This window comes from Triticum aestivum, chromosome 3A (genome assembly GCF_018294505.1).
Source record: "Triticum aestivum cultivar Chinese Spring chromosome 3A, IWGSC CS RefSeq v2.1, whole genome shotgun sequence".
NCBI lineage: Eukaryota > Viridiplantae > Streptophyta > Magnoliopsida > Poales > Poaceae > Triticum > Triticum aestivum.
The window spans coordinates 523,682,773-523,754,861 of NC_057800.1; positions in this window are offsets into that span (position 1 = coordinate 523,682,773).

Consider the following 72,089-nt stretch of genomic DNA (forward strand, 5'->3'; position numbering starts at 1 on the left):
CATTCGTGGAGCCTGCCAGCCCTCCTCCGGCCAAGTGAACAATCTTATGAAACTTGGATACACTTTAAATTAGCCTCGGAATGCCGAGTGGTTTCTGTAATCGTTAAACTCCTTCGGGCTTGGTGCCCGAGTACCTTTGATTCGCTGCTTGGAACCTTTTAGTATTTATCTGAATTTGGTTTATCTCCGAATGTGCTTGTGTTTGCCCTTGGATGGACTTTCCTTGCTGCACCTCTTCGTCATTGCGGATAGGGATGGAGCGGACGTTGTATTTGTGCCGCAGCTCCAAAGGAGAAGGTGGCAGTTGACCTGCACCTCGTCGTCCTTGCGGATAAGGATGGAGCGGATGTTGTATTTGTGCCGCAGCTCCGAAGGAGAAGGTGGCAGTCGATCTGCACCTCGTCGTCCTTGCGGATAAGGATGGAGCGGACATTGTATTTGTGCCGCAGCTCCAAAGGAGAAGGTTGCAGTCGACCTGCACCTCGTCGTCCTTGCGGATAGGGATGGAGCGGACGTTGTATTTGTGCCGCAGCTCCAAAGGAGAAGGTTGCAGTTGACCTGCACCTCGTCGTTCTTGCGGATAGGGATGGAGCGGACGTTGTATTTGTGCCGCAGCTCTGAAGGAGAAGGTTGCAGTCAACCTGCACCTCGTCGTCCTTGCGGATAGGGATGGGTCTCAAACTTAGGCGAGTACTGGACTGCAGCTAAGCCCTCGAGTGGGAGGATTGCTCCCCACTCGGTAGGATTTTTCCAAACTTAGGCGAGTGCTGGACTGCCGTTAAGCCTCTTAGTGAGAGAACTTAGGCGAGTGCTCGACTGCAGCTAAGCCCCCGAGTGGGAGGACTGCTCTCCACTCGGTAGGGTTTTTTCAAACTTAGGCGAGTGCTGGACTGCCGTTAAGTCTCTTAGTGAGAAAACTTAGGCGAGTGCTCAACTGCAGCTAAGCCCCCGAGTGGGAGGACTGCTCTCCACTCGGTAGGATTTTTTCAAACTTAGGCGAGTGCTGGACTGCCGTTAAGCCTCTTAGTGAGAGAACTTAGGCGAGTGCTCGACTGCAGCTAAGCCCCCGAGTGGGAGGACTGCTCTCCACTCGGTAGGATTTTTTCAAACTTAGGCGAGTGCTGGACTGCCATTAAGCCTCTTAGTGAGAGAACTTAGGAGAGTGCTCGACTGCAGCTAAGCCCCTGAGTGGGAGTATTGCTCTCCACTCGGTAGGATTTTTTCAAACTTAGGCGAGTGCTGGACTGTCGTTAAGCCTCTTAGTGAGAGAACTTAGGCGAGTGCTCGACTGCAGCTAAGCCCCCGAGTGGGAGGATTGCTCTCCTCTCGGTAGGATTTTTTCAAACTTAGGCGAGTGCTGGACTGCCGTTAAGCCTCTTAGTGAGAGAACTTAGGCGAGTGCTCGACTGCAGCTAAGCCCCTGAGTGGGAGGATTGCTCTCCACTCGGTAGGATTTTTTCAAACTTAGGTGAGTGCTGGACTGCCGTTAAGCCTCTTATTGAGAGAACTTAGGCGAGTGCTCGACTGCAGCTAAGCCCCCGAGTGGGAGGATTGCTCTCCACTCGGTAGGATTTTTTCAAACTTAGGCGAGTGCTGGACTGCCGTTAGGTCTCTTAGTGAGAGAACTTAGGAGAGTGCTCGACTGCAGCTAAGCCCCCGAGTGGGAGGACTGCTCTCCACTCGGTAGGATTTTTTCAAACTTAGGCGAGTGCTGGACTGCCGTTAAGCCTCTTATTGAGAGAACTTAGGCAAGTGCTCGACAGCAGCTAAGCCCCCGCGTGGGAGGATTGCTCTCCACTCGGTAGGATTTTTTCAAACTTAGGCGTGTGCTGGACTGCCGTTAAGCCTCTTAGTGAGAGAACTTAGGCGAGTGCTCGACTGCAACTAAGCCCCCGAGTGGCAGGATTGCTCTCCACTCGGTAGGATTTTTTTGAACTTAGGCGGAATGGATTCGCGACTAAGCCCACCCACTGGGGGATTTCAGGAGTAAATAAGAACAACACAATTGAATGAGAGAACCGTAAGCTCTTGTCTTTGATAAAAGAATTACAAAAGGTGTTGTTTATTACATTTTGTTCAAACGAGTGTTTAAGTATAAAAGGGGCGGAGCAGCTCCACGTTCCAAGCCCGTGGCTCATCTTTCTGATGCTCGATACTGTAAAGATGGTATGCTCCATTGTGGAGAACTTTGGTGACAATGAAGGGGCATTCCCAAGTTGGAGCGAGCTTGTGTGGTTTCTGCTGATCCACTCGAAGAACCAAGTCTCCTTCTTGAAAGGCCCGACCCCTCACATTCCTGGCATGGAATCGACGCAAATCTTGCTGATAAATGGTCATGCGGATCAAGGCCATCTCTCTTTCCTCCTCTAAGAGATCAACTGAATCTTGCCGGGCGTGCTCTGCTTCTGCTTCGGAGAAGAGTTCAACTCGGGGTGCGTTGTGGAGCAAGTCACTTGGCAGAACAGCTTCGGCTCCATAGACTAAGAAGAAAGGAGTTCTTCCAGTCGACCGATTAGGAGTTGTCCTTAAACCCCACAGAACTGACGGAAGTTCATCAACCCAAGCACCTGCTGCGTGTTTGAGATCACGCACCAGTCGGGGCTTCAGTCCTTTGAGAATTAGGCCATTGGCTCTTTCTACTTGTCCGTTCGACTGCGGGTGAGCAACAGAAGCATAGTCGACTCGAGTGCCCTGAGAGGCGCAGAAAATTCTGAACTCATCGGAATCGAAGTTCGACCCGTTGTCTGTGATGATGCTGTGTGGGACTCCATATGTGAATGTCAATTCTCTGATAAAGCTGACAGCGGTGCTAGCATCAAGGTTCTTGATAGGTTTGGCTTTGATCCATTTGGTAAACTTGTCGACTGCAACGAGCACGTGAGTGAAGCCGCTTTTGCCGGTCCTCAGCGGTCCAACCATATCCAGTCCCCAAACATCGAAGGGCCAGACGAGGGGAATGGTCTTCAGGGCCGACGCTAGCTTGTGAGACATATCGGAGTAAAACTGACAGCCTTCACATCTGTCGACTATATCTTTCGCCATCTCATTTGCTCGTGGCCAATAGAATCCAGCTCGGTATGCTTTAGCCACGATGGCCTGAGAGGACGCATGGTGGCCACAGGTTCCCGAGTGGATGTCATTGAGGATCATTCGACCTTCTTCTGGTGTTATGCACTTCTGACCGACTCCAGTCACACTTTCTCTGAACAGCTTCCCTCTTATCACAATAATAGCTTTGGATCAACGGACGATCTGTCGAGCTTCTTCTTCATCCTCTGGGAGCTCTTTCCTGAGGATGCACGCAATGTAGGGCACCGTCCAGTCGGGAGTAATGGCCAGAACCTCCATGATTAGGTCGACCATAGCTGGGACCTCGAGTTCAGTCGGATCCGTGGCGCTCTTGGGTCATGGGGGCTCTTCAGTGAAAGGGTCTTCCTGAACTGTCGGCGTGTGAATATGCTCCAAGAACACATTGCTGGGAATGGCTTCTCTTTTGGAACCTATCTTTGCCAATTCATCGGCTGCTTGATTTTTCAATCGGGGGATGTGGTGGAGTTCTAACCCCTCGAACTTCTTCTCAAGCTTTCTTACTGCGTTGAAGTAACCAGTCATGGCTGGGCTTCTGACGTCCCACTCCTTCATCACTTGATTAACTACCAAATCTAAGTCGCCATAGACCATGAGGCGACTGACACTGAGTGAGATGGCCATGCGCAACCCATACAGGAGTGCTTCATACTCTGCTTCATTGTTGGAGGAATCAAAGTGAATCTGGAGGACATATCTGAGCTTGTCTCCTCGGGGGGATACCAAAACTACTCCAGGACCAGAACCGTTCAACATCTTGGATCCATCAAAGAACATGGTCCAGTGCTCTGAGTGAACTTGAGTCGGCAGTTGCTGTTCGATCCACTCGGCGAGGAAATCTGCTATTGCTTGGGACTTGATAGCTTTCTTTGCCTCAAACTTGATATCCAAGGGAAGGAGTTCAATCGCCCATTTTGCCACTTGACCAGTTGCATCCCTGTTGTGCAGGATCTCTGACAATGGAGCGTCACTGACGACTGTAACAGAGTGATATGAGAAGTAGTGTGCAACCTTCTTCATGGTCATGTAAATTCCATAGACAAGCTTCTGATAGTGAGGATATCTCTTCTTTGACGGGGTCAGGACTTCAGAAATATAATAAACTGGGCGTTGAACTTTGTACGCTTTTCCTTCTTCTTCCCGCTCGACCGTAAGTACTGTACTGACGACTTGTCCAGTGGCTTCTATATAAAGCAAAAGAGGCTCTTTGCTGATTGGAGCAGCAAGCACCGGCTAGGTGGAAAGCAGGGCTTTTAGCTCTGCAAATGTTGTATCAGCTTTTGGACTCCACTCGAACTTATCTGATTTCTTCATCAGTCGGTAAAGAGGCAGCGCCTTTTCACCGAGGCGAGAAATGAATCGACTTAGGGCGGCCAAGCAACCAGTAAGCTTCTGGACATCATGCACACGCACAGGGCGTTCCATTCGGAGTATAGCACCTACTTTCTCTGGGTTAGCATCAATTCCTCGTTTGGAAACAAGAAAACCGAGCAACTTTCCGCCTGGAACTCCAAACGTGCACTTTGATGGATTGAGCTTGATATCATACCTTCTAAGGTTGGCAAAGGTTTCAGCGAGGTCGGTCAGCTGGTCGGAACCTTTACGTGACTTGACCACAATGTCATCCATGTATGCTTCCACATTCTGACTGATCTGAGTGAGCAGGCACTTCTGAATCATTCGCATAAATGTGGCTCTGGCGTTCTTCAAGCTGAATGGCATTGTGACATAACAGAAGCACCTGAACGGGGTGATAAAAGCTGTCTTTATTTCGTCGGGTCCGTACAGACGGATCTGGTGGTACCCGGATTAGGCATCGAAAAAGGACAAACGCTCGCACCCAGCAGTCGAGTCGACTATCTGATCGATGCGAGGGAGAGGGAAGTGATCTTTCGGGCAGGCCCGATTGATATGCTTGAAATCGATGCACATGCGGAGTGAGTCATCTTTATTTGGGACCATGACAACATTGGCTAACCACTCGGAGTGGTAAATCTCTCGGATAAACTCAGCTGCCAAAAGCCGAGCCACCTCTTCGCCAATTGCTTTTCTTTTCTGGACGGCGGACCGTCGAAGATGCTCTTTGACTGGTTTCACTTTCGGGTCGACTCTCAAACGATGCTCAGCCAGTCCCGTGGGAACACCTGGCATGTCAGAAGGCTTCCATGCAAAGATGTCCCAGTTCTCACGGAGGAACTGGATGAGCGCTTCTTCCTATTTGGAGTCGAGTGTGGTCGAAATGTGGGTCGGAGCTGCATTGGGGTCCGTCGGGTGGATGTGAACAGACTTCGTCTTGCCAGACGACTGGAATGCTGAATCTGTGGCTGGCTTCTTGGCTTGCAACAAGGCACTCGAGTCTGCATTTTTCTGGTATTCTTGCAATTCTGCCACGGCCATCTGGGCATCGGTGATCTTTGAGCCCTTCTGGAAACACTCTTCCGCCTTTTTCTGATTACCAGAGATAGTGATCACTCCTCTGGGACCAGGCATCTTCAGTTTGAGGTACACATAACAAGGTCGAGCCATGAATCATGCATAAGCCGGCCTGCCCAGAATTGCATGATATGCACTCTGAAAATCCATGACTTCAAACATCAACTTTTCTTTGCGGTAATTTTTGGCATCAGCGAAAACCACGTCGAGTGCAATTTGACTGAGGGACGCAGCCTTCTTGCTCGGGATGACCCCATGGAAACTCATATGGCTTTCACTGAGTCTGGACATCGGAATGCCCATTCCTTTCAATGTTTCTGCATACAGAATGTTGAGGCCACTGCCACCGTCCATCAGGACCTTTGTCAGTCGAGTGCCTTCGACCACCAGGTCGACCACCAGCGCTTGCCTCCCAGGGGTGGCGATGTGCGCTGGATGATCAGACTGGTCGAATGTAATGGCAGTCTGCGACCATTTCAACTAACTGGGTGTCGCCGGAGCGACCATGTTCACTTCTCTGTTGATGACTTTCAGTCGACTCTTGTTTTCAACATCAGCAAAAATCATCAGAGTGGAATTCACGTGAGGATAACCATCATCATCTTCTCCTTCACTCTCAGCCTTGTTTGCCTCCTCCTTTTCCTTGGGCTGTTTCTCTCGGAACTGTTGGATCAGGAGACGACACTGTCGAGTGGTATGCATCGGGTAAATGAAATTACCTTCTTCGTCTTTTTTGGTGTGGATATGGCACGGCAGATCCAACACGTCATTTCCATCCTGATCTTTTACTTTCTTGGGGTTCCACGGCCCTTTGGGCTTCCCCTTGAACTTTCCTTGAACCACAGCTAAGGCCTCACCCGGAGTAGCTGGTTCGGCCTTGCGTTTTTGTTTCCGACTGGAGTTTCCTCCTCCGGCTTTGTGGGCGACTGCTTTGTGCTTGCCGCTCCGCAGTCGCTCCTCCTCTTCACCATTGGCATACTTGGTGGCTATTTCCATCATCCGAGTCAGAGTCATGTTTCTTGTCCGATCGAATTTTAGGTTCAACTCCCGGTACCTGACGCCTTCCTTGAAAGCACAAATTGCCTGATGATCAGACACATCTTCCACCATGTGGTGCAGGGTGATCCACCTCTAGATATAATCTCTCGAAGTTTCATTCGGTTTCTGGACGCAACACTGTAATTCTGTCAAACCTGCTGGCCGCTTGCAAGTACCCTCAAACGTTCTGACAAACACTTGGGCGAGATCTTCCCAAGTATAGATGCTGCCAGGTGCCAACTGATTCAGCCACGCCCTAGCCGAGCCCTCCAACATCAGAGGAAGGTGTTTCATGGCCACCTCATCATTGCCGCCACCAATCTGGACAGCCACTCGGTACTCTTCGAGCCAGGTGTCAGGCTTGGACTCTCCGGTGAACTTATTGACTCCAGTCGCCAACCCGAAGTCGCGGGGAATCACTGCAGCTTTGATAGCTCTGCTGAAGCACTCTGGGCCAGAGACATGCACCCTATTGCTGGTTTGCGGGCCTCTGTCATGGCCATCTCGGTGAGCTCTGTTTCTGTCGACCAAGCCTTGTATGAGAATATATCTCGCATCAAAGCCTGGCTCCCTGGGGTCGACTGGAATACCTCTTCCGACACTGTTAGGGCGCCTGTCTTCATGTGGACGCGGCACGTATGACCCACTCCTTGGAGGAGGAGTGGGCACTCGACGGCAACCATCGCGATTGGCTCGACGATCATACTGCTCCTGGTTTCTGTACTGATCATGCCGCCCTCCACGTCCCTCACGCCTCGGGGGCGATCTCGGGCTATGGGCCGACTGGACCGTATCTGCGACCACATATCTGCTATGGATCTTATCCCGCAACTGAGACACGGCCGTATTCTGCTCTCTTGCTGCCCGGAGCAAGGCCCTGATCTGCGCCAGACCTCGGCCAGCTTCGGACTGGGAAGGTTGAATCGACTCTGCTATCCGGGCAGCAGCTGCTAGGTTTTGGATCGGTGTCTGGTATACCTGAGCCGAAGGTGGAAAAAGTTGGCGTCGGCTGGACTCAGGAGCACGTTGATGAGCGCGATCATGGAGTGCGCATTGTAGGTTCTCCAGCCGAGTGCGCTCAGCCAGATTGGCCAAGCGAGCCTGTTCCAAGGCCTGGGCCTTGCGCGTTTCTCCAACTATAGGAGTATGCAGGGCATCCATGTTTCGACGACGAAGTTCTTCTCTCTGCTGCGAGGAGAGAGGCTCGGGGCGGTACTCTTCATGAACGCGCGACGGATCGCCATTCCCGTCACCTCCGTCTTCACGATCGAAGCCAGGAGGACCGCATGGTCCATTGACCATCAGGACTTTAGCTGCCGAGTCATTGCTGCCGCACTCGGATGCAGTCTCTACGGAGCCAGTCGACAGATCGAACAGGCCGTAGAGAGACTCGTCGGGCTCGAGCGCCGTGACTTGAGGGGTGGCCGACTGGCGGGCCACCACATGCTTCACCCACCGTTGAATCCTCGACCGACCGGTGCGCTTGCTCCGGTGGGTCGCAGGGAGGGGGAAAGCCACTGGAGTAGACTGGTACTGGGTCAACGGTTGCCGCAGGAGGACGCCGCGGATGCACGCGTGAAAGTGCGTCGCCCCGCGGGCGAGGAGCGCGTCGACGTCGAGTGGTGCCTCCTGAAGCCAAGCGGAGTCGTCGGCGACAAACACGAGCGTGCCGAGACGGATCTCGCGGCCCTCAGCCAAACCTCCGCCTGGAACCATGATGATGGTTATCGGAAAAATTGCAACTTCTCCAATAAGTCGCTAAGACACCTGCTCTACGGTGGGCGCCAACTGTCGTGGATCTAAGACTGACAGTAGAATGGGGGGTAGGTATGAGGAGGCAAGATCCTAGCTATGGAGTAGTTGTACACACGAGTTTTACGAGTTCAGGCCTTTCTCGGAGGAAGTAACCGCCCTATGTCTCGGTGCCCTGAGGCGGTCGACTGGATTATATGTGTGTGTAAGTTTACAAAAGTGCGAACCCTTGTCCCAGAGGAGGGGGTGGCTTATATAGAGTGCGCCAGGACCCCAGCTCCCCTCCGTTACTCAGGGTTCAATGCTCATAAAGGAAAGGCGTTACTAGTAACGTCTACAGTAAAATGTCATAAATGCTCATAATGCTATGGTTTAAGTCCTAACCGTTGCAGAGTGGAGGGTTCCTCATCTTTTGGTGGTCGATAGTCTTCAAGGTGGTCGAGTGAGCGCATCTCCGCGGTTGAGTGGATGATGATTTCTCTTCGACTGCTTCTGATTCTTTCTAAAGATGTCCTTGGGGAGGGTATGCTGGATAAGTCCATGACCCTACCCTAGGTACATAGCTTCATCAGAACCTCCTGATCTCGATATCCCGACACATGTAGTAAAGGTAAATTCTCTCTATAGATATGATAAAGCTGAAGTCCCTCCTACTAAAATTGCTAGTCAGTGCTTGGATGAGTTTGATAACTTTATGTTTAAGCAAGACGACTTCAATGCTTATTTTGGTAGACAATTAAAAGAAAATGCTTATATGATTAGATGCTTGGGTGATTATATGGCTAATATTAAAGGTGAACTTAAACTTATTAGCAAACATGCTTCTATGGTTACCACTCAAGTAGAACAAGTACTTAAGGCTCAAAAAGAAGTGCTTGATGAAATGAATAGTAAGAAAAATGATTATGCTATTAGAGTGGCCACTAGAACTGGTAGAATGACTCAGGAACCTTTGTATCCTGAAGGCCACCCTAAGAGAATCGAGCAAGATTCTCAAAGAAATAATATTGATGTTCCTAGTTCTTCTAAAAAGAAGAAGAAGAAAAATGATAGAACTGTGCACACTTCTAGTGAACCTATTGCTGAACCACCTGATAATCCAAATGATATCTCTATGTCTGATGCCGAAATACAATCTGGTAATGAACGTGAACCTAATGAAAATATTAATTATGATGTTCATGATGATGCTCAACCTAGTAATGATAATGATGTAGAAATTGAACCTGCTGTTGATCTTGATAACCCACAATCAAAGAATCAACGTTATGATAAAAGAGACTTTGTTGCTAGGAAACATGGTAAAGAAAGGGAACCTTGGGTTCAGAAACCCATGCCTTTTCCTCCGAAACCATCCAAGAAAAAGGATGATGAGGATTTTGAGCGCTTTGCTGAAATGATTAGGCCTATCTTTTTGCGTATGTGATTAACTGATGTGCTCAAAACAAATCCTTATGCTAAATATATGAAGGATATCAAAGATACCGGAAGCTGAAATTTCCACCATGCTTGCTAATTATACTTTTAAGGGTGGAATACCAAAGAAACTTGGAGACCCCGGAGTACCTACTATACCTTGCTCCATTAAAAGAAATTATATTAAAACGGCTTTATGTGATCTTGGAGCCGGTGTTAGTGTTATGCCTCTCTCTTTATATCATAGACTTGACTTGAATAAGTTGACACCTACTGAAATATCTTTGCAAATGGCTGATAAATCAACTGCTATACCTGTCGGTATCTGTGAGGATGTGCCTGTTGTGGTTGCAAACATTACTATTTTAACGGACTTTGTTATTCTTGATATGCCCGAGGATGATAGTATGTCTATTATTCTTGGAAGACCTTTTCTTAATACTGCAGGGGCTGTTATTGATTGCAACAAAGGCAATGTCACTTTTCATGTTAATGGTAATGAGCATACGGTACACTTTCCGAGGAAACAACCTCAAGTTCATAGTATCAACTCCATTGGAAAAATTCCATCGATTATAATTGGAGGTTTTGAATTTCCTCTTCCTACTGTCAAAAAGAAATATGATATACTTATTATTGGGGATGTGCATATCCCCGTTGAGGTAACTTAGTGTTATTCGAAATTTCTCCGGTTTCATGATTATCGAAATGAGTTTGTTAACAAGACTTGATCAACCTTGTTAGTGGATTCTTTTTGATGAGCATGAGATGGATGAAACTAGAAGCACAAACTTCTGTACCCTCTCTATACTTTCTGTTAATTAGTAGAAATAAAGTAAAAATAGTATTTTTTCTGTCTGTTTCCTGGCTTATCCGTGCAATATAAAAATATCCCGAAAATAAAAGTCCTCAGAATGCCATGCCAATTTAATATAAATTTTTTGGGAATATTTGAGGATTTACTGTGCAAAAATTACCGTGGGAGGAGCTGCCACCTGGCCACGAGGGTGGTGGGCGCCCCCCCCCTAGGGCGCACCCCCTCCCTCGTGGGCCCATGGTGGCCCTCCTCCACTTATCCCAGCACCCATCTTCTTCCTCTGTCTCACACAAACTCGAAAAACCAACTCAAGCACGAGTTCCAGCCACTTTTGCTGTGATTTTCGATCTCCTTTCTCAAAGCACCTCTCGCAAAACTGCTTGGGGAGATTTTTCCTTGGTATATGACTCCTCCATTGGTCCAACTAGTTTTTGTTCTAGTACTTTATTCTTTGCAAATTTGTGCTGCATAGGTGACCATGTTCTTGAGCTTGCATGTCAAATTTATATGGTTCCAAGTAGTTCTAATGCTTGATATAGGCTCTAGGCACTTGTAGGAGTAGTTGCTATCAGTTTTATTGAAGTTGGATCACTTTTGTTTGAAGTTACTAAAAATTTCAGAATTTTTCAGAGAAAAACATTATGCTTAGGAAGATGTTCCAAGGTGGTTCCTCTAAGAAGCAAGGACCCAGGATTTCTATGCACGATGCTGACGAGGATCCACCAAGAGACGCTCCAATACGGCCTTGCGAATGGCCGTTGGAAAATTTTATGGACCATGCGGGAATTAATGAAGAATTCAAAGCATATTTGCGCAATGCCGGTCTTGAGGATTTTGAGGCTAACAAATGCCCCCAGTATCATGATCTCACAAGTTCCTTTGTGAGGAGGTTTGAGTATTCATCTTCGCGTAATTCTCCTTCAGTCATGTTTGATCTTTATGGCAAATCTTATACCATGGACCTAGAGGATTTCACTCTTGCTTGCAAACTTCCATCATGGGGTAGTATTAGGGATCCCCCTAAATCTGAATTTAGAAACTTTCTTGCTAGTATAACTGTAGGGGAATCCAGAGATATAACGCAGGCTACCATAGGGAGCATTCACTTTCCTGCTATACATTATTTTGCTCTCTTCATCGGTAGATGCATAAATGCTAAGGATGAAGCATGTCACATGTGTGTCCTTGACCTTAGCATTCTCAGGAGTGCTGTGTTAGGAGACCAATCTTATCATATGGGAGCCATTGTAGCTCGTAGGTTGCATCATAATAGACATAATGGAGATTTCTTTGGAGGAATTTATGCAACCCGCTTAGCTAATTTTCTTGAGATAGACATTCGTGAGAGTGATACAGAGTTGCCTCCTTCCTTTTTAGATTATAACTCTATGGCTTCGCACCAGTTTGTCGAGAGGCCTGAATCACCTCTCTTATATCGTTTAATTTTTAACAAACGACATGTTGTCCGTATTACTCTCCCTGCTCGTGCCTTCTTTGATGCTGAGGCAAAACGAAGATACACTATCACCAGAGAGGAGGCAGATGAGTACGAGAGGAGAGCGGAGGCAGCCCGACTCCACGCTGTAGCTCAGCAGGCGATAACCGCTGCACATCAGTATGATCCCAACTATTTTTCGTTGCAGTACGACCCCAACTACACTTACGGGTATCCGCCAGGCTATCCGTGGCAATAGACCAACTTAGGCCAAAAGCCTAAGCTTGGGGGAGTACGTATTTCTCACCGACATTACATTTATGCTCACACACACTCATTGCTAGATGTGAGTGCTCATACTCTTTCACTGTAATATCCATGCTAGTTTATTTTCTTTTTCTTGCTTTCTTCTTGTGTGTTTGATAAACCTTAAGAAAAACAAAAAATTAGTAGTAGTTTATTTTTCTGCTGTAGTAGTAATAATTAAAAAGAAAACCCAAAAATATTTCCCGTTCTTCTTTTGCTTGTTGGGAGCTTTCCCGTGTAAATAGTTTTATTTGTGTTCTTTTCTTTAGGGGTCAGTAGGACAAGACCATAATTAAATTGTTGAAGTGGCTCTTATATGCATTATTGTTGAATTAACCCAGAGCCCATATTGCCTTGTCTTCTCCCGTTTATTGAATGCTCGCAGATTCCAGCTTAGTCCAATGCATGTGCACTCTTATTATTATTCACATCGTTCGGTGGTGCAAGTGAAAGGCAATTATGATGATATATGATGGGCTGACTGCGATGAGAAAAACTGGTATGAACTCGACCTCTTTTGTTTTTGTAAATATGATGAGCCCCTCGTTCTTGATTCAGTTTATTATGAATAAACATGTTTGCAATGACAATTAGAGATCATAGTTGCTTGTGCCATGCTTGATTAGCTATGAGTTATAATGGTTTACCTTGCGTGCCAACATGCTATTGAGATGGTTATGATGTGGTATGATGGGGTGGTATCCTCCTTTGAATGATTTAAGTGACTTGACTTGGCACATGTTCACGCATGTAGTTGAAACAAAATCAACATAGCCTTCACGATATTTATGTTCATGGTGGATTATATCCTACTCATGCTTGCATCCAATGTTTATTAATTTTAATGCATGTACATGGCTGTTGTCGCTCTCTAGTTGGTCGCTTCCTAGTCTTTTGCTAGCCTTCACTTGTACTAAGCGGGAATACTGCTTGTGCATCCAATCCCTTAAACCTCAAAGTTATTCCAGATGAGTCCACTATACCTTCCTATATGCGGTATCTACCTGCCGTTCCAAGTAAATTTGTATGTGCCAAACTCTAAACCTTCAAACAAACATTCTGTTTTGTATGCTCAAATAGCTCATGTATCAACCAAGGCTATCCTTATCTTCCATATTAGGCGGGTTATTCTCAAGAGGAGTGGACTCCGCTCCTCACTCATGAGAAAATGGCTGGTCACCGGGATGCCCAATCCCATATGCAAACAAAATAAAAATTAATTGCAAACAAAACTCCCCCTGGGACCTAATGTATGTTGGAGACACTCGTTGTTTCGAGCAAGTCATGGATTGATGCTCGTTGGTGGAGGGGGAGTATAAACTTTACCATTCTGTTTGGGAACCGCCTATAATGTGTTTAGCATGGAAGATATTGCCATCTCTTAGTTGTTACATTGACAATGAAAGTATACCGCTCAAAATACAATTTATCTCTATTTCAAAACCGAGCTATGGCACCTCTACAAATCCCTGCTTCCCTCTGCGAAGGGCCTATCCATTTACTTTTATGTCGAGACATCACCCTCTTATTAAAAAGCACTAGCTGGAGAGCACAACTGTCATTTGCATTCATCACTATTAATCTATGTTGGGTGTGACTATGATTGGATCTCTTTTACCATGAATTACAATGTCTAGTCAGTCCTTGATCTTTAAAGGTGCTCTGCATTTATGTTTTGCGGTCTCAGAAAGGGCTAGCGAGATACCATCTTGTTATATCATATTATGATTGTTTTGAGAAAGTGTTGTCATCCGAGATTTATTATTATGGCTTGCTAGTTGATTATGCTATTGATATGAGTAATTATGGGACCTGAGAATTATTGCAAATGTGGTTAGTTATGATCTCTGCTGAAAACTTGAATACTGGCTTGACATAGTTACAACAACAAGAGCAAACCGAGTTTGTAAAAGTTTTTCTTTCTTTCTTTCAGTTTGTCAACAGAATTGCTTGAGGACAAGCAAGGGTTTAAGCTTGGGGCAGTTGATACGTCTCCATCGTATCTACTTTTCAAACACTTTTGCCCTTGTTTTGGACTCTAACTTGTATGATTTGAATGGAACTAACCTAGACTGACGCTGTTTTCAGCAGAATTGCCATGATGTTGTTTTATGTGCAGAAAACAAATATTCTCAGAATGACCTGAAACTCCACGGAACATCTTAGAAAAAATAATAAAAAATCCTCGCCAAAGATGAAGACCAGGGGGCGCACACCCTGTCCACGAGGGTGGGGGGCGCGCCCCCCTCTAGGGCGCGCCCCCTACCTCGTGGGCCCCCTAGATGCCCTCCGACGCCAACTCCAACTCTATATATTTGCTTTCAGAGAGAAAAAAATCAGAGAGAAGAAATCATCGCATTTTATGATACGGAGCCGCCGCCAAGCCCTAAAACCTCTCGGGAGGGCTGATCTGGAGTCCGTTCGGGGCTCCGGAGATGGGGATTCGTCGCCGTCGTCATCATCAACCACCCTCCATCACCAATTTCATGATGCTCACCGCCGTGCGTGAGTAATTCCATCGTAGGCTTGCTGGACGATGATGGGTTGGATGAGATTTATCATGTAATCGAGTTAGTTTTGTTAGGGTTTGATCCCTAGTATCCACTATGTTCTGAGATTGATGTTGCTATGAGTTTGCTATGCTTAATGCTTGTCACTAGGGCCCGAGTGCCATGATTTCAGATCTGAACCTATTATGTTTTCATGAATATATGCGAGTTCTTGATCCTATCTTGCAAGTCTATAGTCACCTACTTTGTGTTATGATCCGACAACCCCGAAGTGACAATAATCGGGACCACTCCCGGTGATGACCATAGTTTGAGGAGTTCATGTATTCACTATGTGCTAATGATTTGTTCCGGTTCTCTATTAAAAGGAGGCCTTAATATCCCTTAGTTTCCGATAGGACCCCGCTGCCACGGGAGGGTAGGACAAAAGATGTCATGCAAGTTCTTTTCCATAAGCACGTATGACTATATACGGAATACATGCCTACATTACATTGATGAATTGGAGCTAGTTCTGTGTCACCCTATGTTATGACTATTACATGATGAACCGCATCCGGCATAATTATCCATCACTGATCCGGTGCCTACGAGTTTTCCATATACTGGTTTACGCTTATTTACTTTCCCGCTGCTACTGTTACAATCACTACAAAATACCAAAAACATTACTTTTGCTGTCTTTACTTTTGTTGCTGCTACCACCACTATCATATTACTGTGCTACTAAACACTTTGCTGCAGATACTAAGTTTCCAGGTGTGGTTGAATTGACAACTCAGCTGCTAATACTTGAGAATATTCTTTGGCTCCCCTTGTGTCAAATCAATAAATTTGGGTTGAATACTCTACCCTCGAAAGCTGTTGCGATCCCCTATACTTGTGGGTTATCAGGCTTGTCAACTTAGTCAACAAATGATTCTAGCAGCAGTGACTGTTGGATTTGAATTGAACGGTCATGCTGCTTCTTCAATCGCGGCTCTTCTTGCACCAGCCGCTCAAATAAGCGCCGGCGAGACCGCCTGCTCCTGCCTCCTGTGGTTGGCTGTGCTGCCGCGGAAGCCTCACCGCCCCTACTACTCCCACCGCTCGCCAGGCCCTGCGGCGACGGCAGGCTCACACCAAGCCGAACCAGTCAACCCTCATACTCCTCTCCGCGTGGGCATCCACTACCGGGTCTTCCCTGGCTCCGCATCGTCCCCTTCCTAGGCCTCGCCGTCGTCTACCGCCCTGGTGCTCTTGGCGCGGCGTGGTCAACGTGGTCAAGGAAGGACTTCCATCGAAAGAGGACTGTACGTGGAGAGGCTGACAGCCAGGTCCACGGCCGCAGCATGGAAGTGCCTCCTTATTACGCGGAAAATAATGATTCCTCCACTTGACATTGGGGACCCACCAGATGGGCCACCGTATTATGTGAAAAAAATGTCCCCCTTGACTGCTGAGACCCACCAGCTACATCTTCGCACGCAAGGAAGTGCGTCCATATTACGGGCAAAAAAATGATTCACTCCCTGACTGCTAGGACCCATCAACTACATCTTCGCACACAAGGAAGTTCCTGACAGTCGGGACCCACCCGGTCGAAGCGTACATAGCGTTGTCATTCTGGTCGTGAATGTGTACTTACATACTGGTCGATGTAGAGGTGCGCACGTGTGGTAGTAGAGGCGCACACGTAGCATCTACATGTACGTATAGCGGCCAGGGTGCAAGAGAGTAAATACGGCCACGTACGTACATACCGGCGGGGTCTCGAACGCCTACTCGCGCATACGTATGGCCAAGGCTCGTGTACATGGTTGGGTTGGAACGGAGAAACTACGTCGTCGTCGTGTTCATGGGGAGCCAACCGGCTGGGTCGGAACGAAATACGTCGTCGTGTTCATCGAGAGCCAACCGGCTTGGACGGAACAGGCGATGGAAACGAGGCCTGGCGTACCACAGAATGGAGGAAATGGCCTTGTGTTCGACCGGCCATGGTGGAAATAGGATCCTATTCATCAGGAGGAGTCTGGCGTACCGCAAAGAAGAGAAAATGGACCTCCTACGATGGAAATGGGGTCCTGTTGATCGGGAGGGGTGTGGCGTACCGCAAAACGGAGAAAATGGACTTGTGTTGGAGCGCTAAGGTCAAAACGGGGGTCCTGTTCATTGAGAGGGGTGTAGCGTACCGCAAAACGGGACTCCACGGGATACTGTTCATCTCCACCGTCGACCTCCTCCAGCCTCCACCTGCGACTGTTCATCCACGGGCTCCTGTTCATCCAGCCTCCACCGCGCGCTCCTCCACCTGCTACTGTTCAACCAGCCCTCTCCATGGGGGTCCTGTTCAACCAGCCCTCCACGAGCTACTGTTCAACCACCCCTCCACCGGCTACTGTTCATCCAGCCCTCCACCGGCTACTGTTCAGCCAGCCCTCCACGGGGTCCTGTTCATCCAGCCCTCCACAGGGTCCTGTTAATCCACCGGCTCGATCCATCGGGGTACTGTTCGTCCAGCGACAATGACCTCTACTACCATGGGGTCCTGTTCATCCAACCCCCCACCGGGAGCTGTTCATCCAAACCCCCCAACAATGCTCACTGTTCATCAGAGGCAGCATCGATCGGCTTCAGTTAGCAGCAGTAGCAAAGGAATCACTCAACTTCAGTTAATAGCAAGGGATCGATCGATCGCTCGGGTTCAGGGTAATGCGTAGCCTGCAGTGCAATTGCTTGGGTTCAGTTAGAGCCCAACGCCTCGCTCGGGTTCAGTTAGAGCCCAATGCCTCGCACCCACGCGCGTACGTGTACGAGAGAAACACGCATCGCTCGGCCCTCGACCACCCATTGTAACCGGGAACTCCTCGATATTTTCCGCGCCCTCACTTCTACCATGGTTTTTTCCTTCATGGACGGCCCAAAGAATGTCATGCAGCCGCGTCTCCGGTCCGCTCAGGACAAAAAGCCCATTTTCTGTCATGATTTTTTATCATAGAAGTAGGACCCCACCACATCTATAATGATACCGGGTTTTGTCACAATTATTGTCATAGAAGTGTCATAAGTATGACAGAAAAACAATTTGTTCGGCCCAAAATGTCACGGATGTGTGTTTTTTGTAGTGCCGGGGGTTACCGGACCCCCCGGAAGCTATTGGGCCACATGTGCCTTAGTGGAGAAGAGAGAGGGCTGGCCAGGAGGTGGCGCGCGCCCCCTTGCCCCAATCCGAATTGGACAAGGGGAGGGGGTGGCGCCCCCCCTCTTTCCTTCTCTCCTCCTCCTCCTTCCCCCCTTCTCCCACTTGGAATAGGAAAGGGGGGCGAATCCTACTAGGTTTTGTGTCTTAGTAGGACTCCCTCCATGGCGCGCCTCCTCCTTGGCCGGCCTCCTCCCCCTCCTTTATATATGTGGGAAGGGGGCACCCAAAGGCACAACAGACAATCTCTTAGCCGTGTGTGGTGCCCCGTCCACAGTTTTCCACCTCACTCATATTGTCGTAGTGCTTAGGCGAAGCCCTGCGTCAGTAACTTCATCATCATCACCACGCCGTCGTGCTAATGGAACTCACTCTCGGCCTCAGCTGGATCAAGAGTACGAGGGACGTCACCGAGCTAAACGTGTGCAGATCGCTGATACTTCCATTTTGCATCATGCTTTTATATCGATATTTATTGCATTATGGGCTGTTACTACACATTATGTCACAATACTTATGCCTATTCTCTCTTATTTTACAAGGATTACATAAAGAGGGAGAATGTCGGCAGGTGGGATTCTGTCAGGACCCCGATTCCAAGTCACATCGATCTAGCCGGTAACACCTCATATCACTTTGCGGCCTCATGCACGGTATTCCCACGGGTGTCGCCCTACCATGGCCCGGGACCGTTTGCGCCTTTTGGCTCACGTATATGATAGTGTCGCTAGCATCCATATGACAGGGACCCCGGGCCGACATGGCTAGTCGTGAACCCAAAGCGGCACCAACCTATGGGGACATGCATACATGAATCACATCGAGCATGTCGGTCAGCAGCGTGTGAATCCGGGCTGTAGCACTGGGCTAACAGGACTCCGGATGTCACCGCGTGACATTTCCCCGAAGGGACAGCCACAGGAACGAAGTGAAACACATGCCGGCCAGTCAAGTGTCCTGGGCAGTAGTGCTGGGCTAACAGGACTCCGGTGAACCGGGCTGTAGCGGACTACTATGGCTCATGGAAGCACTAGACTACATTTCCCCATAAGAGAGGCTGCCAAGGATAAACAACTAGATTGTCGGATCCCACACATACCAAGCATTTCAATCATACACACAATATGCTCGATATGTGTAAATACAACATGGCATCACAACATAACTCTACAACTCAAGTATTTATTCATTTGGCTCCGAGGAGCGAGATATTACAAACATGGGTCTCATGACCCAACAAACATAGCATACAAATCAAGGCACAAATGGAAGCTTAACATGTCTGAGTACAGACATGTACAAATGAAAAAGGCTAAGAAGCCTGACTATCTACCAGATCCTGCCGAGGGCACAAGATCGTAGCTGAGGTATCAAGCTAAACGTCGAAGTCCACACGGTAGTACTAGCGAGACTGAAGTCTCTCTGCAAAACAAAAATTAAGCAAACGTGAGTACAAGGGTACTCAGCAAGACTTACATCAGAACTAGCTACATATGCATCGGTATCAACAAGGGGGTGGTGGAGTTTGACTACAGCAAGCCAGCTTTGACTTAGTAGCTAACCTGAACTATGACTTCAAGCAACTCTTTTGAGGTGGCGCACACGAGTCCACATATTCGCCATTCAATACACCACTATGGATCGGCTCCCGTCTCCCTACGAGAAGGCCATCCATAGCACTCACACTTATCTTGCGAGTTTTAGAGTATCCACTTTCACTTGTCTATGAACTGTTATAGGCAACCCAGTAGTCCTTTACCGCGGACACGGCTATTCGGATAGATCATTTATAACCCTGCAGGGGTGTACTTCTTCACACACGCTCTCACCACTTACCGCTGTTTACACGACATGTACTCGGCAACCTTCAAGCGGAAGCCCAACAAGGGTGTCGGCCACAGCCTACCTAAACACTCAAGTCTCTAGTCTAGGTTTATCTCCTATCCAGGTTCCATCCGCAGGGATTCCGGCCGAGGTTTCCACATACGGCCCCGAAGGATGTGAACAGGGTTCCCGAGACACCAAACGGGCGTCCGGTACACCGTGCCATGGTGTATCTACCGCATCATAGCCCATCACTAGGGTCAGCGCTACGCATGGCCGCCAACACATATCCTATAAACACCAGAAACTAGATGCAACTCCTGGACAAAGGACAAGGGTGATCAAGAAGCCGAGAGGGTCCATTGGTTTCGGGCCCAATGCATGGTAGTAACTGTTTCATGGATCACAAACACCGAGCTCAGTTCCTGAGGACGGTTTCAATGAGACAACCCACCATGTACTCCTACATGGCCTCTCGCCGCTACCTTTACCAAATCGTGTTCACACACTTAGCTCTCAATAGTAGGACATGTTTACACTCCTCCGATTCATCCCCGATGAATCAGACCTGACTCAACTCTAAGCAGTAGCAGGCATGACAAACAAGCATGAATGAGTAGGCACATCAGGGCTCAAACAACTCCTACTCATGCTAGTGGGTTCCATCTAGTTACTGTGGCAATGACAGGTCATGCAGAGGATAAGAGGTTCAACTACCGCAGCAAGTAACAGAGGAATCGTGTTGTCCTAATGCAGTAAAAGAGAGCAGGAGCGAGAGAGTGGGATTGTATCAGAATGAACAAGAGGGTTTTGCTTGCCTGGCACTTCTAAAGATATCATTGGGTCTTCAACAGTGTCAACGATCACAGCGTCGGTACAACGTCTATCGAGAGGGGGCAACCACCGACAACAGAGAATGAACACAATCAATGCAATGCACAATATGATGCATGATCACGACATGTCAATATGCTATGTTTTGAGCTAATGCAACTAGCAACATGTTAAATGGAGTTGGTTTGAACCCTAGGTTCAAATTCAAACTCCATATGTGAGAGTTTAAATTCCATTTATGTGAATTGGCCTAAACAGCAGCCATAAGTTGTTCTAACATGCATGAAAATGCCATAAACAGATTCCTTGAATTTTTCTGATAATTTTTCATATATAAATTATTTCATTTGGAGTTACGGTTTAATTTCTTTGATTTTTGAAGGTTAAGTCATTTTCTAGAATTTCCTGAATTGTTTTAAAACAGAAATTAATTACTACGTCAGCATGACATCGTCATGACGTCAGCAGGTCAACTGGGTTGACCCAAGTCAAACCTGACGCATGGGACCCAGTAGTTAGTGTCTTAGGGCTGGTTAGGGTCACAGACATGTGGGCCCAGTCAACATCCACGTCAGCTTGGTCAAAGCTGACACATGGGCCCACTGAGGTTAGTCAAAACTAAACAGAAAATGTAATCTATGTTAATTACGGCGTGGGGCCCATGAGTCAGTGGCCTAGGAGTTAGTTTAGGGGGGGGGGTCATTAGTGGCTAATGACAGCGCCACGTTGGCTTCGCCGGAGTTCTGCCGGCGGCGACCAAAACGCGGCGGAGGGCTTCGGGATTTCTCTACGGGGGCCGGTTTGGCACGTGGGAAGCATCTACGGGGAGCTAGCAGGGTGGCGCATCCAACGGTGGAGGCGGTCGGAGCTGGGGTGGCCTGCAGAGGCACCAGCGACGAGCGAGGCAGTGGCCGGAGCTCGGGTTGATGCGGGCGCGGGGCTGCAGGGTACGGCAAGGCCAGCTAAGGGGATCTATGGCCTCCTGGTACATCTAGGAGCTCGCTAGGCTCGTCGGCTTGAGTGGAGCGGCACGGCAGCGCGATGCCCGACGTCCATGGCGGACGGCGGTGCTCGATACGGTGGCTAGCGCGGCTACGGCAAGCGACAAGCCACGGGGACAGGGGAAAAATGACGGAGGAGCTCACTGGGAGGTCGAAGCGCAGCTCAGTGGGCTTGGGGACGTCCTCGATGGCGTGAATCGACCGGCGGTGATCCACGGGTCCGAGGAGGAAGAAGAGCTCGGGGTCGTCGTCATGGAGCTCCTGGCGGCGCCTGGATTGGTGCAGAGGACGCGGGGGTCGAGGCGGAACTCGTGGCATAGCTGGATGGGCGTGGGGAGGTCGATGGCAGCGGCGAACGGCGGCGGTGCATCCATGGAGGCTTCGGCCATGGCGGGGAACGGGCGAGGGGGAGAGCGAGGGAGGGAGAGATCGATCTATACGGGTCTTGGGGGGGGGGGGGCGGCGTGGTGCGACGGAAGGCTCAGGGCGCCCCGGGAAGCAGGAGGTGGCTAGGCGCGCGCGTGCGTGCCACGGACACACGCCCTCCTGCCCACTGGCATGAGGTGGAAGACGACAGGGAGGTGGTGGTGGGTTGGGCTGGCTTTGCCCGACTGGGCTGCTACAGTGGTGGGCCGGTCGACCCACCAGGTAGGTTCTCCCTCTTTCTCTTTTAATTTGTTTTCTATTTTTCTGTAGTCTTTAGGGCTTTATTAAAAATACTTAGACCCTTTCAAAAATCACCAGACTGAACATGCCCACTATTTAGAATATATCCAACATGGAACATTTTAGTTTAGGATTACTTGGGCATTTAAAATATTTACTAGCATTTAAATGCCCAAATTCAAATAACATATGACTTAATCCAGTGACCTTTGGATGACCTAGAAAGTATTGCACCATTTTTGTCAGAGGTTTTAGACCAAGACAAAGATGATGAACATTTTTGAAGGGCATTTCAGGATCATTGAAAAATATTTTAGTAACCCTAGTTGGATTAAGTGGTGCCGGGGGTTTCTGCCATCCCCATTTCAACTTTCAAACAAATATAGACATGATGCATGGATGCTTATGATACTAATTGTAATCAGATTCTAGGGCTGTGACAACTCACCCGCACTAAACAAGAATCTCATCCCGAGATTCAAGACGTGAGGTAAGAAGACAGAGGGGATACAAAGCTAACACGACCTTCAAGATCCAGATGTCTTACTCGAGGATGTTGATTCATTGCATCACCTTGATCTCGACGTCTTGCTTTGAGAACTACATCCAACATGACAACGAGTAGAAAGGGAGAATTTAAGAAGAATCGACCTCCCTGAGGTTCGAGCAACTTAGGATCATCTTAATGATCACAAGATCAACTCATGGAATGAGACATAGTAACATCTCTCGAGCTGAGACACGAAGCATACACCTAGAGGGATGGAGTGAAACGGATGGCGAAGGTTCACTAGGTAGGCAACAATTCCATACTCGAATAAGATGGAGCATGAATTTCAAAGTAGCAAGAAGATATTTGCCATGATTTCGTAACGTGATACCTCGGGGAAGGTGACTCGTAGAATTATTCCCTTAAGTGGCAAAAAGAATTACTTTTGATTCGGAGATCATTGAAACTCTTTATACCAGCCTAAGGCAATCACAAGCGATCATTTGAAGGAGTTCAAAAGAATGACATACTCGGACTAGGATGGATGATGTGGACTACCTTGTTGAAGAAAACACAATGGATGATTTTGCTTATCATCGGAAATGGATGGGACCATGGTAAGTCCACTTTTGAAGATGATCCTGAACAACAACTACTAAGGTGCAAGCTGGGAACAAAATGCAAATGTTGGGAATGATTCTGGTAACTGGGGAAGAACTCAACAGTCGAGAGTGAGTCCACTATTTGAAAAGGTTATAACATAACCGAGGAAACTGGAAGCAAATCCCAGTTAACGCCAACGGTAAAACCTAGTGCTTGCGCATGCTCTCAAGAACTTGAGCATCTCCATATTCATCAAGGTTTTACCAATACCCGTGTCAAGGATCCTGGCAACACAACATACCACCATGATGAATGGTGATGGATGATGCAGATGCAAGGGAAGATAACACCTTCTCAGATTTCACCTTAGCGAGGCCAAGGAAACAAAATCTGGATGATCGACCGAGAGACATATAGCACTCCGCTTCTAATGTTCTCCTTGATGTGCTAGTGTATCCCATTCATAAATATGGTTTGATATATAGAACATCAAGTAAAAGGTCGGACTTCGGGAGCACCAAAATCCGTAAGGATTAACTATGGAGGTAAATCCTACGAAATCCTCATGGGGAGGTGGCCAACTTTCTTCAATCGAGATACTACAATAATAGGTCTTCTGGCTGGATGTGTTGGCCACGACATCCACTTACCGGTTATCGAGGGACCAATATTATAGTTCTTGGAAAATGCTCCAACCATCATATCTGCCTGAGATTCAGATCTGGTTGGTGTCAGGATATTCCAGACTCATCGAGTCTAGAAAGGAAAATGAAAGTTCGCAACACAAATCGACGAAACGACATTGCGAGATTCTCGGGGAATGAACTGCGATAGCAAGCTCCAAAACATGAGCTGGTTCTGCTACAACATGTGAACACATTGTCCCAGACAAGTATGACCACATAGTAGTCTTATAATAAAACACTACCAAGTTCTGGTGGGGAACCATCATTGAGGATATCGAAATCTTGTGCATGACCTAGGATAGCACAACAACTTCTTTTCCTAGAACAGGTCAATCAGTGGCTTAGTGTGCTATGGAATTCATATGGAATGAAGATGATCAGTCTATCAGACCATGGAATACTTCACACGTGCATGACTAACTTGGGATGATTCCAGAGGAAGCAAAACTAACTTTCTCGAACTCACGGCGGCAACTTGCACCAAATGCACGTGAATCAGAGGAAGTCACTTCTTTCATCCAACATATGCTTCATGAGCTAGCATGAAGAGATGCTTTCAAAAGTTTCCAACACTCGCTTAATGTTCGACAAAATCATGGAGAGGACATGGATGTTGTCGATGGGCTCAACAACAATTCATCCAGGTTTCCATATAAATGGAAATCCATAATTAAGTGAACACGGTGATAGCATTGGTCAGACTAAAGGATGTAATGGTGTATGCTCGAGGAATCAACCACGAGTAAGACAACATTACGAATATCGTTGGTTCTAACTTGATTTGATGATAGCCCATACTCAAATCAAAGATTGGATAAGATGATAGGTCCATTAACTGATCACGAGGGTCAACCGATGACAATACCATCTTTCTTCAACACACACACACACAAAAGATATCCCTTAACATGAACTAAGTCAGACAAGCTTTTATCTTCCAACTCTCCAAGTTGTTGTTTAGCTTAACCAACTAGCTCGGGGGTATCCAACACAGATTCTTGGAGAATGGATGGTTTAGAGAAAAACCAACATGATCACGAACTCAACATAGAGGTCAGGGAACAACCTGGTAATACTTCCGAGAAGATATTCGGAAAATCACGAACCACCGATATGTTATTAAGCTCGAGAACAATCTTGCTTTTCAGGGCAAGACGATATGATCAAGGAGCGAGGGATTGTTGCAATCCTAACTCATTGATCGAAGAGTGCACTAGAAATAAGGACTAGGTAGCACGATCAATCTTAGGATGATGATTTCATAACCAGCACACTAAGAATGAGAGTGTTGTCCATTAACTACCATGCAATGGGGTTGCTAGGAGTATTGATTTCACACATCACGATTCACTTGTCGGTATTCCGGTTGCGACAGCACGACACCGAGGAATGAATAATGATGGCGAGAAGTGTCACTACGTCAAAAATTCATAAGGAAAGGTGCACTTCTCATGACATTCCTGACATAAGGAGGGCAATACTTCAGGGTAGAATAGACCAATAGCTTGATTGCATTTGATCTGCGAAATACAACTGCTTTGACCCAATCCTAGATATGGATGAGGTACTGGAGTTTGTTTCTCCTAGTCATTCTAGAATGGAATGGCTTGACGGACCACAAGAATAATAGGCATCGATGAACACGAATGCACAACTATTCCTGACTATCAAGTGATAGACTAGGGTCGGGATACAGCTGAGGAGGGTCAACTCAAGGAACATATAACTTTCTGAGTTGTGGATGCATAGATTAGTATGTCGAATCAAGTTCAACATGTTTCTTCCGAATAACCCATGCAGAGAGATAGGACTGGCAGAGTCACAGTTATGAATGGAGAACTCCTTAAGAGAACCATGGTTGTGATATTTGGTTCAAGAGAACTCCTGCCATGATGGTTCATGGTATTTGGGAGAATGATACACCACGGACCTCGAAGACTACCACAAAGATTATTAATATCCTAGAGGTACGAGCAACACTATCAACACGAGGTAATTAGAGTGGATCTTGGGTCAAGAACCCAGGAATAGAATACCTACTACTAAATGGCATCACGGGATGCTTCCGAGTGGTGGCCAGAATCATCACACCAGAACACAAAACATGGCTAGATTACTAGGTGATTCCCTAAAACACCTAGGGTCATAGTAATAGGTCCAACATATATGTCGAGGCAACAAAGTACCTCAACTCACCGATTAGTGTGATTAATCTGGCCCAAATGGACATCAGGAACAGGAGGAAGGGGTTTGCAAATGCATCAGACTACTTAGAAACTTGGGATGACTCGGACAGCATAATGGCTGTAAATGCTCAAAATGATTTGAGACATCCTGCAAAAATGGTGGCATAACCACTCAACATCACAATATCAAGGTTCTGAGACCAATTATGAACATATGGAAGTCGTAGGAACTGAACTGAGGCTTGAACTCAACAATCCTAGGCAACTACGGTTTAGTAACATGTCATCCTGAGAGATAGAAGAGAAGCCTAGTACTTAACCCCGTAGAAAAGATAAGATGACTCAGATCAGATGGTCATGAGGATAAGGAGTAAAAAGAGCCTTACGTTCCCTACCACAATCAATTCCCCTACATAACTAAAGCATTTGTAGACACAACTTCGACCGGTTTGAGTCCTAATATATCAGGTTGAGTCTGCTGCCACCGTCCATAAGGACATTTGAAAACTGGAGTCCGCCAATTATTGGATCGAGTACCAGGGCAGTCTAGCCTGGGTTCCTAACACTTCTAGAATAATCCAAATGATCGAAGATGATTGGTTTTGACAACCAGTGGCGGGATTCCATTGGAATAGGCCGCGGGGCGCGTACCTTTATGGGCGCCGCACGTTTTGTTATGTGGAGTAAGTTTACTGTTTTTACTTCTTATGGGAAATTCTTTTGTTTCCTGGTACTCTGCTTTTGGGGTTCGTCCTCGTCTTTGCTTGGTGTGTCGAGCCCCTTGCGTTCGGCGTTGAGTCTGCCGAATTGTTTGAAAACCCAACAATCTCCGTGGGTATGGTTATCAGGCTTTTCGGGAGTGCTGTGTATTTGACATATCCTATCCAAGATTTTGTTTAGGTTGGATAGGTCGTCCCTGTTATCTTGGAGGGGCGGCTTTTTCTGATTCTATCGTGAGCTTTTGAATCTGGCGTTGACTGCCGTGCTCTTCGGACTTTTTTCCTTAGTCCAGTGACGGTCCTTACTGCGTCGCGGTTTTCCGTTTCCATCCCTAGTTTCAGATGTACTTGGGTCACTGGTGATGCATCTTGCCAACCAGCTGTCCTCTCCTACGCAAAAGTGGGTCATGAGGCTTGTTAGTGCGGCCATTGTTCTTGGCTTTTCTTGGCCGAGGTGTCTGGCAAGCCATTCGTCTCGGACATTATGCCTGAAAGCCGCTAAGGCTTCAGCGCCCGGACAGTCGACTATCTAATTCTTTTTAGTAAGAAATCTATTCCAGAATTGCCGAGCTGACTCTCTGGGCTGTCGATTTATGTGACTAAGATCGTCTGCATCCGGAGGGCGGACATAGGTCCCTTGAAAATTTGCTCGGAAAGTGTCCTCGAGCTCTTCCCAACTTCCGATTGTGTTTTCAGGAAGGCTTTTGAGCCAATGCCGGGCTGGCCCTTTAAGCTTGAGGGGTAAGTATTTTATAGCGTGGAGGTCATCTCCTCTAGCCATATGTATGTGGAGGATATAATCCTCGATCCAGACTCCAGGGTCTGTTGTTCCATCATATGCCTCTATGTTTACGGGTTTGAATCCCACTGGAAATTCATAATCCATGACCTCATCGGTGAAACATAGGGAGTGTGCGGCACCCCTGTATTTGGGTGTGCCGGATTCTGATAATGGCTTTACTGCATTGCTTACGAGAGCTTGCTTTCTTGGCCCGTAAATGGACCTGGCTAGGCCATGATGCGAATCCTTAAGTGGGTCACATGCCGGCTTAAGTGCGGCGCTGCTTGCCGCTTTATGCTGGCCATGGGGTCGTCTATCCGACCGTGTGGCTCTCTCACTTTTGGAATGCGAGGGCTCTAAGGCCTCCTCGTCGAATTCATGCAGTAGCTTTCTCTTCGGATAGCTTTTAGTGTGGCGGCTGTCGCCGTATTTGTCTGCGGTATTGATTACTTTACTCCATCTGATCCTGAGTGCATCTTCCGCAGTTTTTAGCTTCCGCTTCTGCTTTTTTAGGCTGCGTGCGGTTGCAACGAGCCGTTTGTGGAGGTTCTTCTGCTTCGTGGGCTTGTCCGGCGTAGGGTCGTCCGGAATGCCATTTTCGCCGGGGGAGGGATGTTTGGTTTCTCTATCCGGGTTGTCCTGTTGGGACGGTTGCTCTAAGGCATGCTCGTCGTCTACCGGCTCATCCTTCTCTATGGCCGGGTCTTTATCGAGGCGGGGCTTGGGTTGGCGTTTACGCTGACGCTTTGATTGTTTTTCGGGAGATCGATCCCTCTTTCCATCCCTGTTTTCCTCGTTGTTGCTTCCTTTAGGGGTATCCACCATGTACACATCGTGAGAAGAGGTGGCTGTCCAATGCCCTATAGGCGTTGGTTCTTGGTTGTCTCCTGCATCGTCGTCCATACCGTCGATGTCTTCGGAGTCGAAGTCGAGCATGTCGGTTAAGTCATCGACAGTGGCTACGAAGTGGGTGGTGGGTGGGTTTTGAATTTCTTCATCATCCGAATCCCATCCTTGCTGACCGTAGTCCGGCCAGGGCTCTCCTGATAAAGAGAGAGACTTTAGCGAGTTCGGGATGTCACCGAAGGGCGAGTGCTGAAAGATGTCTGCGGCGGTGAACTCCATTATCGGCGCCCAATCGGATTCGATCGGCAGGGGCGCGGGGGGCTCAGAGTTCGGAAAGGAATCCGACTCCTCGGAGTCACGGGCCATGCGGAGTGCGGGGCTGGAGTTCGGCTCGATCGCCTCTGAGATCGCAGCCCCTGAGGCAGCGTCCAACCGCTAATCCTCGATCGGTGCAGTAGGCTCCGAATCAATGGTCGGAACCGAGGTGTGTGCGGCCTCCAAGGCATTGTTCGGCGACAGAGCTATATCATGCCCATCGAGATAGTGCGGCGCACTTGGCTGTGGCTCGAATCCGTTGAAGATCAAGTCCCCGCGGATGTCAGCCGTGTAGTTTAGGCTTCCAAACCTGACCTAATGGCCAGGGGCGTAGCATTCGATCTGCTCAAGGTGGCCAAGCGACTTGGCCCGCAGTGCGAAGCCGCCGAAGACGAAGATCTGTCTGGGGAGAAAAGTCTCACCCTGGACTGCATCGTTGTCGATGATCGAAGGAGCCATCGGGCCTAAAAGCGACGACACAGAGAAACTCTCAATGAAAGCACCAATATTAATCTGCGCCTATTGATGTAGGGGGTCCCGAACTGTGCGTCTAGGCCAGATGGTAACAGGAGGCAAGGACCACGATGTTTTACCCAGGTTCGGGCCCTCTTGATGGAGGTAAAACCCTACGTCCTGCTTGATTAATATTGATGGTATGGGTAGTACAAGAGTAGATCTACCACGAGATCAAGGAGGCTAAACCCTAAAAGCTAGCCTATGGTATGATTGTTGTATGATGAAGTTGTCCTACGGACTAAAACCCTCCGGTTTATATAGACACTGGAGAGGGTTAGGGTTACACAAAGTCGGTTACAATGGTAGGAGATCTTGAATATCCGCATCGCCAAGCTTGCCTTCCATGCTAAGGAAAGTCCCATCCGGACACGGGACAAAGTCTTCAATCTTGTATCTTCATAGTCCTGGAGTCCGGCTGAAGGTATAGTCTGGTTACCCGGACACCCCCTAATCCAGGACTCCCTCAGTAGCCCCCGAACCAGGCTTCAATGACGACGAGTCCGGCACGCAGATTGTCTTCGGCATTGCAAGGCGGGTTCTTCTCCAAATTCTATGTACCTGCTGAATAATGTCTGATTTTAGTAATGTAGCGCACCTTGGCTTCCACACCCAATAATGGACGTCTTCCACGTGTTAAACAAATGCGAAAAGTCGGGGTGTTTTTACGTTCACACCCCTAGATGCATAAACGATCCGCCTATTTAATGGGATGGGGATTCAGATCCAAACCACACCTTCTCCTCTCCGTGAGTAATCATTAGAGCGCCTCCAGCAAAGGTCCATTCCAACATGGCCAGCCGTCGCAGCTCCTCCTCTTGCCCTTCCAGTCCTAAACCTGGAGACTGGGAGAGGTTCTCCATCCCGCACAGCGAGCTAGTGTCGCTTCAGGCCAAGGGATTTCTCCCTCAGGCCTATATGGTCCCGGTCCGAGCCGGACTCGCCACCTATAATGGCGGAGAGCAAGCGGAGAGCACCCCCAATCCCTCCAAAGGAGAGTGGGTGTGCCTCATCCCTTATCTAGTAAGAGGACTTGGATTTCCAATTCATCCATTTCTCCGTGGGCTTCTGGAGTTCTATGGCCTCCAGCTGCACAATCTCACGCCCACCTCTATATTGCATATCGCGGGCTTCGTCGCCCTTTGCGAGCTATTCTTGGGTGTTGAGGCTCACTTCGCACTGTGGAAGAGGTTATTCTGCCTGGTGCCCCGCTCTCAAGAGGGGTCTATATATCAAGTGGGCGGGGCCGAAGTGTGGCGTATCGCCGGGACCGGATATCTATCCGGAACCCCAAAGAAGGCATCCGAGGACTGGCATTCGGAATGGTTTTATATAGATGATGTCCCGCTGCCGGATCCTATCCGGGCCGGTCTCCCCGAATTAAACAGTGCTCCCTTAAAGAAACGCCTAAGCTAGCGTCCGCGGAGCTCTCAGAGAGAAGGCGACAGGGATGTCCTTCACCTGATGGGTCAGATAAGACTATTGGCTCATTTCGAACTAACCATGATTGAATTCATGGCCGCATGCATTATGTAGGGGGTGGAGCCGCTTCAATATAGAGGCCACCCCATGTGGGATTTTAACGGGGAGGATGACGCCACCCGTTACGGTCATAAGGGGCCAGCCTCAGCTGCGGCTCTAGTAAAGATCTTATCCTCTTTGTACAAGGGAGAAGAGGAGGAATTCCTCCGCGTCAACCCACAGGGCAGATTTTCTATGTACAACCCTCTGAGTTGGGTAAGTGGACAATTGTGCTTGCCCATCCGTTTTATATTCCCATGATTAAATATGTAGTCTTCCGATTTCAACGCAGGAACTGCGTCAGGAAGTAAAGGATATAAACAGCCGTCCCCCACAGCCCGAGGATCCAGAACGGTCCCTCGATCCGGACTCCGAAGAGGATCCGGACATATCGGTGGAGCTGATTGACGGGGTGTTTCATCAGCTAAGCAAGGACAATACCTTGGTGGCCATTACGGCTGATTACCCGGGGTTAATCCCGGCCTCCCAGGTAATAGAGAGCAGAGTCTCATCCCCTTGAGAAGGAATCCATTCTCACACATTTCAGTTTTCCTGACAACTGCCGTGTTTTGCAGGGGAGGTTTCCGAGGCGGGAGGCTGAACCTGCGGCGGCTAGCCAACGAGGGGCCGCAGGACCCCGTGGGGTAAAAAGGAATGTAGTCCGGACTGAGACGCCGGCGCAAAGGTATAGCGCACCCTCTTTTTCCCCGGTGTTATTCCTTCAGGGCATATTAACGTTCGTGCTGTCTTCAGGACGAAGAGACCTCGCCGGACTACATCCGGAGAGGTTGCCAATCACGCCCCCACTAGCCAGGCTCCAACGCCTGGCCCGGAAGCGGAAGCGAACACAAGGCGCACACCGGACGGTCCTCTGACAGAGGATGCGGACAGGCTGTCTGCCACCAATTCCGAGGTGGAGAGTGCCATGAACCAAGAGGCGTTAGATGCCTTCAATTCGGGATATGCGTATCTCCGTGCCGCTCAAAATGGTTTAGCCAGAGCCACGGAGCAATATGTAAAAGACATACGGGTAAGAAAATTTTGGTATATATATATATATACCAGTAGCCCCCGAGACTTGAAACAGTTAGGGTAACTAATTTAAGGATCATTTGTTATGCAAGTTCTTATTGAGAAGAATATCGTACTGTCCCAGGAGCTGGAAGAGTGCAAAGCCCAACTGGAGGCTCCACTAGCCGCGCCAGGGGAGCCCAAAGAGACCCCCTCTGGTAAGATACACTTCGAAACATTAGTATCTTGCGAAGTGCGGCGTGGGTGTAAATCTGACAAATCATATTGCAGATGGCGCCGGACTAGATCCGGAGAGGCAACAACTCTTGCGCCGGCTAAAGGCCGGTGAGAGTATGTTGACAAGGGTGAGGCGGGAGAAGAATGATCTTCAGGATTCCAACACCAAGCTGGACGTTGAACTTAAAGATGTTTGTGGCCAGCTGTCGGACTCTACTAAGGAGAATCAGCGGCTTCGACATGGCATATTTAGTAAGTGCTTAAGCGAATCTTTGAAAGAAAAGAGTTCAGCGAGGAAGTCGACTAACAGAGTAATGTCTATAGGTATGCTAACGGGTCGTCCTGCAGAGGAGATGCCTGGTTCTACGGGTGACCTTCTTCCCGAGCTCTTGCAACTGCACGAGCGAGTTTGGCAGGCGATGCGAGGCATTGCCCGAGCCTTATGGCCTTCCCACTCCATGCCCGAGGGCCTTGGAGAGCTTTCAGAGAAGCTTAAGGGAGCTCGGCGGCGCTTCCGGTTGTGGAAGATATCGGCCTGCCGACAAGGCGCTAGGGAGGCCTGGGCCATGGTGAAGACGCGGTACACGAAGTCTGACCCAAACCACATGGCCGAGGTCGGACCTATGGGGCCTGACGGGAAGGAGATCCCTGTAAGCTTAGTGTACGACCAAGTAGAATTGGCCGCAAAGTATTCCCAGCAGGACTGTAAGTTAGACAGCCTGTTAGATGGTATTGAAGAGGAATACAATCAGTCAGAGTGACTATGTAATTTTTAATTGACATGTGTAATGCCTTCTAGCCGGATTGTAGATCGTTTGTCGTTGCCGACCTTTTCGCTTCAACCTCAGGACCTGACGGTCGGGAGTGTGTCCGAATACCCTACTAGTCATGTAAGAACCGGGGTATGCATGGAGACCAGACGTAGGGGTCATTAGTGCTTTATCAGACAAGTGCCCAACTAGTTATGTTATATTACATGGTTAGTAAGAAACATCTTCCAGAGAGAATAGTTCTGTTAGGGGTTCCTTTCTCTGGGAGGCATGCCCTAAAGTGCATGTCCGGACTGCAAATGCAGGAAAATCATCTGGGGGCATATATATAAATAAGTAAAAAGGTCATATTTTAGTTCACCGACCGAATATTCCCTTAAGAACGCTAGCTTTCGGCTTCACCCAGTCTGAGGTACACATCCGGCTGATCCGGCAGTAACAATCGCAGAGGTGCTCCCTTTACCACCTAACCGAACAATCGGGAACGTAGGGGTAAGCACAAGAGCCAGGCAGCCCAGCTTGGCCAAAACTTAAGTCATATCGATGCATATAGTGGTGAAGAAAAGGTACATGCGGAAGTTTGACACATGTGATGGGCGTGAAGCCCGTATAAATAAGCTTCTGTTAAAGAAGCCCCCAGGTTTAATGAGCGCGAATAGCACATCACTTGAGGAGCCTTTAAGGGCTATAAAAGAAAAGAGGGGAAGGAGAGAAATGTAAGACAAAAAATGTAAAAAATGGACAGAGGAAGGAGACAAACAAAGAGTCCGGCGCTAGGCGTAGAATCTTCGGAGACGGGCTGCGTTCCATGGGTTCGGCTCGAGTCGGTTATCCGACGCATCTCACAGGCGGTATGCTCCACCAGTCAGGACTTGGTAGATTATGAAGGGACCTTCCCACTTGGGCTTCAGCTTGTCCTTTTTCTTGTCCGGCAAGCGTAGAACTAATTCGCCAACATTGTAGTTTTTGGCCCGCACTTCTCTGCTTTGATATCTTCGAGCCTGCTATTGATAGAATGCGGAACGGGCTTTTGCCACGTCGCGGTCCTCCTCTAAGGCGTCCAAACCGTCCTGCCGATCGAGCTCGGCTTCCCTTTCTTCATACATGCGCACTCGAGGTGAGTCGTGAATTATGTCGTAGGGCAAGACTGCCTCTGCGCCGTACACCATAAAAAATGGTGTGTATCCGGTGGTGCGATTCGGCGTGGTCCGCAGCCCCCAGAGTACGTTATCGAGCTCCTCTACCCAGTGCGTGTTAGATTCCTTGAGGGACCGCACTAATCTGGGTTTGATGCCGCTCATGATGAGACCATTTGCACGTTCGACCTGGCCGTTAGTTTGTGGGTGATAGACGGAAGCATAATCAAGCTTGATGCCCATGTTTTTGCACCAGAGTTTTACCTCATCGGCCGTAAAGTTCGTGCCGTTATCGGTGATGATGCTGTGGGGGACGCCATAACGGTGTACGACCCCGGATATAAAGTGTATCACAGGTCCGGATTTGGCCGTCTTAATAGGCTTGGCTTCTATCCATTTGGTGAACTTATCCACCATGACCAGTAAGTATTTTTTCTTGTGGGTTCCGCCTTTAAGGGGTCCCACCATGTCAAGCCCCCAGACCGCGAAAGGCCAAGTGATGGGGATAGTTTGGAGGGCAGTGGGTGGCATATGGCTTTGGTTTGCAAAAAGCTGGCAACCGGCGCATCATTGGACCAAGTCCTGAGCGTCCGCCCGGGCCGTCGGCCAATAAAAGCCTGTACGGAAAGCCTTGCTTACAAGGGACTGCGCTGCGGCGTGATGGCCACCGAGTCCGGCATGAATTTCAGCCAGCAGGTTCCGCCCTTCCTCTTCGGAGATGCACCTTTGAAGGACTCCGGTAGTGCTTTTCTTATAAAGTTCTCCCTCATGGACTTTATAGGCTTTAGATCGCCGCACTATACAGCGTGCCTCGTTTTGGTCCTCTGGGATTCTGCCTAGTAAGGTAGGCTAGGAATGGTTCTGTCCACGGGGCGATAACGACCATTAGTACGTGGGCTGAGGTTGTGATTTCATTGGCAGAGCCTCCGATTATGTCAGATTGTTCGGCGTTGGATAGTGCGGTTGGGTCCGGGCTAATATTGCCATGTTCCCCTTCCCATACTATGGATGGCTTGAACAGCCTTTCCAGGAAGATGTTGGGGGGGACCGCATCGCGTCTTGCGCCGATGCGTGCCAGGACGTCTGCCGCCTGATTGTTTTCTCGGGCCCTATGGTGAAATTCGAGCCCCTCAAACCGAGCTGATATTTTGAGGACGGCGTTGCGGTAAGCTGCCATTTTTGGATCCTTGGCATCGAAGTCTCTATTTATTTGGGATATCGCGAGGTTCGAATCCCCGAGCACCTCTAGGCGTTGAATGCCCATGGATACTGCCATCCGGAGACCATGTAAAAGGGCCTCATATTCGGCTGCATTGTTGGAGTCCGTGTACATAATCTGGAGTACATATTGAACTGTGTCTCCTATGGGGGACGTCAAAATGACGCCAGCCCCTAGTCCGGCCAATATTTTGGAACCGTCGAAGTGCATGATCCAGTTTGAATATGTGCCATACTCTTTAGGGAGTTCGGCCTCCGTCCATTCTGCGACGAAGTCAGCCAAAACTTGCGACTTGATAGCCCGCCGTGGCCTATAAGTTATGTCAAATGGGAGGAGCTCGATGGCCCATTTTGCAATCCGGCCCGTTGCGTCACGGTTGTTTATAATATCGTTGAGTGGTACTTCCGATGCTACTGTGATTGAGCAATCTTGAAAGTAGTGTCGTAGCTTCCGGGATGCCATGAATACCGCATATGCAATCTTTTGATAATGTGGGTACTATGATTTGCATGGGGTGAGGACAGTGGACACATAGTAAACCGGCTTTTGAAGGGGGAATTTGTGTCCGTCTGTTTCCCGCTCGCCGACGAGTACTGCGCTGACAACTTGATGGGTTGCTGCAATGTACAATAGCATTGGTTCGCCGATGTTTGGCGCGGCCAGGACGGGGTTTGTTGCCAATATGGCTTTTATTTCCTCGAGTCCGGCCGTGGCGGCATCCGTCCACTCGAAGTGTTCCGTGCGCCGAAGAGGCGATAGAGGGGTAGCGCCTTTTCTCCCAACCGAGAGATAAAGCGGCTTAGAGCCGCCATGCATCCGGTTAATTTTTGTATTTGTTTGAGGTCCTTTGGGATATCCAATTGTGACAAAGCTCGGATCTTGGCTGGATTTGCTTCGATTCCTCTACCGGATACAATGAAGCCCAAGAGCTTTCCTGCTGGAATGCCGAAAATGCATTTTTCCGGATTTAGCTTGATGTCATATGCTCGGAGGTTGTCAAATGTAAGCCTCAAGTCGTCTACTAGAGATTCAACATGTCTTGTGTTTTTGACCACATCATCCACGTATGCCTCTACTGTTTTGTCGATCTGGTTTGCCAGACATGTCTAAATCATGCGCTGATATGTTGCGCCGGTGTTTTTGAGCCCGAAAGGCATTGTGTTGAAGCAGAATGGGCCGTATGGGGTGATGAATGCCGTTGTGGCTTGGTCTGACTCGGCCATCTTGACTTGATGCTAATCGGAGTATGTGTCGAGCAAGCACAACGAATCGTGTCCTGCAGTGGCATCGATAATTTGATCGATGCTGGGGAGGGGGAAGGGATCCTTTGGGCAAGCCTTGTTAAGGTCTTTGAAGTCAACACACAGGCGCCAGGATTTGTCCTTCTTTGGTACCATCACCAACTTTGCTAGCCAGTCTGGATGTTTTATATCTCTGATGAATCCGGCCTCTAATAGTTTGGCTAGCTCCTCTCCCATTGCCTGTCTCTTGGGCTCAGAGAAATGCTGAAGGGCTTGTTTGACACGTTTGAATCCTTTTAGGATATTTAAGCTGTGTTCGGCCAGCCTGCGTGGGATTCCTGGCATGTCTCTAGGGTGCCAGGCAAAAATGTCCCAGTTCTCCCATAGGAATTCTTGCAGTGCGGCGTCTACATCGGGGTTTAATCGTGCCCCGATGGAAGCTGTTTTATTGGGGTCCGTTGGATGGACCTGTAATTTGACTATTTCATCCGCTGGTTTAAAGGAGGTGGACTTGGATCTTTTATCGAGTATCACATCATCCCTGTTTATCATGGAGCGCAGCGTAGTCAGTTCCTCAGCCGCTAGGGCTTCGGACAGTGCCTCAAGGGCCAATGCGGCTGTCTTGTTTTCGGCGCAGAGTGCTATGTCCGGATCACTAGCGAGAGTGATGATTCCGTTCGGCCCGGGCATCTTGAGCTTCATGTACCCGTAATGGGGTATTGCTTGGAAGATTGTAAACGCTTCCCGCCCCAGCAGAGCGTGGTATCCGCTACTGAACGGGGCCACTTGGAATGTGACCTCTTCGGACCTATAATTATCCGGCATGCCGAACACCATATCTAGTGTGATTTTTCCTGCACAGCGCGCTTCCCGACTGGGGATTATTCCTCTAAAGGTTGTGCTGCTTCGCTCAATGCGGTTCCAGTCTATTTCCATTTTTTGAAGGGTTTCCTCATAAATGAGGTTCAATTCGCTGCCTCCGTCCATGAGTACCTTGGTGAGGCGAAAGCCGTCCACTATAGGACTGAGTACTAATGCGGATGGTGCTCGAGCTGTTCGGATTTTAGGTTCATCACTGGCATTAAAAGTAATAGCCGTGTCACTCCATGGGTTTATTGTTGCTACTTGATAGACTTCGGCGAGGCTGCGGAGTGTTCTTTTTCGCATATTATTTGATGCAAAAGTCTCAAAGACTGTTAAGACTGTACTGGAGTCCCTGAGGTGGTTTTCTGCGGCCTCCGGAATTAGGAGATCTTCGCCCCTTTTGGCCACCTGCCAGAGTATCCAACATGCTCTAAGGCTATGAGTTGGTGTGGCGTCCTCTGTACTATGAATTTTACAGGGTCCATTAAGCCATCCCTCCAGTACGGTTCCATGCCCTGTAGAGGGTTTTGGTTTTTTGGTTTTTAACCCGGGTGTCTGATGACGCACCCTTTTATTTCGGACGAGGTTTCTATTCAGGGCCGGATTGTCCCAAAATTTAGTTTCGGTTTTCCGGGCGCTTTCCATCGCACAGTACTTTTGTACTATGGACGCCAAGTCAGAGAAGCGTGTAATATCATGACGACCTGTGGCATTGAGGATTCCCTTGTCCGTGCAATTATTGCAAAAGATTGAGATTGCGGCTTCCTCGCGGCAGTCCTTTATCCTGTTCATAACCAGGAGGAACCTTGCCTAGTAATGATGTACTGTTTCTTCGGGCTTTTGCCTGATTTGGGATAGATCGCTTATGTTCGGGTGGGTGGGTGGAATTAAATCCGGAAATTCACCCAATCTAAGACTCAGAGGCCAAGGAGTTTCCAAACTCTGAAGTTTGGATTCTTGGATGTTGTCTAGTGAATCTAGCCCGTTGCCTGATTCTAAGTTCAGGTCTTGAGTTACATCCTCCCCGCCGCGGGTATCTGGCTTGGAGGGATCGGGAATCTGGACGTAGCTAGTCCTTAAGATAGATGAAGAGTCGCCGCACTATGCCTCTACCACGGCAACATGATGGGTGACTTGGGGAGAATTAATTTCTCTTAGATCGGGTTTAAGCCCAACCTGGTCATAATCCGTAGTGACCCCCAAGGCGGCGATGCGATCCAAGAGCTCGTTTACGGAAGAGAGCTCCATTGGATCTAACTGCTCGACGAGTTCCGAGCTAACGTGAAGATTGCTTTTGATGACCCGAGAGGTCACCATCGGCGCAACGGCCGAACAGGCGGTCATGAGAAAACTGCCTAGCCGGAGAGTTTGGCCGACAGCCAAGGCTCCCTTAGTAATGGTGCCGTCTTTAAAGACGGGAAGAGGCATCCTTCCTGATTGCGACGGCACAGAGGAACTCTCAATGAAAGCACCAATGTCGGTGTCAAAACCGGCGGATCTCGGGTAGGGGGTCCCGAACTGTGCGTCTAGGCCGGATGGTAACAGGAGGCAAGGAACATGATGTTTTACCCAGGTTCGGGCCCTCTTGATGGAGGTAAAACCCTACGTCCTGCTTGATTAATATTGATGATATGGGTAGTACAAGAGTAGATCTACCACGAGATCAAGGAGGCTAAACCCTAAAAGCTAGCCTATGGTATGATTGTTGTATGATGAAGTTGTCCCACGGACTAAAACCCTCCGGTTTATATAGACACCGGAGAGGGTTAGGGTTACACAAAGTCGGTTACAATGGTAGGATATCTTGAATATCCGCATCGCCAAGCTTGCCTTCCACGCCAAGGAAAGTCCCATCCGAACACGGGACGAAGTCTTCAATCTTGTATCTTCATAGTCCTGGAGTCCGGCTGAAGGTATAGTCCGGCTACCCGGACACCCCCTAATCCAGGACTCCCTCAGTAGCCCCCGAACCAGGCTTCAATGACGACGAGTCCGGCACGCAGATTGTCTTCGGCATTGCAAGGCGGGTTCTTCTCCAAATTCTATGTACCTGCTGAATAATGTCCGATTTTCGTAATGTAGCGCACCTTGGCTTCCACACCCAATAATGGACGTCTTCCACGTGTTAAACGAATGCGAAAAGTTGGGGTGTTTTTACATTCACACCCCTAGCTACATAAACGAGCCGCCTATTTAATGGGATGGGGATTCAGATCCAAACCACACCTTCTCCTCTCCGTGAGTAATCATTAGAGCGCCTCCAGCAAAGGTCCATTCCAACATGGCCAGCCGTCGCAGCTCCTCCTCTCGCCCTTCCAGTCCTAAACTTGGAGACTGGGAGAGGTTCTCCATCCCGCACAGCGAGCTAGTGTCGCTTCAGGCCAAGGGATTTCTCCCTCAGGCCTATATGTTCCCGGTCCGAGCCGGACTCGCCACCTATAATGGCGGAGAGCAAGCGGAGAGCACCCCCAATCCCTCCAAAGGAGAGCGGGTGTGCCTCATCCCTTATCTAGTAAGAGGACTTGGATTTCCAATTCATCCATTTCTCCGTGGGCTTCTGGAGTTCTACGGCCTCCAGCTGCACAATCTCACGCCCGCCTCTATATTGCATATCGCGGGCTTCGTCGCCCTTTGCGAGCTATTCTTGGGTGTTGAGGCTCACTTCGCACTGCTGAAGAGGTTATTCTGCCTGGTGCCCTGCTCTCAAGAGGGGTCTATATATCAAGTGGGCGGGGCCGAAGTGTGGCGTATCGCCGGGACCAGATATCTATCCGGAACCCCAAAGAAGGCGTCTGAGGACTGGCCTTCGGAATGGTTTTATATAGATGATGTTCCACTGCCGGATCCTATCCGGGCCGGTCTCCCCGAATTCAACAGTGCTCCCTTAAAGAAACGCCTAAGCTAGCGTCCGCGGAGCTCTCAGAGAGAAGGCGACAGGGACGTCCTTCACCTGATGGGTCAGATAAGACTATTGGCTCATTCTGAACTAACCATGATTGAAGTCATGGCTGCATGCATTATGTAGGGGGTGCAGCCGCTTCAATATAGAGGCAACCCCATGTGGGATTTTAATGGGGAGGATGACGCCACCCGTTACGGTCGTAAGGGGCCAGCCTCAGCTGCGGCTCTAGTAAAGATCGTATCCTCTTTGTACAAGGGAGAAGAGGAGGAATTCCTCCGCGTCAACCCGCAGGGCAGATTTTCTATGTACAACCCTCTGAGTTGGGTAAGTGGACAATTGTGCTTGCCCATCCGTTTTATATTCCCATGATTAAATATGTAGTCTTCCGATTTCAACGCAGGAACACCGTCAGGAAGTAAAGGATATAAACAGCCGTCCCCCACAGCCCGAGGATCCAGAACGGTCCCTCGATCCGGACTCCGAAGAGGATCCGGACATATCGGTGGAGCTGATTGACGGGGTGTTTCGTCGGCTAAGCAAGGACAATACCTTGGTGGCCATTACGGCTGATTACCCGGGGTTAATCCCGGCCTCCCAAGTAACAGAGAGCGGAGTCTCATCCCCTTGAGAAGGAATCCATTCTCACGCATTTCAGTTTTCCTGACAATGGCCGTGTTTTGCAGGGGAGGTTTTCGAGGCGGGAGGCCGAACCTGCGGCGGCTAACCAACGAGGGGCCGGAGGGCCCCGTGGGGTAAAAAGGAATGTAGTCCGGACTGACACACCGGCGCAAAGGTATAGCGCACCCTCTTTTTCCCTGGTGTTATTCCTTCAGGGCATATTAACGTTCGTGCTGTCTTCAGGACGAAGAGACCTCGCTGGTCTACATCCGGAGAGGTTGCCAATCACGCCCCCACTAGCCAGGCTCCAACGCCTGGCCCGGAAGCGGAAGCGAACACAAGGCGCGCACTGAACGCTCCTCCGACAGAGGATGCGGACAGGCTGTCTGCCACCAATTCCGAGGTGGAGAGTGCCATGAACCACAGGCGTCGCCGGGCAGTTCTTCGCGATGCTTGTTTCTCCCAAGAGGCGTTAGATGCCTTCAATTCAGGAGATGTGTATCTCCGTGCCGCTCAAAATGGTTTAGCCAGAGCCACGGAGCAATATGTAAAAGACATACGGGTAAGAAAATTTTGGTATATATATATATACCAGTAGCCCCCGAGACTTGAAACAGTTAGGGTAACTGATTTAAGGATCATTTGTTATGCAGGTTCTTATAGAGAAGAATACCGTACTATCCCAGGAGCTGGAAGAGTGCAAAGCCCAACTAGAGGCCGCACTAGCCGCACCAGGGGTGCCCAAAGAGACCCCCTCTGGTAAGATACACTTCGAAAGATTAGTATCTTGCGAAGTGCGGCGTGGGTGTAAATCTGACAAATCATATTGCAGATGGCGCCAGACTAGATCCGGAGAGGCAACAACTCTTGCGCCGGCTAAAGGCCGGTGAGAGTATGTTGACAAGGGTGAGGCGGGAGAAGAATGATCTTCAGGATTCCAACACCAAGTTGGACATTGAACTTAAAGATGTTTGTGGCCAGTTGTCGGACTCAACTAAGGAGAATCAGCGGCTTCGACGTGGCATATTTAGTAAGTGCTTAAGCGAATCTTTGAAAGAAAAGAGTTCGGCGAGGAAGTCGACTAACAGAGTAATGTCTATAGGTATGCTAACGGGTCGTCCTGCAGAGGAGATGCCTGGTTCTACGGGTGACCTTCTTCCCGAGCTCTCGCAACTGCACGAGCGAGTTCGGCAGGCGATGCGAGGCATTGCCCGAGCCTTATGGCTTTCCCACTCCATGCCCGAGGGCCTTGGAGAGCTTTCGGAGAAGCTTAAGGGAGCTCGGCGGCGCTTCCGGTTATGGAAGATATCGGCCTGCCGACAAGGCGCTAGGGAGGCCTGGGCCATGGTGAAGACGCGGTACACGAAGTCTGACCCAAACCACATGGCCGAGGTCGGACCTATGGGGCCTGATGGGAAGGAGATCCCTGTAAGCTTAGTGTACAACCAAGTAGAATTGGCCGCAAAGTATTCCCAGCAGGACTGTAAGTTAGACAGCCTGTTAGATGGTATTGAAGAGGAATACAATCAGTCAGAGTGACTATGTAATTTTTAATTGACATGTGTAATGCCTTCTAGCCGGATTGTAGATCGTTTGTCGTTGCTGACCTTTTCGCTTCAACCTCAGGACCTGACGGTCCGGAGTGTGTCCAAATACCCTACCGGTTATGTAAGAACCGGGGTATGCATGGAGACCAGGCGTAGGGGTCATTAGTGCTTTATCAAACAAGTGCCCAACTAGTTATGTTATATTACATGGTTGGTAAGAAACATCTTCCAGAGAGAATAGTTCTGTTAGGGGTTCCTTTCTCTGGGAGGCATGCCCTAAAGTGCATGTCCGGACTGTAAACGCAGGAAAATCATCTGGGGGCATATATATAAATAAGTAAAAAGTTCATCTTTTAGTTCACCGACCAAATATTCCCTTAAGAACGCTAGCTTTTGGCTTCACCCAGTCTAAGGTACACATCCGGCTGATCCGGCAGTAACAATTGCAGAGGTGTTCCCTTTACCAACTAGCCGAACAATCGGGAACGTAGGGGTAAGCACAGGAGCCAGGCAGCCCAGCTTGGCCAAAACTTAAGTCATATCGATGCATATAGTGGTGAAGAAAAGGTACATGCGGAAGTTTGACACATGTGATGGGCGTGAAGCCCGTATAAATAAGCTTCTGTTAAAGAAGCCCCCAGGTTTAATGACCGTGAGTAGCACATCACTTGAGGAGCCTTTAAGGGCTATAAAAGAAAAGAGGGGAAGGAGAGAAATGTAAGACAGAAAATGTAAAAAATGGACAGAGGAAGGAGACAAACACAGAGTCCGGCGCTAGGCGTAGAATCTTCGGAGACGGGCTGCGTTCCATGGGTTCGGCTCGAGTCGGTTATCCGACGCATCTCGCAGGCGGTATGCTCCACCAGTCAGGACTTGGTCGATTATGAAGGGACCTTCCCACTTGGGCTTCAGCTTGTCCTTTTTCTTGTCTGGCAGGCGTAGAACTAATTCGCCAACATTGTAGTTTTTGGCCCGCACTTCTCTGCTTTGATATCTTCGAGCCTGCTATTGATAGAATGCGGAATGGGCTTTTGCCACGTCGCGGTCCTCCTCTAAGGCGTCCAAACCGTCCTGCCGATCGAGCTCGGCTTCCCTTTCTTCGTACATGCGCACTCGAGGTGAGTCGTGAATTATGTCGCAGGGCAAGACTGCCTCTGCGCCGTACACCATAAAAAATGGTGTGTATCTGGTTGTGCGATTCGGCATGGTCCGCAGCCCCCAGAGTACAGAGTCGAGCTCCTCTACCCAGTGCGTGTTAGATTCCTTGAGGGACCGCACTAATCTGGGTTTGATGTCGCTCATGATGAGACCATTTGCACGTTCGACCTGACCGTTAGTTTGTGGGTGATAGACGGAAGCATAATCGAGCTTGATGCCCATGTTTTTGCACCAGAGTTTTACCTCATCGGCCGTAAAGTTCGTGCCGTTATCGGTGATGATGCTGTGTGGGACGCCATAACGGTGTACGACCCCGGATATAAAGTGTATCACAGGTCCGGATTTGGCCGTCTTAATAGGCTTGGCTTCTATCCATTTGGTGAACTTATCCACCATGACCAGTAAGTATTTTTTCTTGTGGGTTCCGCCTTTAAGGGGTGCCACCATGTCAAGCCCCCAGACCACGAAAGGCCAAGTGATGAGGATAGTTTGGAGGGCAGTGGGTGGCATATGGCTTTGGTTTGCAAAAAGCTGGCAACCGGCGCATCGTTGGACCAAGTCCTGAGCGTCCGCCCGGGCCGTCGGCCAATAAAAGCCTGTATGGAAAGCCTTGCTTACAAGGGACTGAGCTGCGGCGTGATGGCCACCGAGTCCGGCATGAATTTCAGCCAGCAGGTTCCGCCCTTCCTCTTTGGAGATGCACCTTTGAAGGACTCCGGTAGTGCTTTTCTTATAAAGTTCTCCCTCATGGACTTTATAGGCTTTAGATTGCCGCACTATACAGCGTGCCTCATTTTGGTCCTCTGGGAGTTCCTGCCTAGTAAGGTAGGCTAGGAATGGTTCTGTCCACGAGGCGATAACGGCCATTAGTACGTGGGCTGAGGTTGTGATTTCATTGGCAGAGCCTCCGATTATGTCAGATTGTTCGGCGTCGGACAATGCGGTTGGGTCCGGGCTAATATTGCCATGTTCCCCTTCCCATACTACGGATGGCTTGAACAGCCTTTCCAGGAAGATGTTGGGGGGGACTGCATCACGTTTTGTGCCGATGCGTGCCAGGACGTCTGCCGCCTGATTGTTTTCTCGGGCCCTATGGTGAAATTCGAGCCCCTCAAACCGAGCTGACATTTTGAGGACGGCGTTGCGGTAAGCTGCCATTTTTGGATCCTTGGCATCAAAGTCTCCATTTATTTGGGATATCGCGAGGTTCGAATCCCCGAGCACCTCTAGGCGTTGAATGCCCATGGATACTGCCATCCGGAGACCATGTAAAAGGGCCTCATATTCGGCTGCATTGTTGGAGTCCGTGTACATAATCTGGAGTACATATTGAACTGTGTCTCCTATGGGGGACGTCAAAATGACGCCGGCCCCTAGTCCGGCCAACATTTTGGAACTGCCGAAGTGCATGATCCAGTTTGTATATGTGCCATACTCTTTAGGGAGTTCGGCTTCCGTCCATTCTGCGATGAAGTCGGCCAAAACTTGCGAATTGATAGCTCGCCGTGGCCTATAAGTTATGTCAAATGGGAGGAGCTCGATGGCCCATTTTGCAATCCGGCCCGTTGCGTCATGGTTGTTTATAATATCGTTGAGTGGTACTTCCGATGCTACTGTGATTGAGCAATCTTGAAAGTAGTGTCGTAGCTTCCGGGATGCCATGAATACCGCATATGCAATCTTTTGATAATGTGAGTACTGTGATTTGCATGGGGTGAGGACAGTGGACACATAGTAAACCGGCTTTTGAAGGGGGAATTTGTGTCCGTCTGTTTCCCGCTCGCCGACGAGTACTGCGCTGATAACTTGATGGTTTGCTGCAATGTACAATAGCATTGGTTCGCCGATGTTTGGCGCGGCCAGGACGGGGTTTGTTGCCAATATGGCTTTTATTTCCTCGAGTCTGGCCGTGGCGGAATCCGTCCACTCGAAGTGTTCGGTGCGCCGAAGGAGGCGATAGAGGGGTAGCGCCTTTTCTCCCAACCGGGAGATAAAGCGGCTTAGAGCCGCCACGCATCCGGTTAATTTTTGTATTTGTTTGAGGTCCTTTGGGATATCCAATTGTGACAAAGCTCGGATCTTGGCTGGATTTGCTTTGATTCCTGTACCGGATACAATGAAGCCCAAGAGCTTTCCGGCTGGAATGCCGAAAACGCATTTTCCAGATTTAGCTTGATGTCATATGCTCAGAGGTTGTCAAATGTAAGCCTCAAGTCATCTACTAGAGATTCGACATGTCTTGTTTTTACGACCACATCATCCACGTATGCCTCTACTGTTTTGCCGATCTGGTTTGCCAGACATGTCTGAATCATGCGCTGATATGTTGCGCCGGCATTTTTGAGCCCGAAAGGCATTGTGTTGAAGCAGAATGGGCCATATGGGGTGATGAATGCCGTTGCGGCTTGGTCTGACTCGGCCATCTTGATTTGATGGTAACCGGAGTATGTGTCGAGGAAGCACAACGAATCGTGTCCTGCAGTGGCGTCGATAATTTGATCGATGCTGGGGAGGGGGAAGGGATCCTTTGGGCAAGCCTTGTTAAGGTCTTTGAAGTCAACGCACAGGCGCCAGGATTTGTCCTTCTTTGGTACCATCACCAACTTTGCTAGCCAGTCTGGATGTTTTATATCTCTGATGAATCCGGCCTCTAATAGTTTGGCTAGCATCTCTCCCATTGCCTGTCTCTTGGGCTCAGAGAAACGCTGAAGGGCTTGTTTGACAGGTTTGAATCCTTTTAGGATATTTAAGCTGTGTTCGGCCAGCCTGCATGGGCCTGGCATGTCTGAAGGGTGCCAGGCAAAAACGTCCCAGTTCTCCCGTAGGAATTCTCGCAGTGCGGCGTCTACATCGGGGTTTAATCGTGCCCCGATGGAAGCTGTTTTATTGGGGTCCGTTGGATGGACCTGGAATTTGACTATTTCATCCGCTGGTTTAAAGGAGGTGGACTTGGATCTTTTATCGAGTATCACATCATCCCTGTTTATTGTGGAGCGCAGCGTAGTCAGTTCCTCAGCCGCTAGGGCTTCAGACAGTGCTTCAAGGGCCAATGCGGCTGTCTTGTTTTCGGCGCAGAGTGCTATGTCCGGATCACTAGCGAGAGTGATGATTCCGTTCGGCCCGGGCATCTTGAGCTTCATGTACCCGTAATGGGGTATTGCTTGGAAGATTGTAAACGCTTCCCGCCCCAGCAGAGCGTGGTATCCGCTACTGAACGGGGCCACTTGGAATGTGACCTCTTCGGACCTATAATTATCCGGCATGCCGAATACCACATCTAGTGTGATTTTTCCTGCACAGCGTGCTTCCCGACCGGGGATTGTTCCTCTAAAGGTTGTGCTGCTTCGCTCAATGCGGTTCCAGTCTATTTCCATTATTTGAAGGGTTTCCTCATAAATGAGGTTCAATTCGCTGCCTCCGTCCATGAGTACCTTGGTGAGGCGAAAGCCGTCCACTATAGGACTAAGTACCAATGCGGCTGGTGCTCGAGCTGTTCGGATTTTAGGTTCATCACTGGCATTAAAAGTAATAGCCGTGTCACTCCATGGGTTTATTGTTGCTACTTGATAGACTTCGGCGAGGCTGCGGAGTGTTCTTTTTCGCATATTATTTGATGCGAAAGTCTCGAAGACTGTTAAGACTGTACTAGAGTCCCTGAGGTGGTTTTTTGCGGCCTCCGGAATTAGGAGATCTTCGCCCCTTTTGGCCACCTGCCAGAGTATCCAACATGCTCTAAGGCTATGAGTTTGTGTGGCGTCCTCTGTACTATGAATTTTACAGGGTCCATTAAGCCATCCCTCCAGTACAGTTCCATGCCCTGTAGAGGGTTTTGGTTTTTTGGTTTTTAACCCGGGTGTCTGATGATGCACCCTTTTATTTCGGACGAGGTTTCTATTCAGGGCCGGATTGTCCCAAATTTAGTTTCGGTTTTCCGGGCGCTTTCCATCACACAGTACTTTTGTACTATGGACGCCAAGTCAGAGAAGCGTGTAATATCACGATGACCTGTGGCGTTGAGGATTCCCTTGTCCGTGCAATTATTGCAAAAGATTGAGATTGCGTCTTCCTCGCGGCAGTCCTTTATCCTGTTCATAACCAGGAGAAACCTTGCCCAGTAATGATGTACTGTTTCTTCGGGCTTTTGCCTGATTTGGGATAGATCGCTTATGTTCGGGTGGGTTGGTGGAATTAAATCCGGAACTTCACCCAATCTAAGACTCAGAGGCCAAGGAGTTTCCGAACTCTGAAGTTTGGATTCTTGGATGTTGTCTAGTGAATCTAGCCCGTTGCCTGATTCTAAGTTCAGGTCTTGAGTTACATCCTCCCCTCCGCGGGTATCTGACTTGGAGGGATCGGGAATCTGGACGTAGCTAGTCCTTAAGATAGATGAAGAGTCGCCGCACTGTGCCTCTACCACGGAAACGTGATGGGTGACTTGGGAAGAATTAATTTCTCTTAGATCGGGTTTAAGCCCAACCTGGTCATAATCCGTAGTGACCCCCAAGGCAGCGATGCGATCCAAGAGCTCGTTTACGGAAGAGAGCTCCATTGGATCTAACTGCTCGACGAGTTCCGAGCTGACGTGAAGATTGCTTTTGATGACCCGAGAGGTCACCGTCGGTGCAACGGCCGAATAGGCGGTCATGAGAAAACCGCCTAGCCGGAGAGTTTGGCCGACAACCAAGGCTCCCTTAGTAACGGCGCCGTCTTTAAAGATGGGAAGATGCATCCTTCCTGATTGCGACGGCACAGAGGAACTCTCAATGAAAGCACCAATGTCGGTGTCAAAACCGGCGGATCTTGGGTAGGGGGTCCCGAACTGTGCGTCTAGGCCGGATGGTAACAGGAGGCAAGGAACACGATGTTTTACCCAGGTTCGGGCCCTCTTGATGGAGGTAAAACCCTACGTCCTACTTGATTAATATTGATGATATGGGTAGTACAAGAGTAGATCTACCACGAGATCAAGGAGGCTAAACCCTAAAAGCTAGCCTATGGTATGATTGTTGTATGATGAAGTTGTCCTACGGACTAAAACCCTCCGGTTTATATAGACACCGGAGAGGGTTAGGGTTACACAAAGTCGGTTACAATGGTAGGAGATCTTGAATATCCGCATCGCCAAGCTTGCCTTCCATGCCAAGGAAAGTCCCATCCGAACACGGGACGAAGTCTTCAATCTTGTATCTTCATAGTCCTGGAGTCCGGCTGAAGGTATAGTCCGGCTACCCGGACACCCCCTAATCCAGGACTCCCTCAAGTAAAAAGAGCCTTACGTTCCCTACCACAATCAATTCCCCTACATAACTAAAGCATTTCTAGACACAACTTCGACCGGTTTGGCTTGGTAATCCTACAGGCAGCCAGGTTCTGATACCAAAGCTGTCAGGACCCCGATTCCAAGTCACATCGATCTAGCCGGTAACACCTCATATCACTTTGCGGCCTCACGCACGGTATTCCCACGGGTGTCGCCCTACCATGGCCAGGGACCGTTTGCGCCTTTTGGCTCACGTATATGATAGTGTCGCTAGCATCCATATGACAGGGAACCCGGGCCGACATGGCTATTCGTGAACCCAAAGCGTCACCAACCTATGGGGACAGGCATACATGAATCACATCGAGCATGTCAGTCAGCAGCGTGTGAATTCGGGCTGTAGCACTGGGCTAACAGGACTCCGGATGTCACCGCGTGACATTTCCCCGAAGGGACAGACACAGGAACGAAGTGCAACACATGCCGGTCAGTCAAGTGTCCTCGGCAGTAGTGTTGGGCTAACAGAACTCCGGTGAACCGGGCTGTAGCGGACTACTATGGCTCATGGAAGCACTAGACTACATTTCCCCATAAGAGAGGCTGCCAAGGATAAACAACTAGATTGTCGGATCCCACACATACCAAGCATTTCAATCATACACACAATATGCTCGATATGTGTAAATACAACATGGCATCACAACATAACTCTACAAGTCAAGTATTTATTCATTAGGCTCTAAGGAGCGAGATATTACAAACATGGGTCTCATGACCCAACAAACATAGCATACAAATCAAGGCACAAACGGAAGCTTAACATGTCTGAGTACAGACATGTACAAATGAAAAAGGCTAAGAAGCCTGACTATCTACCAGATCCTGCCGAGGGCACAAGATCGTAGCTGAGGTATCAAGCTAAATGTCGAAGTCCACACGGTAGTACTAGCGAGACTGAAGTCTCTCTGCAAAACATAAATTAAGAAAACGTGAGTACAAGGGTACTCAGCAAGACTTACATCAGAACTAGCTACATATGCATCGGTATCAACAAGGGGGGTGGTGGAGTTTGACTGCAGCAAGCCAGCTTTGACTTAGTAGCTAACCTGAACTACGACTGCAAGCAACTCTTTTGAGGTGGTGCACACGAGTCCACATATTCACCATTCGATACACCACTATGGATCCGCTCCCGTCTCCCTACGAGAAGGCCATCCATAGCACTCACACTTATCCTGCAAGTTTTAGAGTATCCACTTTCACTTGTCTATGAACTGTTATAGGCAACCCAGAAGTCCTTTACCGCAGACACGGCTATTTGAATAGATCATTTATAACCCTGCAGGGGTGTACTTCTTCACACACGCTCTCACCACTTACCGCCGTTTACACGACATGTACTCGGCAACCTTCAAGCAGAAGCCCAACGAGGGTGTCGGCCATGGCCTACCTAAACACTCAAGTCTCTAGTCCAGGTTTATCACCTATCCAGGTTCCATCCGCAGGGAGTCCGGCCGAGGTTTCCACATACGGCCCCGAACGATGTGAACAGGGTTCCCGAGACACCAAATGGGCGCCCAGTACACCGTGCCACGGTGTATCTACCGCATCATAGCCCACCCCTAGGGTCAGCGCTACGCACGGCCGCCAACACATATCCTATAAACACCAGAAACTAGTTGCAACTCCTGGACAGAGGACAAGGGTGATCAAGAAGCCGAGAGGGTCCATTGGTTTCGGGCCCAATGCATGGTAGTAACTATTTCATGGATCACAAACACAGAGCTCAGTTCCTGAGGACGGTTTCAATGAGACAACCCACCATGTACTCCTACATGGCCTCTCACCGCTACCTTTACCAGATTGTGTTCACACACTTAGCTCTCAATAGTAGGACATGTTTACACACCTCCGATTCATCCCCGATGAATCAGACCTGACTCAACTCTAAGCAGTAGCAGGCATGACAAACAAGCATGAATGAGTAGGCACATCAGGGCTCAAACAACTCCTACTCATGCTAGTGGATTCCATCTATTTACTGTGGCAATGAAAGGTCATGCAGAGGATAAGAGGTTCAACTACCGCAGCAAGTAACAGAGGAATCGTGTTGTCCTAATGCAGTAAAAGAGAGCAGGAGCGAGAGAGTGGGATTGTATCAGAATGAACAAGGGGTTTTTGCTTGCCTGGCACTTCTGAAGATATCATTGGGTCTTCATCAGTGTCAACGATCACAGCGTCAGTACAACGTCTATCGAGAGGGGGCAACCACCGGCAACAGAGAATGAACACAATCAATGCAATGCACAATATGATGCATAATCACGACATGTCAATATGCTGTGTTTTGAGCTAATGCAACTAGCAACATGTTAAATGGAGTTGGTTTGAACCCTAGGTTCAAATTCAAACTCCATATGTGAGAGTTTAAATTCCATTTATGTGAATTGGCCTAAACAGCAGCCATAAGTTGTTCTAACATGCATGAAAATGTCATAAATAGATTCCTTGAATTTTTCTGATAATTTTTCATATATAAATTATTTCATTTGGAGTTACGGTTTAATTTCTATGATTTTTTGAAGTTTAAGTCATTTTCTGGAATTTCCTGAATTGTTTTAAAACATAAATTAATTACTGCGTCTGCATGACATTGTCATGACGTCAGCAGGTCAACTGGGTTGACCCAGGTCAAACCTGATGCATGGGACCCAATAGTCAGTGTCTTAGGGCTGGTTAGGGTCACAGACATGTGGGCCCAGTCAACATCCACGTCAGCTTGGTCAAACTGACACGTGGGCCCACTGAGGTTAGTTAAAACTAAATAGAAAATGTAATCTATGATAATTAGGGCATGGGGCCCATGAGTTAGTGGCCTAGGAGTTAGTTTAGGGGGGGTCATTAGTGGCTAATGACAACGCCACGTTGGCTTCGCCGGAGTTCCGCTGGCGGCGACCAAAACGCGGCGGAGGGCTTCGGGAGTTCGCTACGGGGGCCGGTTTGGCGCGCGGGAAGCATCTATGGGGAGCTAGCAGGGTGGCGCATCCAACGGTGGAGGCGGTCGGAGCTGGGGTGGCCTGCAGAGGCACCGATGACGAGCGAGGCGGCGGCCGGAGCTCGGGTTGATGCGGGCGCGGGGCTGCAGGGTACGGCGAGGCCAGCTAAGGGGATCTACGGCCTCCTGGTACATCTAGCAGCTCGCTAGGCTCATCGGCTTGAGTGGAGCGGCACGGCAGCGCCATGCCCGGCGTCCATGGCGGACGGCGGTGCTCGGTATGGTGGCTAGCGCGGCTACGGTAAGCGACAAGCCACGGGGACAGGGGAAAAATGACGGAGGAGCTCACTGGGACGTCGAAGCGCAGCCCAGTGGGCTTGGGGACGCCCTCGATGGCGCAAATCGACCGGCGGTTATCCACGGGTCCGAGGAGGAAGAAGAGCTCGGGGTCGTCATCACGGAGCTCCTGGCGGTGTCTGGATTTGTGCAGAGGACGCGGGGGTCGAGGCGGAACTCGTGGCATGGCTGGATGGGCATGGGGAGGTCGATGGCAGCGGCAAACGGCGGCGGTGCGTCCATGGAGACTTCGGCCATGGCGGGGAACGGGCGAGGGGGAGAGCGAGGGAGGGAGAGATCGATCCATACGGGTCTTGGGGGGGGGGGGCGTGGCGCGACGGAAGGCTCAGGGCGCCCCGGGAAGCAGGAGGTGGCCGGGCGCGCGCGTGCGTGCCGCAGACACACGCCCTCCTGCCCACTGGCAGGAGGTGGAAGACGACAGGGAGGTGGAAGACGACAGAAGGCTCAGGGCGCCCCGGGAAGCAGGAGGTTTTCTATTTTTCTGTAGTCTTTAGGGCTTTATTAAAAATACTTAGACCCTTTCAAAAATCACCAGACTAAACATGCCCACTATTTAGAATATATCCAACATGGAACATTTCAGTTTAGGATTACTTGGGCATTTAAAATATTTACTAGCATTTAAATGCCCAAATTCAAATAACATATGACTTAATCCAGTGACCTTTGGATGACCTAAAAAGTATTGTACCATTTTTGTCAGAGGTTTTAGACCAAGACAAAGATGATGAACATTTTTGAAGGGCATTTCAGGATCATTGAAAAATATTTTAGTAACCCTAGTTGGATTAAGTGGTGCTGGGGGTTTCTGCCATCCCCATTTCAACTTTCAAACAAATATAGACATGATGCATGGATGCTTATGATACTAATTGCAATCAAATTCTAGGGATGTGACAGATTCTGGGTTGGAAAAGGAGCAATTTTTAGAGACCTATTCTGCACAGCTCCAAAAGTCCTAAAACTTCACGGAAGCTATTTCCAGAATATATAAAAAATACTGAGCGCAATAAGTTCTAAAGGGGGGGGCACACCCTAGCCACGAGGGTGGGGGCGTGCCCCCTGCCTCATGGGCCCCTGGTGGCCCTCCGATGCCCATCTTCTCCTATATGGAGTCTTTCATTGAGGAAAAAAATCATAAGCAAGCTTTCGGGATGAGACTCCGCCGCCACGAGGCGGAACCAATCTAGGGCTCTGGCGGAGCTGTTCTGTCGGGGACACTTCCCTCCGGGAGGGGGAAATCATCGCCATAGTCATCACCAATGCTCCTCTCATCGGGAGGGGGCCAATATCCATCAACATCTTCACCAGCACCATCTCCTCTCAAACCCTAGTTCATCTCTTGTATCCAATTCTTGTCTCTAAGTCTGGGATTGGTACCTGTAGATTGCTAGTAGTGTTGATTACTCCTTGTAGTTGATGCTAGTTGGTTTATTTGGTGGAAGATCATATGTTCAGATCCTATATGCATATTAATACCCCTCGGATTATGAACATGAATATGCTTTGTGAGTAGTTAAATTTGTTCCATAGGACATGGGAGAAGTCTTGCTATTAGTAGTCATGTGAATTTGGTATTCGTTCGATATTTTGATGAGATGTATGTTGTCTCTCCTCTAGTGGTGTTATGTGAACGTCGACTACATGACACTTCACCATTATTTGGGCCTAGAGTAAGGCATTGGGAAGTAATAAGTAGATGATGGGTTGCTAGAGTGACAGAAGCTTAAACCCTAGTTTATGCGTTGCTTCGTAAGGGGCTGATTTGGATCCATATGTTTCATGCTATGGTTAGGTTTACCTTAATACTTCTTTTGTAGTTGTGGATGCTTGCAATAGGAGTTAATCATAAGTGGGATGCTTGTCCAAGTAAGGACAGAACCCAAGCACCGGTCCACCCACATATCAAATTATCAAAGTACCGAACGCGAATCATATGAATGTGATGAAAACTAGCTTGACGATAATTCCCATGTGTCCTCGGGAGCGCTTTCTTCTATATAAGAGTTTGTCCAGGCTTTTCCTTTGCTACAAAAAGGATTGGGCCACCTTGCTGAACTTTATTTACTTTGTTACTTGTTGCTCGTTACAAATTATCTTATCACAAAACTATCTGTTACGTATAATTTCAGTGCTTGCAGAGAATACCTTGCTGAAAACCGCTTATCATTTCCTTCTGCTCCTCATTGGGTTCGACACTCTTACTTATCGAAAGGACTATGATAGATCCCCTATACTTGTGGGTCATCAAGACTCTTTTCTAGCGTCGTTGCCGGGGAGTGAAGTGCCTTTGGTAGGTGGAATTTGGTAAGGAAAAATTTATATAGTGTGTTGCAATTTACTATCACTTGTTACTATGGAAAGTAATCCTCTGAGGGGCTTGTTTGGGGTATCTTCACCCTGACTAGTAGAGCAAAGAGTTGCTCCTCAACCTACTGAACCTACTAAAAATGAAAATGTCTACTTTGAAATTCCTTCGGCTATGATAGAAAAACTGCTAGCTAATCCTTTTGCAGGAGATGGAATATTACATCCTGATGAGCACCTAATATATGTGGATGAAGTTTGTGGATTATTGAAGGAAATATGCCTTAGAGGAAATAATAAAGTTATTATTTATTTCCTTATTTCATGATAAATGTTTATTATTCATGCTAGAATTGTATTAACCAGAAACATAATACATGTGTGAATACATAGACAAACAGAGTGTCACTAGTATGCCTCTACTTGACTAGCTCGTTGATCAAAGATGGTTAAGTTTCCTAACCATAGGCATGAGTTGTCATTTGATTAACGGGATCACATCATTAGGAGAATGATGTGATTGACTTGACCCATTCCGTTAGCTTAGCACTTGATCGTTTAGTTTGTTGCTATTGCTTTCTTCATGACTTATACATGTTCCTATGACTATGACATTATGCAACTCCTGTTTACCAGAGGAACACTTTGTGTGCCACCAAATGTCACAACGTAACTGGGTGATTATAAAGGTGCTCTTCAGGTGTCTCCGAAGGTACTTGTTGGGTTGGCGTATTTCGAGATTAGGATTTGTCACTCCGATTATCGGAGAGGTATCTCTAGGCCCACTCGGTAATGCACATCACTATAAGACTTGCAAGCATTGCAACTAATGAGTTAGTTTCGGGATGATGTATTACGGAACGAGAAAAGAGACTTGCCGGTAACGAGATTGAACTAGGTATTGAGATACCTACGATCGAATCTCGGGTAAGTAACATACCGTTGACAAAGGGAACAACGCATGTTGTTATGCGGTCTGACCGATAAAGATCTTCGTAGAATATGTAGGAGCCAATATGGGCATCCAGGTCCCGTTATTGGTTATTGACCAGAGAGGTGTCTCGGTCATGTCTACATAGTTCTCGAACCCGTAGGGTCTGCATGCTTAACGTTCGTTGACGATATAGCACTATGAGTTATGTATGTTGATGACTGAATGATGTTCGGAGTTCCGGATAAGATCATGGACATGACGAGGAACTCCGGAATGGTCCGGAAATAAAGATTGATATATGGGATAATAGTGTTTGGACTCCGGAACAGGTTCTGGATGTTTCCCGAAATGTTTGGGCACGAGAACACTTTATCTGGGCCAAAGGGGAAAGCCCACGAGGTTTTGGGAAAGCGCAAAAGGAAGTTTCGCGGAGTCCAGGGGCCAGACGCCAGGGTCCCTGGCGTGTGGGCCACCCTGGCATCTGGCCCTGGAGTCCGAGAAGCACTCTTGCCTTTGGGGTGAAACCGACTTTGTGGAGGCTTTTACTCCAAGTTTCGACCCTAAGGCTCAACATATAAATAGAGGGGTAGGGCTAGCACCCAAGACACATCAAGAAACACCAAGCCATGTGCCGGCAACTCCGTCCCCTCTAGTTTATCCTCCGTCATAGTTTTCATAGTGCTTAGGCGAAGCCCTGCGGAGGTTGTTCTTCGCCAACACCATCACCACGCCATCGTGCTGCCGAAACTCATCTACTACTTCGCCCCTCTTGCTGGATCGATAAGGCGAGGACGTCACCGAGCCGAATGTGTGCAGAAATCAGAGGTGCCGTGCTTTCGGTACTTGGATCAGTCGGATCATGAAGACGTACGACTACATCAACCGCGCTAATATAACGCTTCCGCGAACGGTCTACGAGGGTACGTAGACAACACTCTCCCCTCTCGTTGCTATGCATCACCATGATCCTGCATGTGCGTAGGAATTTTTTTGAAATTACTACGTTCCCCAACAGTGGCATCCGAGCCAGGTTTTATGCGTAGATGTTATATGCACGAGTAGAACACAAGTGAGTTGTGGGTGATACAACTCATACTGCTTACCAGTATGTCACACTTTGGTTCGGCGGTATTGTTGGATGAAGCGGCCCGGACGGACGTTATGCATACGCTTACGCGAGACTGGTTTTACCGCCGTGCTATGCACACAGGTGACTAGTGGGTGTCAGTTTCTCCAACTTTAGTTGAACTGAGTGTGGCTACGCCCGGTCCTTGAGAAGGTTAAAACATCACAAACTTGACAAACTATCGTTGTGGTTTTGATGCGTAGGTAAGAACGGTTCTTGCTCAGCCCGTAGCAGCCACGTAAAACTTGCAACAACAAAGTAGAGGACGTCTAACTTGTTTTTGCAGGGCATGTTGTGATGTGATATGGTCAAGGCATGATGCTAAATTTTATTGTATGAGATGATCATGTTTTGTAACTGAGTTATCGGCAACTGGCAGGAGCCATATGGTTGTCACTTTATTGTATGCAATGCAAACGCCCTGTAATGCTTTACTTTATCACTAAGCGGTAGCGATAGTCATAGAAGCATAATTTGGCGATACGACAACGATGATACGATGGAGATCAAGGTGTCGCGCCGGTGACGATGGTGATCATGACGATGCTTCGAAGATGGAGATCACAAGCACAAGATGATGATGGCCATATCATATCACTTATATTGATTGCATGTGATGTTTATCTTTTTATGCATCTTATCTTGCTTTGATTGACGGTAGCATTATAAGATGATCTCTCACTAAATTATCAAGGTATAAGTGTTCTCCCGAGTATGCACCGTTGCGAAAGTTCTTCGTGCTGAGACACCACGTGATGATCAGGTGTGATAGGCTCTACGTTCAAATACAACGGGTGCAAAACAGTTGCACACACGGAATACTCAGGTTAAACTTGACGAGCCTAGCATATAACAGATATGTCCTCGGAACACGGAGACCGAAAGGTCGAGTGTGAATCATATAGTAGATATGATCAACATAGTGATGTTCACCATTGAAACTACTCCATCTCACGTGATGATCGGACATGGTTTAGTTGATGTGGATCACGTGATCACTTAGAGGATTAGAGGGATGTCTATCTAAGTGGGAGTTCTTTAATAATTTGATTAACTGAACTTTAATTTATCATGAACTTAGTCCTGGTAGTATTAGCATATCTATGTTGTAGATCAATAGCTCGCGATGTTGCTCCCCGTTTATTATTTATATGTTCCTAGAGAAAACTAAGTTGAAAGATGTTAGTAGCAATAATGCGGACTGGATCCATCATCTAAGGTTTATCCTCATTGCTGCACAGAAGAATTATGTCCTTGATGCACCGCTAGGTGACAGACCTATTGCAGGAGCAGATGCATACGGTATGAACGTTTTGACAAAAGCTCGGTATGATGACTACTTGATAGTTAAGTGCACCATGCTTTATGGCTTAGAACCGGGACTTCAAAAATGTTTTGAACGCCAGGGAGCATATAATATGTTCTAATAATTGAAATTGGTATTTCATACTCATGCCCGTGTCGAGAGGTATGGGACCTCTAACAGTACTTTGCCTACAAGATGGAGGAGAATAGCTCAACCAGTGAGCATGTGTTCAGATTGTCTTGGTACTACAATTGCTTGAATCAAGTGGGAGTTAATCTTCCAGATAAGATAGTAATTGACAGAATTCTCTAGTCACTATCACCAAGTTACTAGAACTTCGTGATGAACTATAATATGCAAGGTATGACGAAAGTAATTCCCGAGCTCTTCGCAATGCTGAAATCGACGAAGGTAGAAATCAAGAAAGGGCACCAAGTGTTGATGTTTAACAAGACCACTAGTTTCAAGTAAAGGGACAAAGGGAAGAAAGGGGAACTTCAAGAAGAACGACAAGCAAGTTGCTGCTCAAGAAGAAGCCCAAGTCTGGACCTAAGCCTGAAACTAAGTGCTTCTACTGCAAAGGGACTGGTCACTGGAAGCGGAACTACCCCAAGTATTTGGTGGATAAGAAGGATGAAAAAGTGAACAAAGCTATATTCGATATACATGTTATTGATGTGTACTTTACTAGTGTTTATAGCAACCCCTCGGTATTTGATACTGGTTCAGTTGCTCAGAATAGTAACTCGAAACGGGAGTTGCAGAATGAACAGAGACTAGTTAAGGGTGAAGTGACGATGTGTATTGGAAATGGTTCCAAAATTAATATGATCATCATCGCACACTCCCTATACTTTGGGGATTAGTGTTAAACCTAAAATAAATGTTATTTAGTGTTTGTGTTGAGCATGAATATGATTGGATCATGTTTATTGCATTACGATTATTCATGTAAGTTAGAGAATAATTGTTGTTCTGTTTACATGAATAAAACCTTCTATGGTCATACACCCAATGAAAATGGTTTGTTGGATCTCGATCGTGGTGATACACATTTTCATAATATTGAAGCCAAAAGATGCAAAGTTAATAATGATAGTGCAACTTATTTGTGGCAGTGCCGTTTAGGTCATATTGGTGTAAAGCGCATGAAGAAAATCCATGCTGATGGGCTTTTGGAATCACTTGATTATGAATCATTTGATGCTTGCGAACCATGCCTCATGGGCAAGATGACTAGGACCCCGTTCTCCGGAACAATGGAGCGAGCAACAGATATGTTGGAAATCATACATACTGATGTATGTGGTCCGATGAATATTGAGGCTCGCGACAGGTATCATTATTTTCTGATCTTCACAGATGATTTGAGCAGATATGAGTATATCTACTTGATGAAACACAAATCTGAAACATTTGAAAAGTTCAAAGAATTTCAGAGTGAAGTGGAGAATCATCATAACAAAAATAAAAGTTTCTACGATATGATCGCAGAAGTGAAATATTTGAGTTACGAGTTTGGCCTTTAGTTAAAACAATGTGAAATAGTTTCACTACTCACGCCACCTGGAACACCACAGTGTAATGGTGTGTCCAAACGTCGTAACCGTACTTTATTAGATATGGTGCGATCTATGATGTCTTTTACCGATTTACCACTATCGTTTTGGGGTTATGCATTAGAGACAACTACATTCACGTTAAATAGGGCACCATCTAAATCCGTTGAGATGACACCGTATGAACTATCGTTTGGCAAGAAACCTAAGCCGTCGTTTCTTAAAGTTTGAGGTTGCAATGCTTATGTGAAAAAGTTTCAACCTGATAAGTTTAGACCCAAATCGGAGAAGTGCGTCTTCATAGGATACCCAAAAGAAAATGTTGGGTACACCTTCTATCACAGATCCAAAGGCAAGATATTCATTGCTGAGAATGGATCCTTTCTAGAGAAGGAGTTTCTCTCGAAAGAAGTGAGTGGGAGGAAAGTAGAACTTGATGAGGTAACTGTACCTGCTCCCTTATTGGAAAGTAGTTCATCACAGAAATCTGTTCCTATGACTACTACACCAATTAGCGAGGAAGCTAATGATGATGATCATATAACTTCAGATCAAGTTACTAACGAACCTCGTAGGTAAACCAGAGTGAGATCCGCACCAGAGTGGTACGGTAATCCTGTTCTGGAGGTCATGTTACTTGACCATGACGAACCTACGAACTATGAGGAAGCGATGATGAGCCTAGATTCCATGAAATGGCTTGAGGCCATGAAATCTGAGATGAGATCCATGTATGAGAACAAAGTATGGAATTTGATTGACTTGCCCAATGATCGGCAAGCCAGTGAGATTAAATGGATCTTCAAGAGGAAGAAGGACGCTGATAGTAGTGTTACTATCTACAAAGCTAGAATTGTCGCAAAAAGGTTTTCGACAAGTTCAAGGTGTTGACTACGATGAGAGTTGCTCACTCATATCTATGCTTAAGTCTGTCCGAATCATGTTAGCAATTGCCGCATTTTATGAAATCTGGTAAATGGATAAACAAAACTGCATTCCTTAATGGATTTATTTAAGAAGAGTTGTATATGATGCAACCAGAAGGTTTTGTCAATCCTAAAGGTGCTAACAAAATATGCAAGCTCCAGCGATCCATCTATGGACTGGTGCAAGCATCTCGGAGTTGGAATATACGCTTTGATAAGTTTATCAAAGCATATAGTTTTATACAGACTTGCGGTGAAGCCTGTATTTAAAATAAAGTGAGTGAGAGCACTACAACATTTCTGATAAGTATATGTGAATGACATATTGTTGATCGGAGATAATGTAGAATTATTCTGCAAAGCATAAAGGAATGTTTGAAAGGAGTTTTTCAAAGAAAGACCTTGGTGAAACTATTACATATTGAGCATCAATATCTATAGAGATAGATCAAGACGATTGATAAGTTTTTCAATGAGTACATACCTTGACAAGATTTTGAAGTAGTTCAAAATGGAACAGTCAAAGAAAGAGTTCTTGCCTGTGTTACAAGGTGTGGAACTCAGTAAGACTCAAATCCCGACCATGGCAGAAGATAGAAAGAGAATGAAAGTCATTCCCTTTGCCTTGGCCATAGGTTCTATAAAGTATGCCATGTTATGTACCGGATCTATTATATACCCTACAATGATTTTGGCAAGGGAGTACAATAGTGATCTAGGAGTAGATCACTGGACAGCAGTCAAAATTATCCTTAGTGAAATAAGGATATGTTTTTCGATTATGGAAGTGACAAAAAGGTTCGTCGAAAAAGGTTACGTCGATGCAAATTTTGACACTGATCCAGATGAATCTAAGTCTCAATTTGGATCATATTGAAAGTGGGAGCAATTAGCTAGAGTAGCTCCGTGCAGAGCATTGTTGACATAGAAATTTGCAATATACATACAGATCTGAATGTTGCAGACCCATTGACTAAACTTCTCTCACAAGCAAAACATGATCACACCTTAGTACTCTTTGGGTGTTAATCACATAGCAATGTGAACTAGATTATTGACTCTAGTAAACCCTTTGGGTGTTGGTCACATGATGATGTGAACTATCGGTGTTAATCACATGGTGATGTGAACTATTGATGTTAAGTCACATGGTGATGTGATATATATTATTGACTCTAGTGCAAGTGGGAGACTGAAGGAAATATGCCCTAGAGGCAATAATGAAGTTACTATTAATTTCCTTATTTCATGATAAATGTTTATTATTCATGCTAGAATTGTATTAACCGGAAACATAATAGATGTGTGAATACATAAACAAACAGAGTGTCACTAGTATGCCTCTACTTGACTAGCTCGTTGATCAGAGATGGTTAAGTTTCCTAACCATAGACATGAGTTGTGATTTGATTAACGGTATCACATCATTAGGAGAATGATGTGATTGACTTGACCCATTCCGTTAGCTTAGCACTTGATCGTTTAGTTTGTTGCTATTGCTTTCTTCATGACTTATACATGTTCCTATGACTATGAGATTATGCAACTCCCATTTACCAGAGGAGCACTTTGTGTGCCACCAAAAATCACAACGTAACTGGGTGATTATAAAGGTGCTCTACAGGTGTCTCCGAAGGTACTTGTTGGGTTGGCGTATTTCGAGATTAGGATTTGTCACTCCGATTATCAGAGATGTATCTCTGGGCCCACTCGGTAATGCACATCACTATAAGCCTTGCAAGCATTGCAACTAATGAGTTAGTTGCGGGATGGTGTATTACAGAACGAGTAAAGGGACTTGCCGGTAACGAGATTGAACTAGGTATTGAGATACCGACGTCGAATCTCGGGCAAGTAACATACCGATGACAAAGGGAACAACATATGTTGTTATGCGGTCTGACCGATAAAGATCTTCGTAGAATATGTAGGAGCCAATATGGGCATATAGGTCCCGCTATTGGTTATTGACCAGAGAGGTGTCTCGGTCATGTCTACATAGTTCTCGAACCCGTAGGGTCTGCACGCTTAACGTTCGTTGACGATATAGTACTATGAGTTATGTATGTTGATGACCGAATGTTGTTCGGAGTTCCGGATAAGATCACGGACATGAAGAGGAACTCCGGAATGGTCCGGAGATAAAGATTGATATATGGGATAATAGTGTTTGGACTCCGAAAGGGTTCCGGAATTCACCGGAAGGGCTTCCGGATGTTTCCCGAAATGTTTGGGCACGAGAACACTTTATCTGGGCCAAAGGGGAAAGCCCACGAGGTTTTTGGAAAGCGCAAAAGGAAGTTTTGTGGAGTCCAGGGGCCAAACGTGTCCAGCGCTGGGAACCCTGGCGTCTGGCCCTGGAGTCTGAGAAGGACTCTTGCCTTTCGGGTGAAACTGACTTTGTGGAGGTTTTTACTCCAAGTTTTGACCCTAAGGCTCAACATATAAATAGAGGCGCAGGGCTAGCACCCAAGACACATCAAGAAACACCAAACCGTGTGCCGGCAACCCCGTCCCCTCTAGTTTATCCTCCGTCATAGTTTTAGTAGTGCTTAGGCGAAGCCTAGCGGAGATTGTTCTTCACCAACACCGTCCTGCTGCCGGAACTCATCTACTACTTCGCCCCTCTTGTTGGATCGAGAAGGCGAGGATGTCACTGAGCCGAACATGTGCAGAACTCGGAGGTGCCGTGCTTTCGGTACTTGGATCGGTCGGATCGTGAAGACGTACGACTACATCAACCGCGTTGATATAAAGCTTCCGTGAACGGTCTACGAGGGTACGTAGACAACACTCTCCCCTCTCATTGCTATGCATCACCATGATCCTGTGTGTGCGTAGGATTTTTTTTTAAATTACTACGTTCCCCAACAATTATTTAAGCTTGTTGGTATGCCCATGATGTTATCAAGAAGAATGTCTTCCCTTTATCTTTGAAGGGAGATGCATTGACATGGTATAGGCTATGTGATGATATGGGATCATGGAACTACAAACGATTGAAATTGGAATTTCATCAGAAGTTTTACCCTATGCATCTTGTTCATCGTGATCGTAATTATATATATAATTTTTGGCCTCACGAAGGAGAAAGCATCGCTCAAGCTTGGGGGAGGCTTAAATCAATGTTATATTCATGCCCCAATCATGAGCTCTCAAGAGAAAATGATTATTCAAAAAATTTATGCTCGGCTTTCTGTCAACAATCGCACCATGCTCGATACTCCTTGTGCTAGCTCTTTTATGATGAAAACTATTGAATTCAAATGGGATTTATTGGAAATAATTAAACGCAACTCTGAAGATTGGGATCTCGACGAAGGTAAGGATTAAGGTATGACACCTAAGTTTGATTGTGTTAAATCTTTTATGTATACCGATGTTTTCTGTAAATTTAGCACTAAATATGGACTTGACTCTGAAATAGTAGCTTCTTTCTGTGAATCCTTTGCTACTCATGTTGATCTCCCTAAGGAGAAGTGGTTTAAATATCATCCTCCCATAGAAGTAAAAGTAGCTGCACCTATTAAAGTTGAAGAAAAGACTATCACTTATAATGATCCTATTATTCCTGCTGCTTATGTTGAGAAACCACCTTTTCCTGTTAGGATAAAAGATCATGCTAAAGCTTCAACTGTGGTTCGTAAAAGCAATATTAGAACCTATACACCTCCTGAGCAAGTTAAAGTTGAACCTAACATTGCTATTGTTAAGGATCTCTTGGCTGATAATATTGATGGGCATGTTATTTATTTCTGTGATGAAACTGCTAGAATTGCTAAACCTTGTGCTAAAGATAAACATAGACCTGTGGTAGGCATGCCTGTTATTTCTGCTAAAATAGGAGATCATTATTATCATGGCTTGTGTGATATGGGTGCTAGTGCTAGTGCAATACCTATTGACTTATACAAAGAAATTATGCATGATATTGCACCTGCTGAGTTAGAAGATATTGATGTCACAATTAAACTTGCCAATAGAGATACTATTTCACCAATGGGGGTTGTTAGAGATTTTGAAGTCTTGTGTGGGAAAACTAAATATCCTGCTGATTTTCTTGTTCTTGGTTCCCCACAAGATAGCTTTTGTCCCATTATATTTGGTAGACACTTCTTAAACACTGTTAATGCTAGGATAGACTGCGAAAATGATGTTGTTACTATTGGTTTAGGTGATATGTCTCATGAGTTCAACTTTTCTAAATTTCATAGACAACACTATGAAGAGGAATTGCCTAGTAAAGATGAAATTATTGGTCTTGCTTCTATTGCCGTACCTCCTAGTGATCCTTTAGAACAATATTTGCTAGACCAGGAAAATGATATGTTTATGAATGAAAGAAGGGAAATAGATGAAGTGTTCTTTAAACAGGGACCTATTCTGAAACACAACTTGCCTGTTGAAATCTTAGGGGATCCTCCTCCACCCAAGGGTGATCCCGTGTTTGAGCTTAAACCATTGCCTGATACTCTTAAATATGCTTATCTTGATGAAAAGAAGATATATCCTGCTATTATTAGTGCTAACCTTTCAGAGAAGGAGGAAGAAAGATTCTTGAAAACTCCGAAGAAGCACCGTGCTGCTATTGGATATACTCTTGATGATCTTAAGGGCATTAGTCCCACTCTATGTCAACATACAATAAATTTGGAGAAAGATGCCAAACCAGTTATTGATCATCAATGACGGCTAAATCCTAAGATGAAAGAAGCGGTAAGAAAAGAAATACTAAAGCTCCTTCAGGCAGGTATAATTTATCCCGTTGCTGATAGTTAGTGGGTAAGTCCTGTCCATTGTGTTCCTAATAAGGGAGGTATTACCGTCGTTCCTAATGATAAAGATAAATTGATTCCGCAAAGAATTATTACAGGTTATAGGATGGTAATTGATTTCCGCAAATTAAATAAGGCTACTAAAAAAGATCATTACCCCTTACCTTTTATTGATCAAATGCTAGAAAGATTATCCAAACATACACATTTTTGCTTTCTAGATGGTTATTCTGGTTTCTCTCAAATACCTGTGTCAGCTAATGATCAAGCTAAGACCACTTTTACTTGCCCTTTTGGTACTTTTGCTTATAGATGTATGTCTTTTGGTTTATGTAATGCACCTGCTACCTTTCAAAGATGCATGGTGGCTATATTCTCTGACTTTTGTGAAAAGATTTGTGAGGTTTTCATGGATGATTTCTCCATTTATGGATCCTCTTTTGATGATTTCTTAAGAAACCTTGATCAAGTTTTGCAGAGATGTGAAGAAACTAACCTTGACTTGAATTGGGAGAAGTGTCACTTTATGGTTAATGAAGGTATTGTCTTGGGGCACAAAATTTCCGAAAGGGGCATTGGAGTTGATAAAGCTAAAGTTGATGCTATTGAAAAGATGCCGTGTCCCAAGGACATCAAAGGTATAAGAAGTTTCCTTGGTCATGCCGGCTTTTATAGGAAGTTCATTAAGGACTTCTCAAAAATTTCTCGGCCTCTGACTAATTTATTACAAAAATATATACCATTCGTCTTTGATGATGATTTTGTAGAAGCATTTGAAATACTTAAGAAAGCATTGATCTCTGCACCTATTGTTCAGCCACCTGATCGTATTTTCCTTTTGAAATTATGTGTGATGCTAGTGATTATGATGTAGGTGTTGTTCTAGGGAAAAGAGTTGATAATAAATTAAATGTTATTCAATATGTTAGTACAACTCTAGACAATGCCCACAGAAATTATGCTACTACTGAAAAAGAATTCTTAACAGTTGTTTTTGCTTGTGATAAGTTCAGAACTTATATTGTTGATTCTAAAGTAACTATTCACACGGATCATGCTGCTATTAAATATCTTATGGAAAAGAAAGATGATAAACCTAGACTTATTAGATGGGTTCTCTTGCTACAAGAATTTGATTTGCATATTATTGATAGAAAGGGAGCTGAGAACCCCGTTGCAGATAACTTTTCTAGGTTAGAAAATGTTCTTGATGACCCACTACCTATTAATGATAGCTTTCCTGATGAACAATTAAATGTCATAAATGCTTCTCATACTGCTCCATGGTATGCTGATTATGCTAATTACATTGTTGCTAAATTAATACCACCTAGTTTCACATACCAGCAAAAGAAAAAGTTTTTCTATGATTTAAGACATTACTTTTGGGATGACCCACATCTTTATAAAGAAGGAGTAGATGGTGTTATTAGACGTTGTGTACCTGAGCATGAACAGGAACAGATCCTACGCAAGTGTCACTCCGAAGCTTATGGAGGACACCACGCCGGAGATAGAACTGCACATAAGGTATTGCAATCCGGTTTTTATTGGCATACTCTCTTCAAGGATGCCCATAAGTTTGTCTTGTCTTGTGATGAATGTCAAAGAATTGGTAATATTAGTAGACATCAAGAAATGCCTATGAATTATTCACTTGTTATTGAACCATTTGATGTTTGGGGCTTTGATTATATGGAACTGTTTCCTGCCTCTAATGGATATACACATATTTTAGTTGCTATTGATTACGTTACTAAGTGGGTAGAAGCTATTCCAACTAGTAGTGTTGATCATAACACCTCTATTAAGATGCTTAAAGAAGTTATTTTTCTGAGGTTTGGAGTCCCTAGATATTTAATGACTGATGGTGGTTCACATTTTATTTATGGTGCTTTCCGTAAAATGCTTGCTAAGTATGATGTTAATCATAGAATTGCATCTCCTTATCACCCACAGTCTAGTGGTCAAGTAGAATTGAGTAATAGAGAACTCAAATTAATTTTGCAAAAGACTGTTAATAGATCTAGGAAGAATTGGTCCAAAAAACTTGATGATGCATTATGGGCCTATAGAACTGCATATAAAAATCCTATGGGTATGTCTCCGTGTAAAATGGTTTAGGGAAAAGCATGTCACTTACCTCTCGAACTAGAACACAAGGCTTATTGGTCTATTAAAGAGCTCAATTATGATTTCAAACTTGCCGGTGAAAAGAGTTTATTTGACATTAGCTCACTTGATGAATGGAGAACCCAAGCCTATGTGAATGCCAAATTGTTTAAAGAAAAAGTTAAAAGATGGCATGACAAAAGGATACAAAAGCGCGAGTTTAATGTAGGTGATTATGTATTGCTATACAACTCTCGTTTAAGATCTTTTGCAGGAAAACTTCTCTCTAAATGGGAAGGTCCTTACGTTATCGAGGAGGTCTATCGTTCCGGTGCCATAAAAATCAACAACTTCGAAGGCACAAATCCGAAGGTGGTGAACGGTCAAAGAATCAAACATTATATCTCAGGTAATCCGATAAATGTTGAAACCAATGTTATTGAAACTGTAACCCCGGAGGAATACATAAGGGACACTTTCCGGGACATTCCAGGCTCCGAAAAGGAATGGGTATGTGGTACGGTAAGTAAACCGACTCCAAAACAGTTCTAATGGCAATTTTTCTCCGTTTTGGAATATTTAGAAAAATAGAAAAATAAGAAGCAGTCCGGGAAGGACACGAGGCCTCCACGAGGGTGGAGGGCTCGCCTAGGGATGGCAATGGGTCGGGTTTGGGGCGGGTGGAGCTGGTCCAAATCCAATCCATGACCCATCTTCCTACCCTCTGCCCATCCACCAAATTATCCATGGGCAAAACTTGTGCCCATGTCCAAACCCACTGGATACCCGCATACCCATGGAGCTCCATGGGCATAGAAAAGTCAGCATGAAGCCTTCCCAAAGAGCAAATTAACTCATCATCATTCACTCACAAATGACAACATAAGCTACATGCATAAGTAGGCAACTAGTAATACGATGAGTCCTTAAGTGTGACATACCAGAGGTTGATTCTGCATCATATAGCTCATGGAACAAGTTGCATATTTCCTGCCATTTCCCATTGATTCACTCTTTCTACTATCACAGGCATATGGCCCCACACGTCATACGGGTATCCATTGGATATCCATGGAGCACAAACTATAACCATGCCCAACCCGACTGTTCGTGGGTATCCATATCCATGGACCCATGGGAAAAAATGTGCTCCATACCCTTGCGCAACCGGGTCAGGTATACATGGGTATCCAGATCCATGGATAAAATTGCCATCCCTAGGCGCGCCCTACCCCCCTGGGCGCGCCCCCTGCCTCGTGGGCACATCGTACTCTCTCCGGACTCCGTTTTCTTGCACAATACATATTTTGGTCGGTAAGAATTCATTATATAATCTCCCAAAGGTTTTGACTCCTATATCACGCAATTGTCCTTTGTTCTTGTTTCGAGCTGTTTTTCTAACAAATCTAGATCATCATGACGTCTCCAAGTGCCCCCAAGGACAAGTTCTTCGAGAAGGTCATCAACCCCTACCTCACGGAAGTGCTGCAACACCCTCAAACCATTGAGATGCATGATGGGGTCCTTCACATCCTTGATGTTGAGGGACCAAGGAGGTCCAGGAGCATGGAGACAAGGCTCGAGGCAATGGAGCAACAAGTTTTCAAGTGCTAGGAGATGGTGGAGCGTGGACTTGACTCCAATCACATTATGATCACGGAGTTCACCAACAACCACAAGTTGGATGCCAAGGACATTGGGGAGGCCATCTTCAAGATTCACGAGAAAATCGAGCACCTCCAAGCCCAGATCTATGACCTGCAAAACCAAAACTGTGAGTATGAATATAGATTCAAGAGGATGAGTTTGGCTACAGATTTGAGGATCCCGGAGACTTGTTCATCCTTCTATGATGGTGAGCCTATGCGTTGGAAGATGGACGACGAGCCTACTTCATCAACAACCCCATCACCACCACTTCCGAGAAAGGAGACATAATCATATGGGTATGGGCACTCCCCTTGGCAACTGCCAAGCTTGAGGGAGGTGCCCCGGTATCATATCCCCATCACACTCCTATCTTTACCATTTTTCTTACTTCAATCCTTTTAGTAGTATTTTGATCTAGTAGAATAAAACTTTAGTATGATCTAGTTTTGAGTTTTGCTTTATGATCCCTCTATGTAATCGAGTCTGTGAGCTACATAATAAAGATTAGTGTTGAGTCAAGGGCTTGATTATTTTGCCATGATCTTGAGTGAATAAAAGAAAAGAGAAAAGAATAAAATGAAACTAAGAGATCATATTGATCTTATGGAGAGTAATGACTTCACATAGAAAGAGTATGATGTTTAAAAGTTGTTGAGAGTTGACAAACATAGTTTTGGTCATCGTTGCAATTAATGGGAAGTAATAAAGAAAGAGAGGTCTTCACATATAAATACACTATCTTGGACATCTTTTATGATTGTGAGCACTCATTAAAATATGACATGCTAAAGAGTTGACGTTGGACAAGGAAGACAACGTAATGGGTTATGTTTTCTTACATCTGAGATAAAATATATTGTCATGGATCATCCAACATGATTGAGCTTGCCTTTTCCCCTCATGCTAGCCAAATTCTTTGCACCAAGTAGAGATACTACTTGTGCTTCCAAATACCCTTAAACCCAGTTTTGCCATGAGAGTCCACCATATCTACCTATGGATTGAGTAAGATCTTTCAAGTAAGTTGTCATCGGTGCAAGCAATAAAAATTGCTCTCTAAATATGTATGACTTATTAGTGTGGGAGAAAATAAGATTTATACGATCTTGTGATGTGGAAGAAATAAAAGCGACGAACTGCATAATAAAGGTCCATATCACAAGTGGCAATATAAAGTGACGTTCTTTCGCATTAAGATTTTGTGCATCCAACCATAAAAGCGCATGACAACCTCTGCTTCCCTCTACGAAGGGCCTATCTTTTACTTTTATCTCCTACCTTACATAAGAGTCATGGTGATCTTCACCTTTTCTTTTTACATTTTATCTTTTGGCAAGCACAATATGTTGGAAAGATCCTGGTATATATGGCTAATTGGATGTGATTTTTCATGAACTATTATTGTTGACATTACCCTTGAGGTAAAACGTTGGGAGGCAAAACTATAAGCCCCTATCTTTCTTTGTGTCCGATCAAAACTCCATACCCATAAGTATTGCGTGAGTGTTAGCAATTGTGAAAGACTATATGATAGTTGAGTATGAGGACTTGTTGAAAAGATCTTATATTGACTCTCTCCTATGTTATGATAAATTGCAATTTCTTAAATGACTGAGATTATAGTTTGTTAGTTTTCAATGAAGTTTATGATTCATACTTGAAATTGTGGTTGAATTGTTACTCTAGCATAAGAGATCATATGACAAGAATTATATAAGTTGTTGTTCTAAGAATGATCATGATGCCCTCAAATCCGTATTTTATTTTTATCGATGCCTCTATCTCTAAACATATGGACATATTTTTTGATTTCGGCTTTCGCTTGAGGACAAGTGAGGTCTAAGCTTGGGGGTGTTCATACGTCCATTTTGCATCATGCTTTTATATCGATATTTATTGCATTATGGGTTGTTACTACACATTATGTCACAATACTTATGCCTATTCTCTCTTATTTTACAAGGTTTACATAAAGAGGGAGAATGCCGGCAGCTGGGATTCTGGGATGGAAAAGGAGCAAATATTAGAGACCTATTCTGCACAGCTCCAAAAGTCCTGAAACTTCACGGAATCTATTTCCAGAATATATAAAAAATAATGAGCACGAGAAGTTCCAGAGGGGGCCACACCCTGGCCACGACGGTGGGGGGCGCGCCCCCTGCCTCGTGGGCCCCCTGGTGGCCCTCCGATGCCCATCTTGTGCTATATGGAGTCTTTCGTTGAGGAAAAAATAAAAAGCAAGCTTTCGGGATGAGACTCCGCCACCACGAGGCGGAACCTTGGCAGAACCAATCTAGGGCTCCGGTGGAGCTGTTCTGCCAGGGACACTTCCCTCCGGGAGGGAGAAATCATCGCCATCGTCATCACCAATGCTCCTCTCATTGGGAGGGGTCCAATCTCCATCAACATCTTCACCAGCACCATCTCCTCTCAAACCCTAGTTCATCTCTTGTATCCAATTCTTGTCTCTAAGTCTGGGATTGGTACCTGTAGGTTGCTAGTAGTGTTGATTACTCCTTGTAGTTGATGCTAGTTGGTTTATTTGGTGGAAGATCATATGTTCAGATCCTATATGCATATTAATACCCCTCTGATTATGAACATGAATATGCTTTCCGAGTAGTTATGTTTGTTCCTGAGGACATGGGAGAAGTCTTGCTATTAGTAGTCATGTGAATTTGGTATTCGTTTGATATTTTGATGAGATGTATGTTGTCTCTCCTCTAGTGGTGTTATGTGAACGTCGACTACATGACACTTCACCATTATTTGGGCCTAGAGGAAGGCATTGGGAAGTAATAAGTAGATGATGGGTTGCTAGAGTGACAGAAGCTTAAACCCTAGTTTATGTGTTGCTTCGTAAGGGGCTGATTTGGATCCATATGTTTCATGCTATGGTTAGGTTTACCTTAATACTTTTGTTGTAGTTGCGGATGCTTGCAATAGGAGTTAATCATAAGTGGGATGCTTGTCCAAGTAAGGACATCACCCAAGCACCGGTCCACCCACATATCAAATTATCAAAGTACCGAACGTGAATCATATGAACGTGATGAAAACTAGCTTGACGATAATTCCCATGTGTCCTCAGGAGCGCTTTATTCTATATAAGAGTTAGTCCA